This window comes from Papaver somniferum, chromosome 7, assembly GCF_003573695.1.
Source record: "Papaver somniferum cultivar HN1 chromosome 7, ASM357369v1, whole genome shotgun sequence".
Lineage (NCBI taxonomy): Eukaryota > Viridiplantae > Streptophyta > Magnoliopsida > Ranunculales > Papaveraceae > Papaver > Papaver somniferum.
In genome coordinates this window covers 156,445,563-156,517,651 of record NC_039364.1, presented here as the reverse complement: position 1 = coordinate 156,517,651, position 72,089 = coordinate 156,445,563, and the positions used below count along the sequence as shown (strand labels likewise).

The window sequence follows — 72,089 nt, the reverse complement described above, 5'->3', positions numbered from 1 at the left end:
CAGTGGCATGGTGGTAAAAGTAGCGCCTGGCGTATCCATTGCCGCTAGATTTTGGCACATTGGTTTTAGACCCAAATATGTCTTGGCAACATTAGTTCTAGTTGACACATCAATCCCAACGCTCTGGGTAGTATTACTGGCTTGGTTGGCGCAACAACTTTACCTAAATTAGGGTTTGGCATGCCAAAACCCTAATTAGTGCGTGTGGCATGTGGCCGCGACACGGTGATGTTTTTGTGCAAACGGTGCCATAACCATGCCAAAGGAACTATAGCAAGGCCATAATATGGAAACAGCCACAGGAGCAAGGGTTTCTATGAGCGGCTATGCTATGGCGCCATTCTTAGGGTTTCTTGGGTCCCGTATGGCTCGTGGCATGTTGTGGGGGGCCGAAGTGGCGTAATTTTGGGCCACGACTGGAAATTAGGGTTTCGACTAATGTCGCTAAAGCAAGGTCGTGTTTCTGACTAGGATACCCTAATTGAAGTCTGTTATGGCGTTGGCCACGAACAGAAGGTGGGTTATCACGTAGGCGCGCTATTTATGGCACGTCGGCACGTTTGGCATGCACGTTTAGTGCATTGACGCGGCATGGCAGGTTTGGCATGCCATTAGCATGTGGAGCGGAATGACATGTTTGGCATGCCATTGGCATGTTGGAGCGATTTTGGAAAGCCAATTTGGCATTGTGACCATCTGGCGTAATTTTTCCTCTTTTGATACTGTGGCAGGTTTAGAGCAACATGATTGGTCAATAAAAGGAGGGGTCATCCAAGCATGGGCGTGGCCACACTTCCAGTGCGCGTATCGGATTTAAAGCGACCTGATTGGTCGATGGAAAATAGGGCAGGAAAGTATGGGCCCAGCTACAACTCATGTGCGTGTGGCGGGTTTAAGGCGACCTGATTGGTCGACGGGAAACAGGGTCGGTCGGGCAACATGGGGTGTGGCCACTTCCAAGTGGCGCCGGCTGGCCTATGGCATGGTCACACCTCCCTTTGTTGCTGATACTATTCCGCGGCTCCTTTTATTCCTTGTTTTCTGATTTTGGGTAGGATTTTGCACCTATTAATCCATGACGGATTAATTTCCTAGTTTGCCTAAGCTTAGTTTCTACCAACGGGGTCTAATATACTGCGCAGGGTGCAAAACCCTAATTTTTGCAAATCAGGTTAATATTTGAATCTTGTGAATTATCAAAAAATTGATTTGAATTCTGTGTGTTGACACATAATTCTTTAAGTTTATTGTCAGAGAGCAGTATGCTTTCCGATTGAGTACTTTTATGCAAGGACCTTAACCTTGATACTTGGAAATTCGTGCTACTCTGTTGCGAGTGAACAAAAATTTTCATGCCATATCAATATTAAGGGTTCGTCCGGGAACATAGCTGAAAAAGCGGGGGTCTAACAACACCACCCAATATTTCGCTTGGCAATCTGTATGGACAAACTTGAATATACTTTTAAGAGAATCAACAAGACTTAATCAATTAAAAGTACATCAACAAGTTTATATCTCTCTCTCTTGACTTGATTTCCTCAAACAGAAACTGCGAGTACTAATCAAATACAAGGAATAACTTGGATGGTACCAAAGACCAATATCCAAGGATCAATCAATGACAATCAACAACCAAAGGTTAGATTACTCTAATTGATGATCTAACGCACAACATGTATTATTTAAATTATAAAGATAAAACAACATAATGCGGAAACTGAAATAACACAGACACCAGAAATTTTGTTAACGAGGAAACCACAAATGCATAAAAACCCCGGGACCTAGTCTAGATTGAACACACACTGTATTAAGCCGCTACAGACACTAGCCTACTCCAAGCTAACTTCGGAGTGGACTGTAGTTGATCCCCAATCAATCTCCTACTGATCCAAGGTACAGTTGTACTCCCTACGCCTCTGATCCCAACAGGATACTGCGCACTTGATTCCCTTAGCTGATATCACCCATAACTAAGAGTTGCTACGACCCAAAATCGCAGGCTTTGACAATAAACAAATTTGTCTCACACAGACAAGTCTATCAAAGGATCAATCTGTCTCCCACAGAAAAACCCTAAAGTTTTTGTTCTGTCTTTTGATAATAATCAAGGTGAACAGGAACCAATTGATAATCCGGTCTTATATTCCCGGAGAACATCCTAGATCAATCAATCACCTCACAACAATCTTAATCGTATGGTAGCGAAACAAGATGTTGCGGAATCACAAACAATGAGACGAAGATGTTTGTGATTACTTTTTATATCTTGCCTATCGGAGATATTAATCTCAAGCCAATCAATCTGATTGTACTCGTACGATAGAATATTCAAGATCAGATCATACAACTACGATAAAAGTAGTATCGGTCTGGCTTCACAATCCCAATGAAGTCTTTAAGTCGTTAACCTGGTTTTAGAAGAAGAAAACCAAAGGTTAAAGGAGAACGACCCTAGAACGCAAAATAGTATCACACGTGAGGTGTGGGGATTAGTTTTGCAGAGTTGTTAGATGTCCCCTTATATAGTCTTTCAAATCAGGGTATCGCCTTGGTCACAAAGAAAACAATATCCACCGTTAGATGAAAACCTGATTTAGATTCAAGCTAATATTTCTCAACCGCTAGATCGAAAACTTAGCTTGTTATACACAAATTAAATGCACGCTTCTAGGTTTGTTAACCGTACCCAAACGTGTACATTGTTGGTTCAACAATAGTTAACCAAAAAGTTAGCCATATGAGCATTTCATACCAACCATATTCTTCTTCACCATAACTAGATCAAATGACTCAAATGAACTCGTTAGAGAGTTGTTCAATTGCAAGGAAATCTTATGTACTACACAAGACACAATTGAAGCAAAGATGATTTGGTTCACTCGAATCGGTTCATGAACTTTATAGCCACGGTTTGAAAATTGCATTCCTTAGTTTTTATAAGTTTTAGTTCAGAAATCATCTTCAGATGTATAACCTTCTTAAGTTCGCACACTAGGTTCACGGACTTAAGAAACCGGGAAGAGTTTACAAACTCCAGCAGAAAATCTCGACACAGACTTTCCACGGGTTCGCGGACTGGGTTCGCCGCCGCAGCTAGTTTGTCAACTCCAGCAGAATTTCTCGGGATGAGAAGTTCGGAAGTTCGCGGACTGAGTTCGCGGACTTGGAAATAAGCCATTCTTCCGGTTTCTCTTGATCAACAAAGTTCGCAAACTTTAGTTCAAGGTATAGGACTTATGCACATATGTGTTTCCACAACAATACTTATGTCCATCATTGGTTATGTAATCTAAACTCTCATTCCAACCATTGAAACATTCTAAGAGGACGTTACATAGTTGCTACACCATTTCTCGTCAAAGCAATTTTCAAAGTTATTGAAACATATCATGACTTTCGTCACTAGGTAAAGATAAACATGGTCGAAGCGAAACGCTTACCAATACATATTTCGAGATATAGATAGGCGAGGTATACTCGGCTCGAAATACCAAATGTGTATAGTCTAAGTCTATATAGCATATGACTTTTTGTCTCAAGAAGTATGAGATAGAGTAGATAGAATTTTGAGTGACAGACAAGTTCAAGTCTTCACATACCTTTTTATCGAGAAGTTCCACCGGTTCCTTGAGTAGTTCTTCTTCTTATATGATGAATCTCCATGAAGTTCTTCAGCTCAACTACACTTTCTATCCTAGTACGAGACTTAGCTATAGTAGACTAGAAATCAAGACTTGTAGTTTTGATCACTAACATTGACAAACATGCTTGAGATAGCAACGCATGTGAGTTCGACCGAGCAATGCTCTAACAATAGCACAGAAAGCATTGAAAGAAACTTATATTAATTGAATAATATAGGCAGGGTGCCGGATTTTACATAATATTTGGGATTGTTGCTACATGCACCATTCTGGATAAATTTCATGTGAACATATTGAATTGCTCAATATATGCACTAGTGAATAGGTTGGACACTCATCACTTTACATGGCTCCGTTTCTTTGCAGAATGACCATCAACATTAAGTCCCCTGCTTAAGTCCCCTGCTAAAAACCCTGCTTAAATGAAAGGTTTTACAAATTTAGCCCTGAGCTAAAAAACACCATCAACATTAAGTCCCCTGATTAGCACGTAACAGTGGCACTGTTGCGGGGTAAGCATGAGATGGTGACAGTCAAGCGGCAAAATGGTCAATCCAGAGTAAGCAAACATTACGAGGAAAGTGGCTGCTTCATATATTTAGGATGCGTTGACGCCAGAGCTCCAAGCTAGGAAAACGCATCATTCCTTTGACTATCTGGACGTTTTCTCCTGGTCTTCATTAAGGTTTCAATGAGAAACATTACTCGGTTGAAATTTAATCCTTGGCTATCGGATAAGTCCGTTGCGATTGCTCAGCATCCGTTTCTCCTTAGGGTTTCCGCAATATATATGCAGGTGAAACTAGATTGTTCTTCTCAGTTAGAATAAAGACTCTTCTTGCTGAATTTGTATCTCTTCATCATGTCGAACAGAAGTGAATCATCCTCGAGCCATCCATATTCCTCAGCCAAACGTAAGCGGCTTGCTTCAGGATTATGACTCTAATCACTCCTGATTTTGAAGTGATAATTCTTGTTTTCCTCATTACAATGCTGCTTCTTCATCCCCCCCCCCTTTTTTTTAGAGTGGGAAAACTCCTGGGTCTTGTAACAACTCCCCCGTCCAGATCATACCGGTATGTTTATTTTTTTCACCGACGAATAGATATTTTCTTACCACCATCATATGGTAACAAAGGGAGATTTCTTTTATGTAGAAGTACCCAGTTGGAACATGTGCGACCGTGGTTGATGACGACGATCTGGCCACACCTCTTCCTTCAAACTCGAGTACGCCAACTGCTGCAGACTGGAAAATGTTGATTTGGGTATTTCCTGCTACGAATATCCCAATGCAGGTTTGTCGTTTGATATCTACATGAAGTGTTTATCTTCTAGATACCGAAGTGTATGTAGATTCCTAGTGCGGAAGGAGTTCATGGCTTTGTACACAAAAATATGGAGAAGATACGGCCACATTGTAACCAGGAACGTGGTGTAGCATTGCTCATCTGCGTTAGTCACCACAGTGAACTGCCTCCTGCCCATGATTGTCAAAATGGTAGGCACATCCATTCGCGACGTCACTGAATCAACTGTTGAAAAGTGGGAGAACATGGTATCTACGTGCGAATCCCTGGAGTTTAACGTAAGCTAGCTTCGACACCGTCTTGACATTGCCAAAGTTGATCGAGCCGGCATCTTTGCCAATATTGTTCCTGCTACAAAGGCCATTTTGGAAGAGGAGAAGGCTCTGACCGCTGAATCTCAGAAAGTGGAAAAGGAAATCCAATATTTGAAGAGTAGGACTGAAAGGTACCAAAACAGGCTGAAGATGATGCTTTCAAGGAACTACAATTTATTGGATGGCATTTTCTGAGTTGTTATGTAGCCATGAGAACGTCTGATTTTTCTTTTGGGTTTTGAACATTTTTTTTGTATTGATTTTTAAGAGAGGCAAATGGAATTTTCATTAATATGTCTTAACTAAATGGAATTTTGATAACTCAGAAGGGAAATGAGAAAAATGCATGGATGGCCGTGTCACGAAACGGCGAGAGATGGAGTAATAGTCAAGCGTAGTATGCCTTGAGACATTTCCCATTGATGACCGCTTCCAACTTGCCTCCATCTTCTTTGATAATCTTATAGTACCCGTTGTTGTATGCTTCGGTGACCACATAAGGTCCTTTCCATTTTTAGAAAAATTTGGTGCGGTCATGTCTTACTGAATGTGCTTGGCAGTCTTCAACACCGGATCTCCTACTTGAAAAATTCGAGGTTTTATGGCTTTGTCATATGCTCTGGAGACCCTATTCTTGTATGTCTGAGCATGTTCTTCTTCCTTAGTTCTCTTGGAGTCCAGAGTATCTAGCTCCGCTATTCTGGCATTCAATACTTCAGCCTCATTGCATTGGACTCTACTTGCTGTCGCAATCCTAGCCGACGGAATTTTGATCTCTGCTGAGAGAATTGCATCTGCACCATAGACGAGCGAATATGGAGAAACGCCGATAGAGCTTCTAGGTGCCGTATGATATGCCCATAGTGTCATGGGAAATTTCTCGTGCCACGTATGTGGATTATCATATATTGTCCGGATGAGAATCCGAATAAAAGTCTTGTTGGTGCTCTCGGCTTGTCCATTACCTTGAGGATAGTAAGGAATGGAGAAGACTTGCTTAATTCCGTATTCCTCGAGTAACTCTTGTACTTGCTTGTTGGCGAAGGGAGTGCCGTTATCAGTAATGATGTGCTTAGGCACACCAAAACGAAAAATGATGTACTCCTTAATAAATGCTGCAATTTACGCTCCATTAGTCCCCCGTAGAGGAATGGATTCAACCCGTTTAGTAAAGTACTCTGTTGCGGTTATGATATACTCATGCTGCTTTGACGATGACGGGTTAATCTTCCCAATGATGTCAAGTACCCAGATGTAAAATGGCCATGGACTACTCACCGAGTGCAGGGGAGTGGAAGGTGCGTGGATGAGGCTCCCGTGAATTTGGCATTCATGGCACCTCTGAACAAACGTCACTGCATCGTCTTCCATAGTCGGCCAGTAGTATTTCTCATGTATCTGGAGGAATAGTTTCTTCTTCCCTTGGTGTTCACCTTCATGTGTCTCCTTTAGCATAATTGGGATTTCCGCCTTTGTCAGGCATCGTAGCAGATCACCTCCAAAGCTTTTACGGTACATGGTTCCTTCATGAAATACGAATGGTTTGGCTCTTTGCTTCATCTTGGCTGCGTCCTTCTGATTGGCAGGGAGCATACCATCACGGAGGTAATTGACATATGGCTCTCGCCAGTCCCCAGCGTGGCCAATGTTAAAGATCTCCAATTGATGTGGCGGTGCTTGACAGTTGGAGCAAGACCCTTGGATCAATTGAGATTGAGCCTCCATATCCATCCAGTAGTAGCCAAGGCATTGAAGATGACGGTAAAGAGTTACCGCCAACGTTTGTCCATAAATTTCACCATGACGTGGTTAAGCTGTAGTTTTGCTTCTTCATCGTCGAGACATATCGACAGGAAACCATCTGGGTTTCGATGATATAACACTCCGTGAAGCATGAAGAAATTTTGTAGAGTTTTGAGACTAACCTTTCCTTGGGAAAGTGAACTGTTGAGCTCTTGGATAATCGGTGTCCTCTAATCGTTGGATTCAGCATCCTTGGACTGTAAGAGCCATGTAGATTCTACAGTCCATCTCCTCACTGTCAAGGTCTCTTCTAAACCTTCGAATTGAAGCTTCGAGACCAATGTGGCTAGGCAATCAGCGTGCTTGTTGTTGCTTCGACCGACATGATTTATGGTTGCATCAGCGAAGCAATTCAATAAATTTTGCACCTCAGATTTATACGGAGCCGGTGTTATCTCTTTTAGTGCGTATACTCCATTCATCTGGTTAACCAGTAACTTAGAGTCACCTCTTACTTCCAGGCCTGCTTGTTTGGCCAGCGACATCCCTATGAGAAAAGCTTCATATTCCGCTGAATTATTGGTGCACTGAAAGTACAGCTTGAAGGAATGTGAAAAGACTTCACCAGTGGGAGACACCATAACTATACCCGCTCCTCCAGTATTATTGCTAGGGGTGGTAGAGCCATCGAAATACAGTAGCCACGCTTCTCCTTTAACAAAAGAGATTTCCGGAAATTCTCCAGGAAGGTCTTCTTGCAGTGCGGTGGTTCATTCTCCCGAGAAAGCTGCTAGTAAATCTGCGACTGCTTGTCCTTTGATGGCCCTTGGGAAAGCGCATGTTATATCCAGCTCTGACATTTGGAGGAGCCATTTGGCCGGCCTTCCCATCAAGGCCAGTTTTGAAAGCAAAAATTTGAGAGGTTCAGCCTTAGATATCAGCACCACTTTGTTTGACAACAAACAATGCCTAAAATTTCGAATGAAGTGAATTAGGTCTAAGCACGCTTTTTCTGCCTTAAGATATCTGAGTTCAGCATACCTCAAAGTTCGAATGAAATAGTATATAGGATGTTCAATTCCTTCATCATCTTCTTGGGCGAGGAGAGATCCAACGACAGTATCACTGAAAGCAATGTGGAGATACAATGGTCTTCCTTGTACAGGAGACTTCATGACTGCTGGGATGACAACATTTGTTGGATCTTCCGAAACGCCTCTTGCTGTAGCGCGTTCCTAACAAAAATTGCTCCCTTCTTCAGCAAGGGGGTGAACGAAGCGATAAGCTGGGCTAAACCAAGTATAAAACGCCGAGTGTGATTTACCTTGCCCATGAAACTCTGGATTTCTTTCACCGTTTGCGGAGGCGACATCGTTAGGATGGCTTGGGTCTTGGCTGGGTCAACCTTGATTCCCTAGGCAGTCACTTGGAATCCCATAAATTTGCTTGAAGAGACGCCAAAAGCACACTTCAAGGGTTCATTTTCAATTTGTACTCGCGATATCTTTCAAACACTTTCCGCAGAACCTCCGTTTGTGTCTCTCGGGTTTTTGATTTGGCCACTATGTCATCCACGTAATCCTCAACTTGCTTGTGCATCATGTCGTGGAAAATTGCAGTCATGGCGCGTTGGTAAGTAGCACCAGCATTTTTCAAACCAAAAGGCATCACAGTATAATAAATATTTTCGAGAGGGGTTCAAAAAGCCGTCTTACTTGCATCATGCTCATACATCTTTATCTGATTGGAGCCGTTGTACCCGTCCATGAAGGAGAACATGCCATGTCCACTGGTGGCGTCTAACGGCATATCAATGTTGGGAAGAAGAAAATCATCCTTGGGGAAGCATTTGTTCAGATCCCTAAAGTCGACACATGATTTGACCGCTCTTCTTCTTTACAAGAACTACATTGGCTAACCAGGTAGGATGATGAATGGGTTTGATGAAACCGGCGGCTAGCAACTTCTGAATCTCAATCTTGATTTGTTCCTCCACATCGTGTCTGAAATGTCATGGAGATTTCTTGACTGGTTTGGATCCAGGTATTATATGTGGATGATGAATGACCAGTTTTTCATCCAAGCCAGGCATTTCCTCGTACGTCCACGCGAATACATCTTGATATTCCTTAAGAAGGTTCATAAGTTTTGTGTGTTCATCTGTACGTAGAGCCGAGCTGATGGATACGGGTCGCGGGGATTATTCATTTCCGATGTTGACAATCTCGAGTTTATCTGTGGTGGAATTCGTGTCATCTTGTAACTGTAGCGGAGCATCTGGGACTTCTTCTTGTGGCTTGTCGTTATGATTGCATTCCATTGGGCGGAGAGACTGGATGATAGACTCCCATGCTAATTGCTAACAGCGGCGCCGATATACGGTTTTCCCTTTTTCATCACGACTTGCAATAAAAGCTCGCTCCCTTTTTGTATGAGGATGAGCCAAATTTCCGTTCGATGAGTGGAAATTGGCACGCCTTGTCGGTGGAGGTGTGCCATGAGACTGGGTACCTTTTTTTAGTGATACGAGTTTGTCCTCCTCCTCAATTGACGGCCATGTAGGAGTGGAGTGCAGTAAACCTTGCCTGACAAGTCTCGTGGATTCTCCCTTGGCTCGAACATCTCCACGCCACAAATTGGTGCATAAGGAGACAATGACGCGGGAATGCGGACAACTTCTTCATTCAGAATGGTTTTCAGGCATTGGTGATACGTTGAAGATATGATCTCGTTTTCATGGAGCCATGGCCTCCCCACTATCATGTGGTAGTCCGACTCTTTCTCTATTACTTCAAATTTTACCTTCGACTGGACTGGTCCTACTGACAGATTCAGACTGATATATTCATACATGCTGGTTTGGTTTCCTTCGAAGTCCGTCATCGTGGTAGGATGCCGTACGATTTCATTTGGCCGCACCTTGGCTGTCTTGAGCGTTCAAAGAGTAATGACATTCGAGGATGTTCCCGTGTCGATGAGAGCTCTTTTGAATTCTGAATCCTTGATGTGTGCAGTAACATGTAGAGCTCTATTATGACCTTCTTCTGCCATCATGTCGTCTTCAGTAAATGTAATATTGTTGACGGACATCTCTGACATTCTTGACGTATCTGGATGTGAAGAGACCAGGCGCGCATCTAAGGCTATTTGATTGATTCCAGCAAATGTCTTTGCTCGCTGATCCCTTGAAAGGTGTAGAAGCTCACATAAACTTTCTACCAAATAGGTTTCTTCCTGGTCCACCGGCCTCTGGTTGGTGGTAAAACTGTTGATCTGAGGTCGATCATCCGGGGCGTCAGTCCCCAGCGTTGGAATTTCTGGGACAGGTGAGCTGCTCCAATCTGACGTCAATGTGACAAGAAAATCGAGTATGTTTTTTATCGCCTCCTTCATCAGGTCCATGTTCCTTGTGTGGATCTCCGAACTCGTGCCAACTCGATCAGTATTGGGATTTCTTCATTGGCTGCACCATTGGGCATATCATTGGGATGAGAGATGTCGCCATTCGCCAGATTATGAGCGGGATTTGGATTTGTGGAATCATTTATAAGACCGACCATTCTTTTGAAAATTGTAGTTGCAACCGAGAGATTAATCTCCCATTGTGGTCGCCAAATGTTCGTGGGTAAAAACTGTTTCTGCTGGTTTTTATAAATTTGGGTTTGTGGATGAGAAACGAATCTAAACCTTAAACAAAATTCACTGCACGGGAGTAATTTAGATTCGAGATATCAATCTGTACAATCCTGGCCTGAACCAAGAAATGGTCGTTCCAGTCTTGCTTCGTCACAAACTGAAGGAGAAGGGTTGGTCTTAGGGAGGGAAGCGAAGAAGGTATTGGGACCAGAATGGTTAATTCTGAAGGTGTGGCTATTTTATGACTTGTACCAGAATATGGAACTGGCTTGCAGAATGTAAGCTATCAATTCTTTGGTGTTTTCTGGATATTGTGTTGTTGTTAACCAAAAATTGTTGTTGTTTGGTCGAAATAGGTAAAACCTATTTATACAATGAACACACATTGATCTCGTAGAAAGTGGGAATGATTGAGTGATGGAGAAGTGGGGTAATGTGTAAATGCCAGAGACCACGTTCCCACTATAAAGGAAACGGGTTAGTTTACACCCACTACTTCTTGCTGCCACTAACTGCCCTTGCTTTCTGACACTTTCTTATAATGGGCGTGTTGCACGCCGCACACTGTAAACCGCCAGACCAATATCTCGATGAGCATTCCCCAGTTTGTGACATGTTTGATGTATCGAGTGTTTTTATGGAAAACGTGTAGCGGATTGCTATGTGTGTCAAGTCAAAGTCAGGATACTTGCCGCAGGAGAATAGCATGTGATGCTATTAGGCTTGTCTTGGCTGGTCGCCTAAGACTTGCCACGGGTCTATCAATTATGTGGTGAATTTGGACGGCTAAGATTGTGACTCATGAGAAAGGGTGGCCATTGATTATGGACACATTCTGTTGGCGCCTGACAATGGCACAATGTCATGGTTGGCATAGTTAGCGCATTCCAGTGGCACGGTGGTGCAAGTAGCGCCTGACATAGCCATGGACGCTAGATTTTGGCACATTGGTGTTAGACCCAAATATGGCTTGGCAATATTAGTTCTAGTTGCCACATCAATCCCAACGCTCTGGGTAGTATTACCTGGCTTGGTTGGCGCATCAACTTTACCTAAATTAGGGTTTGGCATGCCAAAACCCTAATTAGTGAGTGTGGCATGTGGTCGCGGCACGGTGATGTTTTTGTGCAAATGGTGCCATAGCCATGCCAAAAGAACTATAGCAAGGCCATAATATGGAAATAACCACAGGAGCAAGGGTTGCTATGAGCGGCTTCCTGGGTCTCGCATGGCTCGTGGCAAGTTGTGGGGGCCCAGAGTGGCATAATTTTGGTCCACGACTGAAAATTAAGGTTTCGACTAATGTCACTAAAGCAAGGTCGTGTTTCTGATTAGGATACCCTAATTGAAGTCTGTTATGGAGTTGGCCACGAACATAAGGTGGGTTAGCACGTAGGCGCGCTATTTATTACACGTCGGCATGTTCGGCATGCTGCTGCAGCTAAGTGGCACGTTTGGCATGTTTGGCATGCACGTTTAGTGCATTGACGCTGCATGGCAGGTTTGGCATGACATTAGCATGTGGAGCGGGATGGCACCTTTGACATGCCATTGGCATGTTAACGCGGTTTTGGAAAGCCAATTTGGCATTGTGACCATGTGGCGCAATTTTGCCTCTTTTAATACTGTGGCAGGTTTAGAGCGACTTGATTGGTCAATAAAAGCAGGGGACGTCCAAGCATGGGTGTGGCCACACTTCCAGTGCGCGTAGAAGATTTAACAACCCGATTGGTCGATGGGAAATAGGGTCGGCAAGTATGGGCCCAGCCACAACTCATGTGCGTGTGGAGGGTTTAAGGCGACCTGATTGGTCGACGGGAAACAGGGTCGGTCGGGCAACATATAGTGTGGCCACTTGCAAGTGGCGCCGGCTGGCCTATGGCATTGTCACAGCTCCCTTTGTTTCTGCTCCTATTCGGCGGCTCCTTTTATTCCTTGTTTTATGATTTTGGATAGGATTTTGCACCTACTAATCCATGGCGGATTAATTGCCTAGTTTTCCTAAGCTTAGTTTCGACCAACGGGGTCTAATATACTGCGCGGGGCGCAAAACCATAATTTTTGCAAATCAGGTTAATATTTGAATCTTGTAAATTATCAAAAAATTGATTTGAATTCTGTGTGTTGACACAGAGTTCTTTAAGTTTTATTGTCAGAGAGCAGTATGCTTTCCGATAGAGTACTTTTATGCAAGGACCTTAACCTTGATACTTGGAAATTCGTGCTACTCTGCTGCGAGTGAACACAAATTGTCATGTCATATCAATGTTAAGGGTTCGGCCGGGGAACATAGCACGGAAAGCATTCAAAGAAACTTATATTAATTGAATAATATAGGTAGGGTGCCGAAATTTACAGAATATTTGGGATTGTTACTACATGCACCATTCTGGATAAATTTTATGTCAACATATTGAATTGCTCAATAAATGCGCTAGTGAAGAGGTCGGACACTCATCACTTTACATGGCTCTGTTTCTTTGCAGAATGACGGCGCATTAAATGCAAGGTTTTACAAATATATCAAAGAATTATATCTCTATTTCTCAATTCAATATGCAATCAAACAAATAGGAATTTGCGAGCCCGTTTGAATATAAGAAATAACTTGGATGGTATCAAAAACCAATATCCAAGTGTCAATCAATTTAATCAACAACCAAAGGTTGGATTCTCAATTGATTGAACTTACGCACAACCTGTGATATTTCAATTATATAGAAAATATAATGCAGAAAAGAAATAACACAGACACCATAAATTTTGTTAACGAGGAAACCGCAAATGCAGAAAAACCCCGGGACCTAGTCCAAATTTGAACTTCATATTGTATTAAGCCGCTACAGACGCTAGCCTACTCCAAGTTAACTTCGGACTGGAATGTAGTTGAGCCCTAACCAATCTCACACTGATCAAGGTACAGTCGCGTTCCTTACGCCTCTAAAACCACGTCAAATTATGCGCACTTGATTCTCTTAGTTGATCTCACCCACAACTAAGAGTTTCTACGAACCAAAGTCGAAGACTTGATAAACCGATCTGTCTCACACAGAAAAGTCTATTGAATAAATAAATCTGTCTCCCACAGATATACCTATGAGTTTTGTTTCGTATTTTGATAAATCAACGTGAATACAATTGATACACCGGACTTATATTCCCGAAGAACAGACTAAAAATATCAATCACCTCACAATAATCTTATTTGTATGGTAACGAAACATGATATTGTGGAATCACAAGCGATGATACGAAGATGTTTGTGAATACTTTTTATCTTGCCTATCGGAGATTAAATCTCGAAAAAATCTTGGAGAAGATAGTACTCAATCACGATAGAAAACAGCAAGATCAGAACACGTAACTACAGAGAAAATAGTTGTGTCTGGGTTCACAATCCCAATGAAGTCTTCAGTTGTTAACCTACAAGGTTTTGGAAAAAAACCTAAGGTTAAATGAGAATCGCAACTAGTATCACACAGAAGATGTGGGGATTAGGTTTCCTAGTTGTTAGAGTTCTCCCTTATATAGTCTTCAAGTCAGGGTTTGCAATCAATGTTACCTTGCTAACAAAGCATTCAATATTCACCGTTAGATGAAAACATGATTAGACTCAAGCTAATATCTTTCAACTGTTAGATCGAACTTAGCTTGTTATACACAAATGCAAAGTGACTTCATTTAGATATGAGTAACCGTACCTAAACGTGTACACATTTGTTGGCTCAACAATAGTTAACCGAAGTTAGCGATATGAAGACTTTCATATCAACCTTATTCATCTTAATCATCACTAGTTCAAATGAAACTAGTTCTAGAGTTGCTCAATTGTTTATATTCTCATAGAAGTATACAAGACACAATTGAAGCAAAATCGATTTTGATTCACTCGAATCAATTCATGAACATTATATCCACGGTTTGCAAAAGATTTCATTCCTTATTATATAAATGCATTAGTTCATGAACAAACCGATTTTAGAACATAAATACTCAAGTATGCAAACGGGTATGCATACCTAAGTAGCCGGACTTGGACTGTGTTCGCCAGTGTGCAAACGGGTACGCATATTGTCGTACACTTCCAAGCTTCAGTTGAATCCAGTACGCGTACAGGTACGCATACTATAGTACCCGGACTTCAACTGACTTTGCCAGTACGCGTACAAGTACGCATACTCTAGATCCTGGACTTTACCTGACCTCGCCTGTACGCGTACGGATATGCATACCACATTCCGGTCTTGGATCAACACATATGCAAGTACGCATACTGTGCTTATATTCCAATTATGGTTAAGTGTTCTAAACTCCCATTTCAATCATTGAAACATTCTTAGAAGACGATAATAAATGTCTCACACAAACTATAATCTTCGAAGCAATTTTCAAGTGATCGAATGATCAATACGAAAAATTCCGAGTCTACATCAAATGGCTGTCTCACACAAATCATATAAGATGTTACAAGGCGATTTTTACATGATCATCTTTTGACTTTCTTCAAGAATATAAGATGAACTTGGTTAAAGCGAAAGCTTACCAACACATATTTCGAGAAATATGTAAGCGAGTTAAACTCAGCTCGAAATATCAAATGTGTATAATTGAAGTCTATATAGCTATACGACTTTGGTCTTAAAATATGAGATAGATTAAATAGACTTTTGAGTGATAGATGAGTTCAAGTGTCCAAACATTTTGTTGATGAAGTTACACAAGCTCCCCTTAGTAGTTCTTCGTCTTTGATCGACGAATGTCGTGAAGTCTAATGATCAACTACACTTTCTATCATAATCCGAGACTTAGCTATAAGTATACTAGAAATCAAGACTTATATTTTTGGCAACTAAACTTGACAACAAGCTTGAGATAGCAACGCTTACGAGTTCGACCGAACAGTGCTCTAACGATCTCCCCCTTTGTCAATTTTAGTGACAAAACTATCAATAGATACAGATTACAAAATAAATAAACTTTGTAGCTTCTCATCCAAATTCTTGATCTCCTTGGTTCTTCAACATTACTCGAAATCTTTGTCACTTCCAAGTACTCCACTGATTCTGAATGTGTTCCACTTAACATCATAGTTGTTGAAGATACTTAGCTATAATAATGAGAAAACAGTACCTCTCAATCATTGTTATACAGTGTCATAGTATTATTACATATCATCAAAATCCAATAGTATCACAACTTTGACAACAATACTATGGTGATATGTATCACTCCCTCTTAGTCAATACTTAATCTCACATGAAAATCGCTCCCCCTTACATAATGATCTGTAAACCATATGTATTCGTAGTGTGAAATACACATTAATTCTACCCCTTTTCAATCTAAATTGGCAAATCTACGAAAAATAGTGGGATCATAATGAAATTCTCATAGAGATACTTCATGACTAAAAGAGAACATATCAACTTTGTTTAGATGATTTCACATAGTATAAACTTAGTGTATTCATCAAGGAGTTTATAAAGATACAAGAAAAATCCTACAATATTCCACAACCACACTCTTTGCAAAGATTTGGCAATTAAGAAAAAGTTCAATTAAGAACTCTCCCCCATAAAATGTCATTCCTGAAAGAACAACAAGAACGACCTTACTTTCACAAGAAAAGAGGATTTCTTTAACAAATCACATGAAACATGAATTTGTATCCAAAATACTCAATTAAATTAACAACAAGAGAACTCAATTAATAACTCGATTAGTTTAACACAGACGTTAATTAGTAGGAATTAATCTAACAATGATTTAGATACGAGATTAGTACCATTGAATAGATCTCAAAAATTTATGTGAGATGGACTACTCGAACGTGTCATTCGGATACCGGATGAAGAAGACTTCATCAGATTAGTCGAAGGGCAAAATAGTCATTTTGCTATCAAACCGACATGGGCTTCCCATATGATTTGAGGGATTTCCTTTATCATTTGTCTTTGGTCTTATCTAACTTAGTCGAGCAGATAAGCTCAGTTCTATTTCTTCTTTTATTCTCTTCTTCTTCTTTCTCTTTCTTCTTTCCTTCTTCCCCTTCTTCTGTTCTTCATCTTTGGTGAATTCTTGTAAGAATTCTGAGGTTGTGAGGTCGGGATTATTAGAAAAGAGTCATGGGTTGTTGCTGGAGGTGGTGTTGTTCTTGGTAGCTGATTCTGTTTTAGGGAATCGAGATATTTCAGAGAGAACTGAAGATTAGGGTTTTAAGATTTGGTCTTGAGATATTTATTGAATTGAATCGGTGTTTTGAGATACTGATGGATGAATAATAAGAGGTTGATGATTGATTGAAGTTGTAAGGTTGTTGATGATATAATCAAGAGTAAGGGTTTTATAAAGGAAACTCAGCGAAGATTCGATAGATGTGATTGATGTTCTAAGGAAGTGTTTAGAGATGGGTTTTTGTATTGAGAACAAGAAGAAGAGTTGGGTATTCAATTTAGGGATTGATTACAGAGAAGAAGTTTAATTAAGAATTGAAAGGTTAGGATTTCAAAGGATGTTTAGAGACGATTTGAAGAAGAAATTGGTTATGGTTTTGAAATTAATTGTATCCAAGGAGTCGGAGTTTGAAGAATCGATTCACACAAGAAGGTGAGCTGATGTCAACTTGCTGGAATTGAACTATTTAAGGTAAATGTTTATGTAAGTACATTAGTACAGCCTTCAGTTCATTATTGAGATTATGTGAATGCTTATGAAGTTAAGAATTTTGTTGATATAAAATGGAGCTGTGTTGATTGGGGTTTAGGTTTATTTTGATATACAGGGGTTGGTACTTATTAAGGATGAAACAGAAACTGAGTTTTAGAAGTGGTGTTGACATCAGTTATACAGAACTGTGTTGGTTTTAGTGAACTGGACAAGGAAATGGTAATGGTGATAGTTTCAGTGTGGCTGTTGGGTTGTTGTATAGTGGCTGAGAAGATGTTGATGAAGAATTTACTTGTTCTTTGTGTATTTTGAGTGATCTAGTGGTGCAGGAATGGATAAGTTAAACTACATTTGGTGATGATGTTGCTGTGGTGAGGTCATAGTGGTGATGGAGCTGAACTAATAGTGCAGGGGTTAGAGGTACTAGTAAAGCTGGTGGAGGAAATTATAGGTAATATGAAGAGAGTATGATCTCTACTGAAATGCAAATGGAGTATTAAGGTTTAGTGTAATATTGCATTGAGTTCCAAGTTGTAGTGGTATTGTTGAAGCTGTAGGGGATATAAGTGGCTGGTGGAAGTTTAGGAACTGTTTTGAGATATGGAATAGAGTTACAGTTACAACTTGTTGAGCTGAATTGATTGATGAGTGCTGAACTTTGGAAGTGATAACGGTGGATAAGACATTGTGGATGTGAAGAATGACTGTGGTTAGAATGAGTGTATGTGTTGATGAGCAGCTTTGTAATGGTGGTATGTTAGAGTGGTGATTGACTGAATGTGCAATGGTGGCGTCGAGTGTGGTTTTGAGTGAAGAGGATTTGGATAATTGCGGCTACTGCATTTGCAGGTAGGCTAAGCTTACAGTTGTAGTTAAATTATGAAGTTTAACTTAAATTCTATGTATTATTGTTGTATTGAACTTTAGAATCTCGTTAGAATGAATAGAATCAGGTTGCAAGTGAATTTGTAGTTACAATAGAGTATATGCCTGATAGTCATTCTAGTCATTTTAGCTGACTGAGTTGGATCGGTGTTGACTCACTGAGTTACAGATCCTGACCTGAGTCGACTCAGTTAACTTGACCTTAACCATTTACCCTGGACTTTGACCTTTGACTGGAGGTTGACTGTTAGTTGAACCATTTGACCATCAGTGATCGTTAGTTGACCCAGTTGGGTCAGCACTTGTGTAATGGGCCGAGTCTAGTGGACTTGGGCTTAGTGCCATGTATCCTTAGTTAGATATTTTGAAGAACCATAATATTTATAGGCATACAAAGTCATTTTCCTAACCAGGGTGTATTGATAAGGGGTGTCTAATGGGCATGCAATGACCTACACACCCTTAAACACTTCGAAAATATTGATTTATAGGCTTTAGGTTCGGCTGACTCGTGTTGATGAGTTATTAGCCGAACTTCCCGTTGTAGACTGAATTCTTTCGATCTTGTTTTGATCATAACTTCTTCGTCCAATGTCGGAATGACCTCATTCTTTTTACGTTATCTTCGTATTTTCATTCTCTTGAAGATGAAGATAAAATCTACTTGATTTTAATGGGTTAAAATCTACGATTTTTATTATATAAGCTGAACCATTAACATTTTTTATTCCTGAACTCTCAGGAATAGGTTCGGCTTACATCTATGAGCCGAACCAACCCATTGATGAACAGTTCAGCTTACATCTATGAGCCGAACCTCACATAATTTTTCTTCCAGATCACACAGGACTAGGTTCGGCTCATTATGATATTTTTAAACAAGCCGAACTAGTTGGTTCGGCTCATAACAATAACACTTTCAGCTTGCCGAACTGTTCATTAGTTGTCAATATCCAGGTTTCAGATCAAGGTTCGGCGCATAATTTAGGTGAGTTGTGAGCCGAACCTAGGTTCGGCGCATAATTTAGTTGCGTTGTGAGCCGAACCAAAGTTCGGCGCATAATGTTGTTGTTTTTTAAGCCGAACGGTTCTTCAAATTTTCAGCCTGAAAGTGTATATGAACAGTTCGGCTGATACGATTTTCATTATATAAGCCGAACCATTAACATTTTTTATTCCAGAACTCTCAGGAATAGGTTCGGCTTTCTAGGAAAATTTTATACAAGCCGAACTAGTGTCTAGCAAATGTTCGGCGCATACCTAAACAGTTTCAGCTAGCCGAACTGTTCATAAAGGGATCGGTTCGGCTCATAAATGTAAGTTGAACCTTTTCATCCTCCAATGGTTTGGGAATCATTGGTGTAGTTGATGTGCATTTTCCTAGGTTTTTTAGATGAAATATGACCCTCCTCATCCTCCATTGAATCAAGAATTAGAATTTTCTCACTTTCTCCTTCTCTTTCTCTCCTTCTTAACCAAACCAAAACTTTGATTTTTTTTTCCTCAAATTTTTCATCTAAACAACTCTTATAATTCAGAAAATTATTTTAATCACTAAACAAAATATTTAATCACTAAACAAAATATTTAATCACTAATCAAGATTATTAACACTAATACGTAAAGGGCAGATTTGCCATTAAAAAAAATTTGGGTTAAGGGGTTATCTGATTTTGCTATTTCACAACCTTTTTTGTCTTCATTCAGTATGCCTTGGAAGATTTTGGTATGCCCAATATTATGGTTCATTTTGAAACATTTATGGTCTGAATTAGCCTTTGGCTTATTTTACAAGCGAAGATATTCTTTGGACTTAGTTAGGGACTATAAAATCAATCTAAATGGACTAGTAAACTCTTAGTTAAGCTAAGGATAGATAATAAAAGGTGTATAATCATAATGGGCTTAAAACATTAGATAGTTCACTTAGTCTATAGCTAGAGACTTGAATGAAATTATGTTATGAGCCTTGTGTGAGCCATTTTGGCTAGAATCTTAGAATTATTGTATGATTAACAGTTAGCTATTAACAACGATCGATTCAAAGGATGAACCAGTGGATCGTGGATCTCGAGGTAGGCGTGGCTTGTATCAGTAGGGGTGGGAATCATTTAACTCTCTTGAAACCATTTTTGTTTCTTTTTCAAAAGTTTATGTTTAATGAACTCATGCATCGTCTGTTTTTGCATCCCATGAATTGTTTAGTTTGTGTTATGATTGTTCTGTTGATTCTTTTAATCTTTCCATGATTTGAAAAGGACTTGTAATGTTTTGAATGTCATTATGAATTGTTATGGGAAATAATAATTTTCTCCCTGTGGTATTTAGGATACGCTCCTTCACATTTATACCTAGAGCTTTTATAATATATTGGTCGGCAGTTTGCGAGTTCGGAATTGTCGACGTCAACACTTACGATTAGGTGTGGATTTGTGACTTCGGAATTGCACAACCATAGTATACATTGTTTAAAGAAGGAGTTTATCCATATACATGTTTGTTTGTTACAGTGACTTGGCCACTTTTAATGTTTGGGAAAGCATGTATTTTTTTCCATGTCTTTCCATGATTTATTGAAAGTTAAATGTTATTTATACTGGCACCCCTTTTAGGGATGATGTGCTCACCCATTCCCACTTTCAGTTTCAGAGACAGAATAGATTTGCGCAGCGAAAGCTTCAACGATTGATTTCGTTAGTTGGTTAACTTCTGCTATATTTATTATATTGTATATTCTATTTGTAAACCAAATGACTATTGTATATGTATCAATTGAGAGGAGTTTTGTATATATATATATATTCTAGAGCCGGGCTAGTTTATGGATTAAGTTTTGTAGCTGATTTCTTAATTGAATGCTTAAGTACATGTTTTAGATTCTTAGTGCCTCTTTATTTAGTTAATCTCTTGGATTAGTCAGCTGCTAGATTAGGGGGCGCTACAGTGTTGGTATCATAGCTCATTATTAGATCTTATATGGGAAACAATAGGAATAGCCAGTGCCAGTTAGTGAACTCGATTAGTTTAGAACTGTGCTGGGTAGTGAGATAAAACTTAATCACTATAGGCTATAAATAATTAAAAGATTATTTGATTGATTGACTGATTGTTTGGTTTTTTGTATGTGTAATGGTAAAAATTGTAGGGTACACCAATAACTTTAGTTAATAAGGATTAGAGATTAGCCTAACAAAAATAATGAGAACACATAGACAATTCAATACTAAAAATAGTGAGATTAGTATTATTGATAAATCTTGAAAGTCACATAGAGACTTACTGAGTACTTTGACTCATATATAAAATCAACTGTTTATAAATACATAAATGTTATTGATATTTTTGGGACTCAATAATATTTGTAAGAATAGTTAGAATAATAGTTTGATCGTTAATGTTAATTATAAAAATATCATAATAGTAATTATTAATGAAAATAATAGTAATCATAATTTTAATAAAGTGATGTTAGCATTTATCAATTAGTAACATATTAAACTTAATTTAATTAAAATTTCAATAATGATATATAACGATAAAAATAATAAATTGTGATTAAATAGGTACGGAAAATTATTAGTGCTTATATATGGTTAAGTTATGTAAAGTAAACTAATTACAAATTAGATGTATATGTTTTGCAGTTAATCTAGATAGTTAATATAATACTTATTAGGCGTTAGACATAAGAAGGTGGAGATACAATGCATAGAAAGACTTAACTTAGTAATCTTGTACCGAATTATCTTTAGTCGATCCTGTAAATATTTAAAATGAAAAAAATATACATGAAGTAATAATAATAGTATTCAGATGTTTTATGTAAGATTACAACTCAAAGAAAATAAACTCATATATTAATAAGATACTTTACACTAATAGCAAAATCTAAAGACTATTAGGATATATTACAATTTTATGCAGACTCAAATTTAGAGCATATTAAATTGCCAACGCCAATATTTAACAAGATATAGTATACCGATTTAATATGAATAAATAAAATTTATTATATCAATTTTTATGTGAATGTAGAATTATATTTAAAAGAGATTAAGACCTAGTGTACCAACTGGACTAATTGATCTTAATAAATTTAACAGAAATACACCACTTATATATTAATAAATTAAATTTAACATAATTACACCAGTTACAATAGAAGTTTATAAATTAATTGATCTTAATAAATTAATAGTTAATTAATCCAGCACTGGGAATAGTGAAGGTTGTGTTCTCTTTGTTTGTAGGAAGGCATTGTTGGGACTGGCCAACCTTAACAGGGGAACTGCATTCAGAGGTGACCGATCATAGACGTTTAGTATGATTTAGATCTTTTAGAAAACCGATAATTATAAGGTCAATTAGAAAGATTCGTAGGAATCTCCCTTGTAATTATAGACAAGTATTCTATAAGATAGAAATTAGTGTAAGAAACTTAGGCTTCTGTATTTGATAGAACTTTAATCAACGTAACTGAACCTAGAGCTGCAAATTTAGATTTTAATTGTAGAAAGCCATATAGGTTTGTGTTTTGCTTTATGTTATTTGCGCTTAGACAAGAGATGGGATTAATTTTTAAGGTGGGGAGTTTTTGAAGACCATAAGAATGGTTTGATTTTCGAGGACGAAAATGAATATGGTGAGGAGAATGTAAGGATCCTCAATCTCGTCAACGCTATTAGACTAGTCAGGAGAGGTCTTAGCTGTTGATAACTCGATTAGTTTAACACAGACGTTAATTAGTAGGAATTAATCTAACAACGATTTAGATACGATATTAGTACCGTTGAACAGATCTTGAAAAGTTATGTGAGATTGACTACTCAAACGTGTCATTCGGATACCGGATGAAGAAGATTTCATCAGATTAGTCGAAGGGAAAAATAGTCATTTTGCTATCAAACCGACCTGGGCTTCCCATATGATTTAAGGGAGTTCCTTTATCATTTGTCTTTGGTATTATCTAACTTAGTCGAGCAGATAAGCTCATTTCTATCTCTTCTTTTATTTTCTTCTTCTTCTTTCTCTTTCTTCTTTCCTTCTTCCCCTTCTTCTGTTCTTCATCTTTGGTGAATTCTTATAAGAATTCTGAGGTTGTGATGTCGGGATAATTAGACAAGAGTCATGGGTTGTTGCTGGAGGAGGTGTTGTTCTTGGTAGCTGATTCTTTTTTAGGAAATCAAGATATTTCAGAGAGAACTGAAGATTAGGGTTTTAAGATTTGGTCTTGAGATATTTATTGAATTGAATCGGTGTTTTGAGATACTGATGGATGAATAATAAGAGTTTGATGATTTATTGAAGTTGTAAGGTTGTTGATGATTGAATCAAGAGTTACGGTTATATAAAGGAAACTCAGAGAAGATCCAATAGATGTAATTGATGTTCTAAGGAAGTGTTTAGAGATGGGTTTTGTGTATTGAGAACAAAGAAGAAGAGTTGGGTATTCAATTTAGGGATTGATTACAGAGAAGAAGTTTAATTAAGAATTGAAAGGTTAGGATTTCAAAGAATGTTTAGAGACGATTTGAAGAAGAAATTGGTTATTGTTTTGAAATTAATTCTATCCCAAGGAGTCGGAGTTTGAAGAATCGATTCACAGAAGAAGGTGAGCTGATGTCAACTTGCTGGAATGGAACTATTTAAGGTAAATGTTTATGTAAGTAAATTAGTACAACCTTCAGTTCATTATTGAGATTATGTGAATGCTTATGAAGTTAAGAATTTTGTTGATATAAAATGGAGCTGTGTTGATTAGGGTTTAGGTTTATTTTGATTTACAGGGGTTGGTACTTATTAAGGATGAAACAGAAACTGAGTTTTAGAAGTGGTGTTGACATCAGTTACACAGAACTGTGTTGGTTGTAGTGAACTGGACAAGGAAATGGTAATGGTGATAGTTTTAGTGTGGCTGTTGGGTTGTTGTATAGTGGCTGAGAAGATGTTGGTGAAGAATTTACCTGTTCTTTGTGTATTTTGAGTGATCTGGTGGTGCAGGAATGGATAAGTTAAACTACATTTGGTGATGATGTTGCTGTGGTGAGGTCATAGTGGTGATGGAGCTGAACTAATAGTGCAGGGGTTAGTGGTACTAGTAAAGCTGGTGGAGGAAATTATAGGTAATATGAAGAGAGTATGATCTCTACTGAAATGCAAATGGAGTATTAAGGTTTAGTGTAATATTGCATTGAGTTATAAGTTGTAGTGGTATTGTTAAAGCTGCAGGGGATATAAGTGGCTGGTGGAAGTTTAGGAACTGTTTTGAGATATGGAATAGAGTTACAGTTACAACTTGTTGAGCTGAATTGATTGATGAGTGCTGAAATTTGGAAGTGATAATGGTGGATAAGACATTTTGGATGTGAAGAATGACTGTGGTTAGAATGAGTGTATGTGTTGATGAGCAGCTTTGTAATGGTGGTATGTTAGAGTGGTGATTGACTGAATGTGCAATGGTGGCGTCGAGCGTGGTTTTGAGTGAAGAGGATTTGGATAATTGCAGCTACTGCATTCGCAGGTAGGCTAAGCTTACAGTTGTAGTTAAATTATGCAGTTTAACTGAAATTCTATGTATTATTGTTGTATTGAACTTTAGAATCTCATTAGAATGAATGGAATCAGGTTGCAAGTGAATTTGTAGTTACAATAGAGTATGTGCCTGATAGTCATTCTAGTCATTTTAGCTGACTGAGTTGAATCGGTGTTGACTCACTGAGTTACAGATCCTGACCTGAGTCGACTCAGTTAACTTGACCTTAACCATTTACCCTGGACTTTGACCTTTGACTGGAGGTTGACTGTTAGTTGAACCATTTGACCATCAGTGACCGTTAGTTGACCCAGTTGGGTCAGCACTTGTGTAATGGGCCGAGTCTAGTGGACTTGGGCTTAGTGCCATGTATCCTTAGTTAGATATTTTGGAACATTTATGGTCTGAATTAGCCTTTGGCTTTTTCTACATGCGAAAATATTCTTTAGACTTAGTTAGAGACTATAAAATCAATCTAATTGGATTAGTAAACTCTTAGTTAAGCTAAGGATAGATAATAAAAGGTGTAGAATCATAATGGACTTAGAACCATTAGATAGTTCACTTAGCCTATAACTAGAGACTTGAATGAAATTATGTTATGAGCCTTGTGTGAGCCATTTTGGCTAGAATCTTAGAATTCTTGTGTGATTAACAGTTATCTATTAACAACGATCGATTCAAAGGATGAACCGCTGGATCGTGGATCTCGAGGTAGGCGTGGCTTGTCATCAAAAGAGGTGGGAATACATTTAATTCTCTTGAAACCATTGTTGTTTCTTTTTCAAAAGTTTATGTTTAATGAACTCATACATCGTCTGTTTTTGCATCCCATTAATTGTTTAGTTTGTGTTATGATTGTTCTGTTGATTCTTTTAGTCTTTCCATGATTTGAAAAGGACTTGTAATGTTTTGAATGTCATTATGAATTGTTATGGGAAATAATAATTTCCACCCTGTCGTATATAGGATACGCTCCTTCACATTTATACCTAGATCTTTTATAATATATTGGTCGGCAGTTTGCGAGTTCGGAATTGCACAACCATAGTATATACTGTTTGAAGAAGGAGTTTATCCATATACATGTTTGTTTGTTACAGTGACTTGGTCACTTTTACTGTTTGGGAAAGCATGTATTGTTTTCCATGTCTTTCCATGATTTATTGAAAGTTAAACGTTATTTCTACTGGGCACCCCTTTTAGGGATGATGTGCTCACACATTCCCACTTTCAGTTTCAGGGACAGATTAGAATTGCGCAGCGAAAGCTTCAAGGGTTGATTTCGTTAGTTGGTTAACTTCTGCTATATTTATTATATATTGTATATTCTATTTGTAAACCAAATGGCTATTGTATAAGTATCAATTGAGAGGAGTTTTGTATATATATATATTCCAGAGCGGGGCTAGTTTCTGGATTAAGTTTTGCAACTGATTTCTTAATTGAATGCTTAAGTACATGTTTTAGATTCTTAGTGCCTCTTTATTTAGTTAATCTCTTGGATTAGTCAGCTGCTAGCTTAGGGGGCGCTACACATCCTATCTTCATTAACATTTGCATAATGACATAATAGGCTTGACTTTTGACAAATATGGGACAATCATAGTTCACGGACGCAAACACACATATCCCATAACAAGTTGCAATATATAAAATCATAAAGATTAATAATACAAAATCATCTTCCAAATAAACTTTAGAATTTAAATAAATAAATCTAAAAACATCGCAAGATGAAAATCGTTGGAGATAGCTATATGTACTCACAATAATTGCTATCCCAAACCCTAGTTATCCTTCTAAAAACGCAAGAATAAATTCTCATAAGAAGTTTCCTAGACATTAAGGCCTCTAAAAAATTATTTATCGTCCCCGAACTCCTTGCCGTCAACAGTCATAGGAACATAAGGTTCATGAAGAAATGAGTCAATTCCAACAAACCTTCTAGACTCATGCCGAATCAGGGCCTTCTGAATTTCGAGAGTACTCAAGGCAATAACCTTTATTCGTTGAATCTCCTTTCTTCTTTCCTTCAACTCTTCAAGAGTCCCAAAAAACTTCTGTAGATTAGAAGGAACAACTCTTGGTTTCCTCACATTCCTCCTCTTTCTTTTCAAAATTGAAGGTACATGAGATTTATTTTTTTATTTCATGATTGATGGCTTAACAATCATATTAACATATTTTCCATCAGAAGACATAACGCTTGGATTCTCCATACCAGTATGAGATTGTGAGAGGAATTCACAAATCAACAAGCAATCTTGTGATAAAAAGAGTTTTTAGGGAAAGAAAATGGAATATAGGGTTATAGAACCTTTATACACTAACATGATTCACATACGCACAACTCAATATCAATTAGAAGGCAGAATTGTCGATTTTAATCCTCTTTTATTGATCAACCACAGAAAATCCCTTTCAATATCAATTAGATATGAAAAGATGGAAGAATTCCAAATCGGCGAAAACAAAACCAAAAAGAAAAACAAACCAAAGAAAAAAAAATCTCTTTTCCTAAAGCCTGAAGTGTGCAAACTCTAGTCTCTTTTGAATCAGGCACATGAGACGAGATACACAACCAACACATTTAAGTTGTACTGGGGTGAACAATAATTTGTCCACCGTAACCTTCTTGAGTGGAATTAACTAGACCGAATTGTTTAAGTTTAGACCGATTTTTTTTTATCTATTGGTCTAATTTTTCTTTGGAAATTAACTTCGTCAGAGAAGAGATGAGATTACATACCTCATACGACTTCTGAACATGTTTGAGCTTGTTTGCTAATCGATTTGATCTTCGTCGAAGTTTGTTGACATATCTTATTTTATGTTTGTACTTGAAACATTTGGAGAGTTCATGACCCTTGAGAGTACAATAAGAACATGTCAATATGGAGGATGGTTCAGACATCATAGTTGTGCAGGCTGCTAGACAAACGATAGACCTGAAAAATTAGAAATAGAATTTCCAGTAGACAAAGAGAAATCTATGTTATCCTCCAAAGTGGTTGAAGTTTCTCCCGGAAGAATATCGATATTGATGTACGTATTGCTACAATTATCAAAAATCAACATTTTCATAGAAGAGTGCAACACTTGATTTTTTGTCTTCATTAGAATCATAGTGATCAGACATTTCATCAAGAGTTGCAGCAAGACCTTTGTTTCCAGTGTATTTTCTACGGTTCGGGCACTCATTAGAAAAATGACGAAAATATTTACACTTGAAGCACTGTGGCATATCCTCATCATCAGTATTGTCAGTATCCCTGTTTTTAGGAGGACCACGATTATGAGGTTTGACTGATACCTTGGGTTTATCTCTAGTGAACCTTTTACTTCTCTTCAAAAGAAGATCTCTAAACTGTCTTGTAATCAAAGAGACTGACTTGTAAAGATCTTCATTTGATGAATCAGTCTCAGAAGGATCATTTTCAGAGATGCCAACACTTTTACTTTTATCAAGTATTTTAGTGTTCTTTTGTGCTTTGAAAGAAATATCCTTTCCATATTTGGATACATGCTCATGATTACAGATCTTTAACTTACCAACCAGTGTATTTATGGAAAGAGTTTCAAGGTTCTTTCCTTCTACGATGGCATGTTTCTTAGAATTATATCTAGACGGAAATGATCTGAGAATTTTCATGATGAATTTTTACACTCAAGAGGAATATGAAGTTGTCCACAAGTTCAGACCATGGTACATTGAAGGAGATTTTTTTGTTCTAGAACCTTGGAATCCTTCTACACCAAAAAGCAAAGTGGATCTTACTAAGCAGCTTCTTTGGTTAAGACTATATAACATGCAACCTGAGTTTGATAACCCAACCATTGTAAAAGGAATCGCCTCTGCTATCAGAGAAGTAAAAGAGCTGGATTCATCTCACTGTATAGTGCCTAAAGGTAAAATTCAAATATCTCTAGTGTTGATTGACGTGAGGGATCCATTGAGAAGATAATTCTGGATGAAGAATGCAGTGAATGAAGAAGTTTGGTCACGCTTATTTTATGAGAAACAACTGTTTAATCTTTGTGGTTTTTGATATACAATAGACCAAAAAGATCATGAATATGAGGTGATTGCCAACTTTCTTCAACAAGAAAAAGGTTATCTTTCCTCTAACTCAATCATTGAGCCACCTTCTTGGAGTAACCCGGATACAAGAGGCATAAAAATATCGATAAATCAAGCTCAGGTTCAATTCAGGTTAGATAACCAACATGCAATTGGTGAAAATGAACATGCAGAGGAAGAAAGTCAACATGCAGTGGGGGGAGCTGCTTTAAATGAGGATAACATGTTGAATGCAAACAAAGGTGAAGTCGCTACTCAGTCTTCTGAACTGATGACATGTACTCAAAGAAAAGTTCAACCGAATCAGGTACTGAGCCAGGTGGACAACTCAGTGGTTCCCAACATCCCAGTCACCACTGTTGAATAAAATTCATAAGGTATGTTGCAAGTATTTGTTTATAGAGGAAGAGAGAGATACGATAATATTGACAGACAAGGAAAAACAATTAGAATGGGAGAGGGAGAGCCTAGTTATGTCTTGGATCTAGATCAAAATACTCGAATTCTTAATGAATCGGGTCAACATAACAATCAGGGTATTATGATTAGCGATTCTAGAGATCAACATGACTCTTCTGTTTATGATACTTTGGATCAGGGAGCTGGCAATCAAATGAATCTTCTTAAATCATATTTAGCAATGGGAGAATTTGATGTTTCCATGGATGATTTCAATGCTCAAAATATAGATCTAGAAAATCTTCATAATTCAAGAACTTTCAAAGAACCAATTCAGTCTCTAATTCGTCATTTTGAGATGAATCAATCAAGTCATTATTCAACTAGCCTAAATGAAGATTCATCAGAAAATACTCATTTCGCATTGGAAGATCATCCCCAGACACCTAATTCTTACCAATCTTATCATGGAACAGTAGCAGAACACAACCACTCAAAGACTTTCCGAGGCAAAAATCTAAGTGCTGCTGACCAGGTATTCTTCTGCTTTCTCTATTTTAATTCTAAAACCAAGCTATATCATTTTCACCCATTGTCTGTCTTTAGTTTCTGTAAGATTAGTATCATTAATTTTCATAAACTCTTAGATATCGTTACTGTATCATAATGAAATTACTTTCATTGAATGTACAAGGCTTTGTGGCAAAAGAAAATAGGGATTATTTGGGAGACATTATTAAGGATCACAATCTAGATTTAATTTTCCCGTCGGAGACAAAGATTAGTTCTGATAGAGCTAAATTCATTTCTCAAAGATATTCATATCCTAATTTCTGGTTTGTGAATTCTGTTGGTTTATCTGGGGGTCTAATTTTGCTTTGGAAACAAGGTTTTCCCTGTGAGGTGGCCAGTAGCAAGGATAATATGATTCGTGTCTTAGTTCAATCCAATCCTTCAAAACATGAATGGTTATTATCTTGTATTTATGGATCTACTCATGTAGATGTGAAAAAAATACAATAGGATTTTCTGAAAGATCTCAGTGATAATATTTTTCAACCTTGGGTGGTTTTTGGTGATCTCAATGTTCATCTTAATAACAAGGGCCAAAACTCAAATAATTATTCTATAGAAAACTGGGTTAGGAATTTAATAGATTCAGCTGGATTGATGGATTTGGGATACATAGGTTCAAACTATACTTGGTCCAATAAAACAAATGGAAGAGGATATAAAAGAGGGAGAATTGACTTAGCACTCTCCATAATGCCTTATGGAAAATGGAATATCCATATTCTAAATTATATCATCTTCCATTTAGAGCATTGGATCATTGTCCAATTCTATTAATTACTGAAGTTGAATGCTACAAACCTAATAAATCTTCAAAATTCTATAAATGTTGGCTGAGGGATTCTTCACGTGCTGAGTTAATTAATAAGTCTTGGAACTCTTCTACAACCAATCACAATTTTTCCGATACACTAATCACAATTTAGTCACATCACTAAACATATTAAGTATTTTAAAAATCAACTCTCTCATCTTCAATTGCTTCCATACAGTGATGACACCAGCAGCCAAATCTAATATACTGTTGACAAACTAAATCACAGGGAAAGAATAGAAGCAGAGTTCAAGCAACAGAAATCAGGAGACAATTGGATTAGAGATGCAGATAATAATACAAATTATTTTCATTCTATGGCTAATAGGATAAGATCAATAAATAATATCACTGCTCTTAGGGATTCTTCAGGAAAATGGTACCATAAAAAGGAAGATTTAGCTAATTTCCTTACAAATCGTTTTTATTCTATGGCCACAACATATGCTCCTCAACTCCATAATTCTTCTTTTTATATCATTCAACCAATCATTACTTAGAATGATAATGAGATGTTAATGATGATGCCGACAAAATAAGAAATTTATAATAAGCTTAAAAGCATGTCTAGCTGGAGTGCGCCGGGACCAAATGGCTTCCCTGTGGGGTTTATCAATCGCAATGAGATAACTTTTATGGTCCAAAGCTTCTTCAAAAAAATAAAATGCCAGGTCATATCAATCAAACTATTACATGTTTGATCCTTAAATATCAGCATCATGTGTCTCCAAATGATTACAGGCCAATTGGCTTATGTAATTATTCCCACAAAATCATTTCAAAGCTGTTAGAGCATGCTCGGTTGAACTTACCAAGCGTTGGTATGTCAAGTTTGATTGTCATATTTTAGTATCAAAACTCATCTAGAGTCGCTTGATTAAATACTAGAGTGAACTTCGTTTAGGTTAGACTAGAAATCCTAGGAATGTTGAGACATACAAGTATTACTCCGAAGACCTAAAGAATGCGAAGAAGTAACGACTACAATGACGACATCATCCTTCCACTTGAGGTTAGTAATATTGACTTGAACTTCTTTCATTCCTAACGTATCTTTCAAGTCGTGCTATATTGAAAACATAACGTGTGAAGTTGTATATACTACACATATTGTATATAATACTCTAGTGATGAGACATGATCATAATAGCATGGTCATAGTATTAAGGAATGATACTACGAAGTATAACGCTTATCTTTTGAACTTCATAGATATGACATCAACATAATCTTGTATATAGTTTTATGATTATGTGTATGGGTGTATGGTGAATATTTCATCTTAGGAAACAATGTTTTACATTTGTTTAAAGGAAGTACATTCATGAATTTGTTTCATGAATCGAAAGGGAAATCAATAGGTTTATTGGTCCGGCTATTCATTGCATATCTTTGGATGACCAATATCTGTGAGTTGGTAAAACCGATCTTAACTCAGGTTATGCATCTTAGATAACCGATCACAATACCTAGACTTATAATTTGGCATGACCGGTCTTGGTATTGGTGTAACCGATCATAAGTAATCAACATGGGATGGTATGATCGATTCTTGTAATTGGTGTGACCGATCATAAGTGGTTATGTGACCGATCCTTATAATTGGTATGACCGATCCTAGTGAATGGTGTGACCGATCACAAGTAGGTGCCATGCTTAGGTAGAACCGATCCTAGTGATTCGTATAACCGATCCGAACCCGTGTATGTGACTTGGTAGGACCGATCACAACTAACCATTGTGACTTGGTATGAACGATCACATAGTAGTCTTGGAATACTGGTAGAGACAATTCTAAACTTGTTTGGAAGTGTGGTAGAACCGATTCCAAGAAGCAAATCCATGTAAATACAAAATAAGGATTTGTTGTGTAAAGATATCAACATACTTTGAACATGAGCAGTAACTCTTATCATTTTTGTTCAAAGATATTCCTTGGTACTCAAGGTGATCATGTGCCGAAATAAATTAAGAATATTTTAATTAAGGTTTTTGGTTTTATATGCTTTAATTACCAGCAATTAATGCATAGCTCTAGAGAATAAAAATTAGTAATGTGCATTTACTAATTGGAGATTTTTTATGAGAGATTTCGGAAAATATTGGACCAACATTTATTCGAATTAGGAAAACCGAATTTGGGCATTCATTGCATATCTTGAGAATATATTCGATTTTGGAAATTCCTTGGTCCTTGGTCTATAAATACCTAAGTTTGCATTTCTAGCAATCTATCCTAAGATCCATACAAACTTCATTATTTTGTTGTTTCTCGTGGAACTGTTTATTCAGAGAGGAAAGTATCTTAATTAGGTGAAATCTCTTACGACCGCTCGTTTACAGACTTTTGTGGGATCAAGAAGCTCTACGAGTACCGTTGGTGGGAAACTAAATAATCGCAGTGTTATTAGTTTTTGATTTGATTTGATTGACTAACGGTTGTTGAAACTTTGATTGCACCTAGTTTGTTTATACTTGAGAATATTCTCTTCTGATATATAATTCACTCAGACTAGATCAAAGTATCGACAGGATCTTTAGAACTGTTGTTATATTTAAATACATCTTGTGATAATCCATTGTTAACAGACTCCATTCTGTGTGATTGATCACAAGAGATTCAAGTGGTGTTGTGCATGTATTTGAAGGGAATAGAATATTTGAAGACGAGGGATAATTCTTATTAGTTTTCGTATCTTGTGGATTTAGTGCACAAAACCCTGATCGGCTGGGATCCAACTAGAATCGATTTTTCTCAGATAGATCTGATTGATTAGTTGCGTGATATCGTCATTCTCTATATTTCTCTTTGAGATCTATATTGGTTGACTGTGAATCTATACTTGACTATTTCATTAGTTATTGAATAGATTGATTATTATATTAAAGGAGTTTATTAGATTAAACATAAGAGACTTTGTCAACAACTCATCTTATCTTGTAGCAAGATTGATTAGAGTGGTTACCAAATAGATTCTTCCTTTGTTGTTTAGAATACGATCCAAATGACTTGATATTCACGTGCATGACTCTAGAAGTCAAAGGCGTAGGGATACTGAGGAACTAAGTAGATAGGGATAGTCTGCTTGGTGTCAACTATACGAAGTTGGTATTATATTTTGTATAGCGGCTTAATTCTGAGAGTATTCAAAACTAGACTAGGTCCCGAGACTTTTCCGCATTTGCAGTTTCCTCGTTAACAAAATCTTGTTTTGCCATTTACTTTTCCGCATTATAATTGTTTTATTATAATTAAAGTAAATTACACTTGTACGTTAATTCCAAATCACTTGATATTTATCCTATAGTAAATCATTTTCGGACCGTAACTATTATCTGAAATTCAAGTTGTCGCATTCTGTCGACTTTTTCCATAGACGATCACACTTGGTACCAGACTTATAGGTTGATATAAAAAAGACTCTGGTGTATTTGGGTACCCTTCTCTTTTCAAAAGCTTCTTGTTTTAAGGATGAAACCTTTAATGGAAAAGATTATATCCCCTTCTCAAGCCGCTTACGTTCCAAAAAGACTCATTAATGATAACATCATAATGGCCCATGAGATAATTCATTCTATGAAAATATCAAAAAATAAAACAAGATTAGACATGTCAAAATCCTTTGACATGCTATAATGGGATTTTACTGATAAAATGTTACTTCAACAGTCTTAAACTCCATACTTGCTCACTATATGAGTAACTTCAGACTACCAAAAAACACCTTGCAATAGTTAGATACTCTGCAAAGGAAACTTTGGTGGGGCAACAAATGAAAGAATGGTATTACCTTTATTTCTTGGGAATCTCTTTGTTTTTTCAAAAGAAGATGGAGGGCTTTATTTTCAAAATTTAGAACAGTACAACATGGCCTTAATAACCAAACCGACATGGAGGCTGTGTACTGAATCTGATAAGCCCTGGGTAAAAACATGAAGGCTAAATATTCTCTATATTGTGATTTCATACATCTGCAGCAGAAACACCAAAACTCATCCTGGATTTGGAAAGGGATTGAATTAGGTCTTGAGAATGTTAGGAAATTCCACAGATGGGATGTAAGGTGTGCAACTAAAACCCTAGTTTGGTGTGACAAGTGGATTAGAGGATTGGACACTCCTCCAACTCCTAATGAAAACTATAGAGAACCAGCCAGAATTCTGCATGCATCAGACCTTATGCTTCAAAATCCCAGGAGATGGAATACAAGATTAGTTATAGATCTCTTCCCTAAACACATAGAAGATTTAGTTCTTTAGATGCATCTAGTTCAACATGGACAAGATAAGATGATATTTGAACCGAATAGGACATGGGAATTCATTGTCAAGTCAGCTTGCAAGGCTCTGGATTATAATGCACATTTAAGGAGCCATCAATATCAAAGGATCACAAAAACATTATGGAAAAATCTCCGGAAAACTAAAGTTCCTCATAAAGTGAAACTCTTTATATGGAAATGCTTGAGAGGCATTGTTCCCACGGGGAAAAAACCTAGCTACTATAAAACAGACATAAAGAGCAAATGCCCTCACTATGATAGACATGAAGAAACCTTACAACATTTAATTGTGAATGTGATTATGCTAGATCTATTTGGTTAGCTATGAATGTTAACGTAGCAAACATTCAGATGCAACACATAGATGTAACATCTTGGATTTCCACCTGGTTCACTTATAGTCAACAAGAAGAGCCAAATACTATTTATTGGATGTCAACTTTAATGTGCACAACTTGGCATATCTGAAAAATAGATGCATGAAGGTGTTTCAAAACAAAAAAAAAAAAAACAATTGTTGGTTTTCTTGTAATCCTGTCAGGAGCCTAGTCAATCATTGAATTTCAGAAAATCTGCATCAGCATGATAGGATTACTTAGCAGAGAACTCACAAGTTTGGACTCCTCCTCCAAAGAATCATCTAAAAATGAATATTGATGCCTCATTCGATCACTTTACTAAGAAAAATGGGATGGTCTAATAATCAGAGATTTTGCAGGTACAGTCAGAGGTATCAGGGGCAGACACTTCAATGGAGGATTATACACGGAGCAGGCGGAGTGCTTGGCCTTGAAACATGCTATATTATGGGCCAAGGAAATGAAGTTACAAACCATTATTTATGAATCAAACTATCATAATGCAGTTAGTTCTATCAAAAATGCCAATTCTATGGTTCACCGGATGAATTAAGGGTATGCAGATGAAAAAAAACATTTAGCTACTTCCCTTTCGTTTTTTGTTGTCAGTCATGTAAAAAGATCGGCTAATAAAATAGCCCATGTAATAAGCTAACTAAGCTAGAGCCAACGATTACTCCTTTAATTTTTGGGGTGACATCCCTAAGAGCAAATCATATGGGTAGTGTCACTTTTTCATTTGAAAGAGTGCACTACCAATTTGAGCAAATTAGGGTCTCCAATGGATAGGCTTCGACCCACTTTTCCCCCAAATTCTTTCGGACACTCGTTCATATGAACGAGTGGTTGGGAGTTTCAAAATAGACGGGGGACTATCCCGTCAGGAAAAAGAAAGCTTTTAGTACAAAATGGGGGACAGTTCCCCGTTAAAAACATTTTTTTTTCGTTTTTTTTACGGGAGACTATCCCCCGTCCATGTAGCTTTTTTTTAGGTTTTTTTGTTTGACGGGGGATTATTGTCCCCCGTCTAAGAAGATTTTTTTTTTTGGACGGGGGACAGTCCCCTGTCTGGTCCAAAATTCAATTTCTTTTTAACTAAACGGGAAACTGTCTCCCGTGTAATGTCTTTTTTTTTGTATTTTCCCATAGTAGTTTCACTCGTTTATATGGGCGAGTAGTCTTTCATATAAACTAGTTAGTCTCCAGATGGAGACTACCCATAGGATCTGCTCCAAAGAATTTAAAATATGGTAAGGGATGAAAGGAAGATCAGCAAGAATTATGGCTTAAATGAAGTAGTTTTTTGCATTAAAAAAAAGAGTATCCGGTGTAATAACATGACTGTAATAGTGGCGACAACCAATGTATTTAATTTCGGCCGAAATGACCGAAATATCGCCGATAATATCGGTTTCGGTGTTTCACCGAGATGCCGATATCGCCAGTTGGCCGATATTTCGCTGATATTGATCGATATTTCACCGGTAAGTACTGAAATATCGTGTCTCGGTACTCGACCGATATTCACCGAATTCCGATATTGACTACATTGACGGCAACTACAATTTTACATCACAGTGTTCATTGTATATCAAAACGTCGTGGCATATAACAATGTGCTTATGTCATACACTATTCTCATGCGACTACTTTGTCCAACATTTTTCCCTATTTTTTCTTTTTCCATAACTTTTTCTTTTTCTTTTTGAGTAAATTTGATGCCCTCGTTAAGGGTTAGGCGATAGTTTTAACAATTGCTATTTGGAATTTGACGTTTCCCTCGCTCAATGGAATGAAAGTTTGGTATGGAAATGAGTGATCTCAAGTTCGCAACACATGATCGATTCGATTAATTATAAAAACAACAAATTTTGGTTGATTGCCACAGAAACTCCAGTCTTTAGTTTGAGTGGACGTTCATAGATTCTCAAAACTTGTTTGTCTCTACTGCGCTACACATGGAATGGAGAACGAGACCCACACGATCCTCTACGTGTACACTTTCCTGTAATCAGTCGATCTTAGAACCCTGACAACTTTTGGATGGTCTACTACAATGCCATTTTTGGAGTTTACTAATTGTACTGAACTCCCTATAATAAGTAAAAGTCATTTTTTTTAGTGGTTGTTATAAGAGTTTTCAGATTTATAAGGGGACACGGAAGTAATTGCACCTTGAGCATATTTTAGCAAAGTTAAAACAGAGACACTCCCATTGAGGAAATCCATTAAGGTTCAGACTTATGAAAAAACCTGAAAAAACCTACTGTACTTCACTTCTTCTCAAATACAGTGCCTTCGTTTGATACCATGAATAACCTTTCGACATTAGATGCTGATTAACAGAGGTAAGTGAAAATTTAAAAAACCTGAACCACCATTAGAGGCTAGAGAGTTTCTCAAGGTGAAGATAAAAGAAAAACAGTATTTTTTTGTATTGAAAGAAATCACCCATCTCTTCAGTTTACAAGTTTTTTGTATAGAAATGTTACCTACAGAGAAAAACAGAGTATTTATATCTGTCTTTCTGAAATGGTTCATTTTAATGTTTACACTTCTAGTTCAGTTGCAGTGTTGGAAAACGATTAATAAAAAAATAATTTTTTAAAATTTTAATAAAAAGTTATAATTTATTGTTTTATTTTGTGAATGAAACTTTTTAGTCCCACATCGTGAAGTTTCCAATTTTTACTAGTTTTAAGAAACTATATAACCCTTTTAGTCCCACATCGGAGAGTTTTTCTTCTTAAATTGTTTTATTCCATTATATAAAGAAATTCACTATTTTTGTAAAATCTATGAGAAAGGGGTTGCTCTATATTTTAGAGGGACCCCTAAGGGAAAATATTTTATAGCGTTTCTTAAGAGTTCGTGATTTTCCTTAACGGTTTTTTCGGAGTTGCCAAGCTCAAGTTGAGCATCTACTACATATGCTAGTAGTAGGTGTAGTAGGGTGTTTTATCCTGGAGATATCCGTCCTGTGAGGGTTATAGCATCACTATTGAGTGTAGCCGGGCGCTAATGTCTTAAGGGCAACGTGTTGAACACGTGACTCACTCTGTTTTTCCAAGGTTTTGCCTTGTTGTTGTTGCGGAGATATAGGGAGTTCATTCGTTTCATCAAATCGATCACTTCCATTATAAAGGAGCTAGGTATCAATAACTTTTGCTTATTTGATTTTTCCTTGTTTTTTATTATTGCACCCAACAATCTTAAGACATTATAATTTGTAATAATCGAAAATGGTTGGTTGGTTTGTGAATCATGGATGTTAATTATGGACTGAAAAACAAAAATAATTTTTTGGTCAGCTGTAGAGTTTCGAGATTATCTCTTAACCTAGAAGGAATTTCGATGAACCCTTTTGACACAACGTAGTAGACATCCTGATAGTTACACACGTAAAATTTCAGAATTTTTGGAGTTGTAAAAGTTTTTGTTTGATATTTTACAAAACAGACAAATGTTCCTGAAAAATTCTGACGGGCAAACTTTTGTTGTTAACTAAAGTATTTTTTATGGGGTAATCATGAGTTTTTGATATGGTGGTTCAAACGAAGTTTGTAAATCTAGATATTATCTTCAAAACTCATATTTTATCTTCCGTTTCGGAACTAAGGTTTGTGAGATGTGGTGTATTAGGTGATTGAGAAATTACTGTGTCCGTGGTCAGAGTATAAACGAAGATTGTGACATGAAATTGAAAAGGAACATGGCTACCAGGCGCATGTGGATGGACACAAATCTTCCAAAGCTGAAAAAGGCGGGAATATCAAACACAACTCTAACTGTAGTCTTCATAAGAAAGGTATGTTTCGTAAAACTGAATCCGGCGTTACTTTAATTAAGGGTGATTGTTATGTTTGTAAAATTCCGGGCCATACGGTAGTAAAGTGTAGACAACATAAAACCTTAATAAGTAGAAAGTTAATGCTAATTTAGTTGAAAAAATTAGAACGAGTTTATTCATGATGTCGGAAGTTATTTTAACAACCAATGTGAGAGACCAGAAGGTGGACTCTGGAGCCACCAAGAATGTTTGTTGAAACAGAGACCTGTTCACCTCCTATCAGAGGATAGGGGATGTCGAGAAACTCTTTTAGTAACTCATCTGCAATAGAGGTTGCATAAAAGGAAAAGGTCGAGCAGAAGCTCATATCTGTAATACTCTCACATTGAATGAAGTTTTCATGTTCCAAGCATATGCAAGAATCTTGTATCTTGTTCTATTGTAGATGGAAAAATTTAAGATCTTAATTGAATCTGGAAAACTTGTTGTAACAAGGCAGTTATTTTTAAGCAAGAGTTATAGGACTTTGGTCTATATAAGCTTAACGGAAAAATCTGATGATGTGAACATAGTTGATTCTTGTGCTTTCTTTATGTGATTGATTGTTTTATGTGGTAAGCTTGTAACCGTAAACTTATAAGTCAATGCTTAACTGGATAGCATAGGCTGCGTACCCAAATTTAGTTTGGACTTTGAACACAAAAGTGAAATCTGTGAAGAATCAAATGCTTTAAAACCTTTTAGCACAAATGTTCAGAGTAATTCTAAGCCTTTAGAATTAATTCAGTTAGGCCTAGATGACATGAGTTCAACCCAAAATCACTGTGGTAAAAGATGGTTTATAACTTCCGTAGATGATTGTACGAGGTAATGTCTTGTATGCTTGCTTAGGGATAAGGATGATGCCTTAGAAGCCTTAAGATGTATAAACTTTAAGTTCAAAACCAATTAGAAGCCTTGAACATAACAACTGTATCCTTAAGAAGATGATAATTGTCATGTTGATTAGTTCAGGATTACCTGCGGCCTTGTGGGAGGAGGCAGTCATGTTAACTAGTATATCCTGAATAGAGTACCCTTAAGGATCAGATAAAACTCCATATGATTTATGGATAGGTAGATGACCTTCTTATGAATGCGTCGAAGTGTGGGGGTGTTTGACTAAGTTTTCCATTCGTCTTCCTAAAAGAAGTAGATAGAAACCAAAAATGTTGATTGTGTCTTCATATAAGGTATGCTGAGTATACTTCTACATATAGATTTTTGGTTGTGTGTTCTGATTTTTCAGACTTTGGTGTGATTTTTTCTGACTTTGTTGTGAATATTGTTACATAATCTAGGGATGCTGAGTTCTTTGAACATGTTTATTCTTAAACTTGTACCTCATTAGAGAAGTGTTGTTGATCCCCTAGATTTATTTTCAAATAGTCAGAACTTATCTTAAAGGAAGATAAAGTTAAGGTTGAGCCTAAGAGAAGTAAAACAATTAGACTTGAGACTTCTTATGAAGACGACTTCATAACATGCCTAGCTTAGTCTAAGCCCTGGACTTGTAAAGAAGCCTTGATATCTACTGAAACCCCATTCTGGTAAGAAGCTTCATTTAGTGAAATGGACTCAGTCCGTCGGAACCTGACTTGGGAGGTTTATAGTTTACCTCCAGAGAATAAGACCATGAGATGTAAATCAGTCTTTAAGAGGAAACATTAGGTATATGGAACTGTAGAAAAATATTAGGCTAAGTTGGTAGCTAAAGGCTATAAACTAAAAGAAGGTGTATATTTCCTTGATTCTTATTCACATGTGACGATATTTACTTCCGTTGAGATGCTAATTGTTATTGTTGTCATAAACAAATTAGAGATACATCAGATGGATGTTAAGACAGCTTTTCTAAAATCGTGAATTAGATAAAGAAATTTACATAGACCAACCTGAGGACTTTGTAGTGAAAGGTTATGATGACAAAGTTTGTAAGTTGAACAAAATTTTGTATGGTTTATAAAATAAGCACGTAAACAGTGACATGGAAAATTTGATCATATGATAATGTGTAGTGGATTTAAGTTAATGAATCTGACAAGTATATTTACAAGTAACTTGTTAAGGATACTTGTGTGATTGTATGCTTGTATGTTGATGATATGCTTATACTTGATACAAACATAGATGTGATTAATTCCACTAAAAACATGCGCTGAATGAGAACGTTTACTTGAAAGACTTAGGCCCTGTTGATGTAATCTTAGGGATGAGGATTAGAAAATAATCTAACATATGTAGTCTTTGTCATTCTCATTATTTTGAATTTGTGCTTAAGAGATACAATCAGTGTGATTGTAATCCTGCTTGTACTCCGTACGATTATTCATGTAGACTCAAGAAAAAAGGGTCATGGAGTATCTTAACTTGAATACTCAAGAGTTATAGGATGTCTGATGAATTTAATGAACTGTAAGAGTCCAGACATTGCCTATATTGTGAGTAAGATAAGTAGATATAATTGTAGTCCAGAGCAATAGCATTCAGATGCACTGAGTAGAGTATTATGGTACCTAAAATACTCTATTACCTTTTATTTGATTTATCAAAGGTATCTTGTTGTCCTTGAGGGACTTTGTGATGTAAACTGGATAGTTGACTCAGAGGAGTCTAAGTCTACGAGTGGATATGTTTCACTCTAGCATCAGGGTTTTTTTTGGAAGATTTACAAACAAACATATATTGCTCAATTCATTATGGAATCTGAGAGTATTGAGTTAGATAAAGCACGAGAGGGGGCCGAGTGCCTAAGATGTTTTTTAGAAGACATTCCTCTCTGGCATAGGCCTGTGCCAGCTATATCTATACATTGTGTTAGCCAAGATATAATAGCTAAAGCTGAAAATAACTAATCTCAATCGGCGTTATTTCCATTGATTGGATAAAGTCCAAGGAGAATATCGCGCAATCTTTGACGAAAGGTTTATCCCAAGAGATAGTTAGAAATGCATCGAGGGGGAAGGGGCTTAAGCTCATAAATTAAACTTGCCATGAAGGATACTCAACCTTGCTGACTGGAGATCCCAAGATCAAGGTTTCGAATGAGACAACTAATTTGTGGTGGGTAAAGGTAAACACTATCAGAGAATTTTATTCTTTGTCCCTTCCCTATGGTGTAGACGTGATAGTGTGACTGCATGTGAAGGATGACTTTTAAGAAGTCTTAATGAGTTCTATAGTTTCAATTTAAGATTGGAGTGGGGTGTAGCAGTAACACTCTTTATGGAAACTCACCTATCTGAATGAGGAAGTGCGCCGCTTCCTATGAGAATATGAGCTTTGATTCTCTAGAGCATTCTGAGAAACAGGATATGTCCAGGGCCAAATTGGACAAAACGACACGAGCTTGGCAGCAATCTTGGAGATATCACCCGTGGTTGTTATCACGAATTACATCAAATGCTAGCAGTTCAAGACATAGTTCACTGTCTCTAGCAAGTAATTCCGGTAATATATTACTAAGCAAAGGTTCAAGACCTCATGGACACCTCTGCCTAAAATGGTATTTCCTGCGCTTTTATGTGATTTTCGTTTTGATGGTTTTGGTATTCCTGGAACTTAGGACCTAAAGGTCACTAAGGGTTCACTAGTTCATGCTTTTTCACTTTGCTGAAAGATACCTATAGTCTCACCATGTGAGAACTAAAGATGAAAGCTCTCAATACTATTATGATTTATGCAATCCATAGTATGACCCTGGGTCAACACACTTTTGTGTGAGGGAGAGGACGTAGAAATGACTAGTATGATTTCAACACTTGCACGATCAGTCTGTTTGGATCGTGAGGTTGGGATGTTGATTTACCAAGATCTATCTGTGTTTTCATGTTTTATTGAGTTTTCATTCATGTGGGGGATTGTTGGAAAACGATTAATAAAAAAATAATTTTTTAAAGTTTTAATAAAAAATTATAATTTATTGTTTTATTTTGTGAATGAAACTTTTTAGTCCCACATCGTGGAGTTTCCAATTTTTAGTAGTTTTAAGAAACTATATAAACCTTTTAGTCCCACATCGGGGAGTTTTTCTTCTTAAATTGTTTTATTTCATTATATAAAGAAATTCACTACTTTTGTAAAATGTATGGGAAAGGGGTTGCTCTATATTTTAGTGGGACCCCTAAGGGAAAATATTTTATAGCGTTTCTTAAGAGTTCGCGATTTTCCTTAACGGTTTTTTCGGAGTTGCCAAGCTCAAGTTGAGCATCTACTACATATGCTAGTAGTAGGTGTAGTAGGGTGTTTTATCCTGGAGATATCCGTCCTGTGAGGGCTATAGCATCACTATTGAGTGTAGCCGGGCGCTAATGTCTTAAGGACAACGTGTTGAACACGTGACTCACTCTGTTTTTACAAAGTTTTGCCTTGTTGTTGTTGCGGAGATATAGGGAGCTCATTCGTTTCATCAAATCGATCACTTCCATTATAAAGGAACTAAGTATCAATAACTTTTGATTATTTGATTTTTTTCTTGTTTTTTATTATTGCACCCAACATGCAGTACTTCTTTCCTTCACTCATGTTTCCAACCAATTTCATTGGCTCAGAATCGAATACTCGGATTGTAACCAGGGAATTAAGAATTCCCAAGTCACCCACAATCCTAACACTACATTACAAGGAGGAGGAGGAGGAGGAGGAGATTTCAATGAGAAAACAAACATCTCGCACATTTTATTTGGAATCGATGGATCAGTAAAAACATGGGAAAATCGTCGTCATTATACAGAGTTATGGTGGAAACAAAACATTACTCGTGGATACATATGGTTAGATGAAAAACCCGATTCATGGTTAATAGAATCTCCACCATACAAAGTCTCAGAAAACAGTTCAAATTTTGGATCAAACTCAGCTGTTCGAATCGCTAGAATCGTTTTAGAAAGCTTTAAACTCGGGTTAAAGAATGTGAGGTGGTTTGTATTAGGAGATGATGATACGATATTTTTCACTGAAAATCTAATCAGCGTTTTATCAAAATATGATCATAATCAAATGTATTACATTGGTGGTAATTCAGAAAGCGTCGAACAGGATGTTTTGCATTCGTATAATATGGCATTTGGTGGTGGTGGTTTTGCTATTAGTTATAGATTAGCGTTTGAATTAGCTCGGAATTTAGATGATTGCATTAACAGTTATCCGAATTTGTATGGTTCAGATGAAAGGATATCTTCTTGTATAGCTGATATTGGTGTTCCTCTTACTAGAGAAGTTGGCTTCCATCAGGTACATTTCTCTTTATTTTCTTTACTTCTTTTTCAGATTTTCTGTTTATTTGTCTTTCTTACTTTGTTCCTTGTTTCGGCAAGTGTCCATTATTCGACAAGGGCTCAGTTTTCGACAACTGTTCGGTGTTGGTCCTGAATATATAAATACAACAATCTGTGTACACGTCAGAGTTACATTTTGCCATTAGGGATGAAACTCATTCTCACATGCATTTTTCAAACAAAAATGCACGTTCGTCGTGCATGGCAGCATGGGGTTGGGGTGTGACACTAAGGCACCCTTTCACTATTCCCACTAAGGCACTAAGCACACCTGGGCCTAGCACGTTCGTTAGTCTGTTTTTCCCAAAGTGAAAATCTTTTTCGACAATGCTTGCCGACTAAACCTTTATTATGTTTGCTTATTTACAGATTGATGTACGAGGTGACACGTACGGACTGTTAGCCGCACATCCAGTAGCGCCCCTGGTGTCGCTACACCATCTCGATTTTGTGGAACCGTTATTTCCGAACAAGACGCGATTGGATTCGATTAAGAGGCTGATGGATGCACATAACATGGATCCGTCTAGAACATTGCAACAAAGTGTATGCTACGACTTCAAACGGAATTGGTCGGTGTCAGTTTCATGGGGATATACGGTGCAGATATATCCTTCTCTGCTATCTGTAAAGGAGTTGTGCACTCCTTTACAAACTTTCCGAACGTGGAGAACTTGGAGCGAAGACATGTTTATGTTTAATGTCAGGCCCATTAAGGATGACCCTTGTGAATCTCCGCTTGTATACTTGCTGGGTAGGGTAAATGAAATTGGAGGTCAGGTTGAAACACTTAGCACGTATAAGAGTTATTTTGATGAGACTAGAATGAAATGCGATCATCCTAAATATGTTGCTGCTATGAATAGGACAAAAAAATTGGTTACTGCTTCCAGAATGGAGAATAACGAGTGGCTTAAAGGTATGCATGCTCTTCCTTTCGCATTATCCTTCTTCTTACTTTTCACGATTGATAAAGGGGATACCAGATTTCCTCTGGGCTGATACCATGGCATATAAGGACAAAGATTCAGACCGTTGGATCGTCCAAATGGTATCAGCCTCCAAAAACTGATAACCCCTTTTATAAATCATGTTATTTTTGACCTGTTTGAAACTTTTGACCTTGGGGTTATATTGAAGTGCTACACATCCCGTGGATTGTCCCGAAAAACATAACAGGATTGGATCCCTCCCAACCCGGTAGTTTAGCAGGAATGGATTTAGTATGCATCATATCCCACTGTGTCTGGTCGGGACAATTCGCGGGATATAGATCATTTCTAGTCTCAATATCAAGATTGCAAATTGAGATAATAATTTACTTGGGTCCACCAAATTCCATAATGATACACGCCCAGGAAAATTAGTATCCCAGTATCTCCTATTAACAGACAGCCACGTTTCATGTGATCGAGGAATACTGAAAATAGGGGTACTCTGACATTCCTCACTCCTAGCGTCAGTAAAAAAATCTTTCATGAAAGTATTATTTTGGCATGTTTCTCTTCACATGCTTTATTTTGACAGGGCTGAATTGGGGATCCTGGAAAAATAATTGGGGACCCCTAGCTACATGATAAAAAAATGTCATGAAATAGTAATTGAGGGTTATCCCTTATCTCATTCTTTTTAAAATGGCTAAACCACCCCAAATCATTAGTGTTAATTGAGTTGATTAGTTGTTAATCTTACTTAATTTGATTTTAACCTTTATTTTTTCAAATTTTTTGTTTGCAATTTCTTTTTAAATTTTTTTTTTGCCGAGATTTGTATGAAAAATCGTCATGGAGGTGAAGTGTTTCATTGACGACTTTCAAGAGTCGTTACTATTTCAAAAACGACCCTCAAGAGTCGTCATTGTTTCAATGATGACTCTAAACAGTCGTTAACCCATATAAAAGAGTCGTTATTATCTTCGGAGAGTTATTAGTGGTGGAAAAACATTAAAGGGTTGTAATAGTATTGAATAAGACCATGACGACCCTTTGATGTATTTTTCCGGAGAAGATAACGACCCTTTTATATGCAATAACGATTGTTTAGAGTCGTCATTCAAACAATGACGACTCTTGAGGGTCGTTTTTCAATCATTAACGACTGTTGAGGGTCGTCAAAGAAACAATGACGACCTAGAGGGTCGTTTTTAAAATAGTAACGACTCTTGAGAGTCGTCAATGAAACACTTCACTACCACGATAATTTTTCATACAAATCTCGGCAAAAAAATAAAATAATTTTTTTTAAAAAGAATAACAAATAAAAGAAATTAAAACTAAAACAAAATAAAAATTAAAAAAATTAAAACTAAAAAAAATAAAAATTAATAGGTTGACATGTATCACAATCCCAAGGGTTGGAGTAATATAGTCTTTTCATGGTATTTAGACACCCCTTGTCCTCTTCCCATGAGTGGGGATAGGAATCTAGGGCTGCTAATTATTTTTTCAGGGCCCCCAATTGAGCCCTGTATTTTTACTCTATGAATTAATGTTATTGGGACTGGTAGAATTTATTAGTTAAACTATTATTAGTTAGATAAAAATTGGCTGTTGTAAGTCTAGTTGGAATCAGGATATTATATTTTTTTAGAGAGATATTTTAAACAATCGAGTATTAATTGTTGGAAAATAGAGTACCAGAGGAAGAAAACAAACAACGAAAAGAATGTTGTATCACTAAGCTTGAAGGCCGCCGTACGATTCTTTTCAGCAATTATTTCAACCCTTTCCAAATAATTGGCGAGTACAATCAGTCAGCAAAACATTGCTTTCAGGATACAATGAAGCCCTAACAGCGTTGTTGGATTCAATGATTGCACTCCCTTATACCCCCTTCCCGGACCCCTGGATAGCGGTAAATATTTATAAAAATATCCAACATTCTTCCCTTATTTTCAAAAATGAAAAAACGCAAAAGCAAAACAAGAAAATTTAAAATCAGAGTGGTTGCCTCACTAAAGTGACTGCCTACGTACTCGAGTGGGATCAAACAAACATAGTTCACGCTCAGTTGGGAAATAAGCATCATCCCGAGTGGGATCAGACCAACATAGTTCACGCTCAGTTGGTAAATAAGCATCATCGTAGAAATCAATACATAAATGACAGGTATATTTTGGATTTAAACCTTCATTTAGTGTAACAAATTCAAAGCCTTATCGAGGTTCGGTGGTGAAACTAGTCTTGAACCAAGTATCCCATAGGATAAAACCGGAATCTCCACACATATTTATTTCAGAGATTGTGTGTTCAGTAACCCAGTATATTAATGGACCTATGCTTATCTTGGATTCATGAGTCTTCTTAGATAGAGGTCTTTTTCTCTTAGGAAACGACCTGATTTCCATACTCATATAGATAAGTATCTAAGGTGCTTCGGCGATACACCTGTAAACAAACATAGACTCATTAAGGATTTTCATCCAACCTCTTTCTTGCAGAACTACTGCACTAATTTGAAATGGGAAGTTTATAATTAGTGTACCATAACCACATCCATAACTTGTTGGTACCACATTGAACTTGTTTATCTTTTTCAAAACATAGGTTAGGTTTCTGTTATGGGTGATCAACTTTCTTTCACGGACCTTAATTCCCTTTCCCCATATTTTATTGAAAACACTGCGTTTGGTAGACTCTTTGTGAGACGGTCTGCCAAGTTCTTCTTTGAATCGATAAAGTTAACAGAAACTACTCATTTCTTGAGTAGTTGTCTCACAATTTGATATCTAAGACTTTCATTTTTTTTCTTCCCATGATATGTCTTGTTTGTTACATTAAAAATCGTAGTCTGATTATCACAATTAATCAAGACTGTTAGAGTTGGCTTCTTCCAATATGGGATCTCTTCAAGTAAATTTCTAAGTCATTCTGCCTTCTTACATGCATCTGTAAGTGAAAAGACGAGGGCACCCAAATATACCTCAATCTAAAAATTTTCCTACCTATAAGTCATTTCTCCGAAAGTGATTGTCTATGGACTGAGTCGATACAATGCAACTAATCGGTTCACACTTCGTTTGATCGTCTATGGATACGAGATCGAGATAATACAACAACAAAGTATGTTTACTTGATAAAAAGGTTCGGACTTAACCAAACACATTAGAATTCACTTATCAAGTAATAGGAATTAACGTTTGTGTGATTTACTTTAATTATAATAAAACAATTATAATGCGGAAAATAAAAGTAAATGACACAGCAAGATTTTGTTAACGAGGAAACTGCAAATGCAGAGAACCTCGGGACCTTTTCCAGAATTGAATACTCTCAGGATTAATCCGCTACAAAAAATTACACCTAACTTCGCATAGTTGAGACCAAGCAACTGAACCTATAGTTCACCTAGTTATGTCTGTATTCCCACGCCTCCAACTTATAAATAAGTCACGTGCTTGGAACAATTCCTTTGGTTCATATTCCAAACAGTAAAGGAACAACAAATCTGTTTGGTATCAACTCTCTTCAACCAAGTGATATGAGTCGGACAAAGGCTCTTCTGTTTATCTTAACATAAACTCCTTCATCAGGTCCTTAGATCTATCTTATGTTCAATTACCAATGTACTCGTTAAGATTTTGTGATCAACACTCTTAATCCAAAGAATTGTGTTGATGTCGATCTACTCAATTAATCAATCCAATTCTATCACAAGGATAAAACAGATTATTAATTGGATCCTCTTTTTACCGAAACAAGTATTGTGCACGCCAAAGATTATGAACCCCAAATCAGAAATCTTCAAACTCTTCTTTGTCTTCAAATCTTCTTAGATCTTCAATAAACACCTGCATACAATCACTTGAATCTCTTGTGATCAATCACGCACAGAACGGAGTCTATTAACAATGGATTATCACAAGATCGTCTTTAGAACTAACAACATTCTAAAGATCTCTGTCGAAACTCTGAACTAGTTTGAGTGAATCTTATATCATAAGAGAAGATCCTCAAGCATAAACAAACTATGTGCAATCAAAATCCAACCACCGTTAGTCAATCAAATCAATCGAAAACAAAAGATAAACCGCAATTATCTAGTTTCCCACAAACGGTACTAATAGAGATTTTTAATCCCAAAGAAGACTTTAAAACGAGCGGCCGTAAGAGATTTCGCCTAATTAGGTTACTCTCCTCTCTGAATAGGAGGCTTCACCAGTAGCAACACAACAAGAGGTAGTTTGTTGTTACGAAGGATTAGTTTGCTAGAAATGCAAACTTCAAGTATTTATAGACTAGTAAGTTTGGACACCAAGGAATTTCGAAAACCGAAAATATTCTCAAGATATTCATTAAAGCACAAATTCGGTTTCCGTAATTCCCGGAACTGCTCTGTCCAAAAATAATGATCTCTCAGAAAATCTCTAATTAGTAAATGCACATTACTAATTCTTATTTTCCTAAAAATGAAATTAATAACCTTAATTAAAAGATTCTTAACTTATTTATGTTTCGATCCTGAGATTTTCTTCCCTTAGCTATTAAGGAATAACTTTGAACAATTAAATAATAAACATTCACAGCACGTGTTCAAAGTATGTCCACATCCTTACTTTGTATGTCCTATTTCATACTTACAACCTTGAAACCGATTTGCCACACTTTCAAACAAGTTTAGAATTGGTTCATCTTACTTTGAAGAACTATGTGATTGATCAAATAACATTAAAACACAACACATGGGTGTAACGGTTCTACCAAAACAAGTGTCGGTTCTACCTTCCATGTGAGTAATGTGCATAGTCACACTAGCTTTCCAAAATTCGGTTGACTAGGTACTAGGATTGGTTCCCCACATATATATGGTATCTAACTTATATGTGTTGCACATGTCTATAGGATAGGTTCCTCTTTGCCTAAAAACGTGTTGCACATGTCCATAGGATCGGTTCCCATTTCTGTTACAAACTTGTTGCACCTCATACAGGAATCGATTCCCCTTTGTGATGTATTGCACCTCTTACTAGGATCGGTTCCCCTTTTCCCAGATTTGGTCAGACATAAAATCACAAGCTCGGTCATACCATCTCAGGTGATTACTTAAGATCGGTTTCACTAATAAAAGTCATACCAATACATAAGTCAGGCATTTGTGAATAGTTTTACCAAGAACACAAACAAGTCATGTACGGTTATACTAATCACACATATTGGATGTTCAAAAGATATGCAATGAATAACAATACCAATAACACCTGGCGATTTCCTTTTCGATTCACAAACCAAGTTCATGAATTTACTTCCTTAGAACACATGTGAACATTGTTCCCTAGGATGAAATCCTCACCTCATACCCATACATAATCACAATAGCATTCAAATGATTATAGCGATGTCTTATCTACAAAGTTTAATGGTTAAGCAATAAACCTCGTATTGTATTCCTTAATACTATGTCTATATAGAGTTCAATCAGGCTTCGCAGTTTTGTTTTCAATATGCACGACTTGAAAGATACATTAGGGAATGATGTTGTCGTTGTAGCTCCTTGATTCTTCACATCTTCAAGTCTTCGCAATACTTGTAAAGTCTCATTATCCTAATACTTTCAAGCTAACCTGTATGAAGTTGACTCTAGTACATAATCAAGCGACTCTAAACATGATTTTTTGATTCACTAAAATATGACAACCAAACTTGACATACCAACGCTTGGTGGGTTCAACCGAGCTACGCTCTAACAGTAAGTGTTATCAATTTTGACAACATTTTTCAGAAATACAGGTTTGCTTCTTGGAACTCCAAGACACAGCAACACCTCCTAATGTAAAAATGCATCCACTAGTCGACTTGGATTTATATTCTACATTATTCCAATTAGCATCATTGTATCCTTGTAATAAAAATGGATAGCCTTGATAATGCAAACCATAATCAATAGTCCCCTTCAAGTAAGCCAATGCTCTTAAAACTGCTCTCCAGTGTTCAACTCCTAGATTACTTGAGAAATGAAATAACACTCCCACGGATTGAGGTATGTCCGGTCTTGTGCAATGCATAACATACATAAGACTTATAATAACACTGGAATACTCAAGTTGATTATGAGTGCGACCAATATTCTTCATTAAATTTACATTAGAATCCAAAGGAGTGATGGCTGGGATGTCATCAAAATGACCATACTTCTTGAGAAATTCTCAATGTAATGATATTGGGTTAAAGCCAACTCATTCCCATTTCTTAGAATTTTAATTGCTAATATCGCATTAGGCTCTTCTATGTAGCGTCCCCAAAGCTACCAGCTGACTAATCCAGGAGATTAACTAATTAAAGAGGCACTAAGGAATCTAAATCATTTACTTTATCATTCAATTAAAAAATCTTCTACAGAACATAACCCAAGAACTAGCCCCGCTCTGAAATATATATATATATATACAAGAATTCCTCTCAAATGATACATATACAATAGTTATTTGGTTTACAAATATAATATACATCATAATAAACATAGCCGAAGTTAACAAACTAACGGACTCAACTCCTCGAAGCTTCCGTTTCGCAACTCTGATTTGTCTCTGAAACTGAAAGTGGGAATGGGTGAGCACATCATCCCTAGAAGGGATGCCCTGTATAAATAACATTTAACTTTCAAGAAATCATGGGCAAGACTTGGAAAACAAAACATGCTTTACCAAACATTAAAAAGTGACCAAGTCACTGAAATAAACAAACATGTATATGGACAAACTCATTCTTCAAACAATTTATAATATTGGTGTCGTGAATTCCACACCGAATAGGTAATATTGTGGTGTATCGCCCTAGCCATAACATAAAAGCTGAAAGTAAGTAGGTACAAACGTGAAGGAGCATATTGGTGGCTCTATAAAAGAGTCACATTGATGATACCTGCAAGTGCACAGGGTCTGTTGTAGTGAGTGTGCAAGGCAGGGTCGAACCACAAAGACTAGGGTGTATAGTTGAAGTTTTTAAACTGTTTTCTAAGCTTAACAGAGAACAAAGGCAGTAACTAAATCAATGAGGTAACAGTGACAGAGAACAAAGAAAGTGAAATTCAGTGGCAGTGAATAAGAAACATTGAAACAAAGATAAACAAACCAAGTCTGTGAGCCAAGGGCAGTGATAAAGAAACAAAGGCAGGTCCTCCAGCTATGTTCTTGTCCCTTGTTAGTTATAAGTCAGCTTCTAGGCTTTCTGAATAACTAGATGACAGTTGCGGTTCAAAGCCGGCTGTTCATCTAAGGGTTGGTCTAGAAAGCAGGCTAAAGGAACTAAGATAATTCTAAACCTTGTAGTAATTGGGGCTCTCACACTGCAACTACTCGCAGAGAAGCTTGCTTAGTGTTTTAACAACCTAAAAGGATGTTCAATCCTAGACAATTCAAGCACAACAAGATCAAAGCATGGATAGGATAAAAACAATTGAAGTTTACAACATCATTTAAAATAAAAACTAACCCTTGAGGCACTGGCTATTCCAGTCCTCTTGGGTGAAGCACTGGCTAGTCCAGGCATGACTTCTAACACACACCCATCATCCCTATTTATACAACAATCAAAAACCCCAAAAATTCCCAATTCAATGATATTAGGGTTTGCATAGAAAAATGAAATTAGGTTTTACCTAATCACTGATAGCACTCAATAGCTTCGACCCAATCTTCCTTGTCATCTTCTCTTGCTTCCCATACCTCCAATTTGTGTCTAGCTCGACCCCCAAAAATCCCCAATTCATAAAACTAGGGTTTCGAATAAAGTGAAATTAGGTTTACCTAATCTCTGAAAACGAATGATAACTCTCACCCATGCTTCCAGTTCTTCTCCTGATGCTTCCCACACCTCCAATTGCTCTCCTAACTCACCTAATTTACCAATTTTTCACACGTTAGGGTTTTGAGAAAAACGTGTATAAAAATGGGAAATTAGGTGGCTAGATAGGTTGTAATGATGGTAGTGGAGATGGGTTATGGTGTTTGGTTGATTTGAGATGAGATGGTGGTGGTTGAGGTGGTGGTTGAGCGGGGCCGTGGAGTTGGTGGCACTGGACATGGAGTTGCAGAAGAGAAGAAGGGGGAAGAAGAAAAAAACACGATGGAGAGAAGGGTTTGTTTGGTTTTAGGTTATAAACCTAGATGCTAGGGTGTTGAGTGTTTCATCAAGTTTTGATGATTCGCAAAGATAGACCGTTGGATGATATGAGATGAGTTGGATCTAACGGCGAGATGGATGCAGATCTTGAGCGACCGTTGGATGCATAATACATCAAAACTGACGGCTCAAGATGGAGTTAGGTGCTATGATGTTTGACAGGAGCTTCAGAATTTGATGCACTGTGATGAAGCGACCGTTGGATGCATCTGTGGATCCAATCTGACGGCTACGAGCTTAGGCAGGCTTTGGGCTTGGTCTTGGACTTAGGTTAGAGTTTGGGCTTAGACAAATCTGAGCCCGCTTATTCTTTAAGAACAAATTCTTTCTTCCAAGCCCACTTCTAGTTGGTCCGACTCTAGCAAAAATCATTCTTCGCTGCCTTTCTGCGGGAGTCTTTGTCGTTTCTTTGCTCTTTTCACTCCGTGAGTTAACCAGGCTTTATTTAGTACCTAAAAATGCAAAATTAATTAAGAAAAGTATTTATTCTTGAAAACAATGAAAATACAGAATATGGGTTAAAATGGAGAATTAGAGCACAAAAGATGAGTTAATTGCCAAGAAAAATATATATAAATATGCACTTTTTAGCACTCATCAAATACCCCCAAAACTGAATTTTACTTGTCCTCAAGTAAAACAAAACTAAGAAAATCCTACCTATACCACTGTCGCTGGTCTCTCGAATGCATTTAGCATATGCACTAAGCCTTTTAAACCACTAAGTGTCCCTAGTGGACGAGTTGAAGTCTCGTGAAGGTTTGCTTAGAACGTACCTACAAAGTTCTAGGACAAAATATAAGCTCAGATTCCATGAAATGTGACATGTGCAAGACAGTAGAAGCTCACATTAAAATGAAGATGTCAATCTAGCTATCAAAGGCACAATCCTAGCACTGATAACAACTAAAGACACGTGATAAGAGTGTAAAGTGTATCTACACATGTTTCTAGAATGACCTGAAGTTATGACTACTAATCACCAAGAGATAGTTTTTAGGCTAAGAACCGAATTCTAAGCCAAGCTAGATGTCCGTCTTTACGAGAATTGTGAATGTTCACCCAATGAGTTGGTGATATTTCAGTTTACCCGCGTTATACATCGATGGCTGCACCCTCCTTGCTTATTACAAGACTATTTACAACAAAAAGATGACTCTTTACATGACTCTTATTTACATTGATTACTCTCTTTTATTTTTGGAACAAGAAAGAACTATTGTCTTTAACATGACAAAACATGGAATAAATAAATACTTGATTTTTTTTTTAATATTTTTTTGATTTTTCTGAATTTTTTTGATTTTTTTTTTTTTGATTTTTCTGAATTTTTTGATTTTTTTTTTTTTGAAGAAATAACTTTGATCTTTACAACATAGTGACACTTTTGATACATGAACAAAAAAGAAAAACATAATTACATGACTCTTAGCAAGAGGTGGCCCTTATCGAATGCATCCGGTCAAATTCTATGGTTGCTTTTCTTAACGTATCCTCCAACTTCTATCCCAGCCAACCAAAGAACAAGCTAGTCAAGTCTCATTCAGTATTCTAAAGTGATTGGCAATCTAACTTCCTATCAAACACCTTGAAGATCGAGGCTATACATGTATTGGTAGATCGTGCGCGTGCAATTTTCTTATCACATGTGAATTGTGCTAGAATCAGGGTGCCTAAATATCTAGACTAAGAATCCTTATGTTTACATACATGCACAAGAGTCAACATTTCAAGGTAAATAAGCTCCATTTTTATGTTTTTTTAATTTTTTTTTTTTTTTCAAAAAGAAGGAGTTCTTGTTTTCAATTATGGCATGTGATCGTGGTATCTACTCTATACCCCCAAACCTAAACTAAACATTGTCCTCAATGTTTCAAAAGATGTAAAGAATTATAATACAACATATGGAGAGGATTATGCTGAGCAGGGAAAAAGGAAAGAGAATACCCGGATGTCGGCGAAAGCAAGATTAGAACTCCGTTATTCAAGGCAAAAATCCAACATATTTTAGTTAAGAGTCACATTGGATTAGCAAAATATGTACAAAAGAAACAAAAGATTTAACTAAGAAACTATCTACTAGACTCTATACAAGAAAATTTGGTTTTTAATGGGATTGGACTTTTTGGGAAAAATTTGGTTTTTAAGGGAATGAACAACATTTGGTTTTTATGGGAAAAAGCCTTTTGGTTTTAATGGGAAAAAACTTTTTGGTTTTTAGGGAAAAAGCCCAGCTAATGGGCTTAGAGATCTTTGGCTTTTAGTTTGTTTGAGGCCCAGAATTCAGTTAAACTTGGCCCAGAATCAAGCCCAAAGAAAATTTAAACAAGCCCACAAACTGGGTTCAGGGGCCCAGTTGGGTTTTCAAACAGAGTGAGAGTGGTGCAATTGGGTTGTTGGGTTTTGAAGCCAAAGTTTAGTTAAGTACCAAGCCCAGCTTCTGGTTTAAACAAGCCCACTATTCAGTTAAATTGCAAGTCCTCAGAACTAAAACAGAAACACACACTAATTCATACAAGCCCACAAAACTGTTTTGAGTTTAGGCTTACTGTTTTGCTCCTTCCCTCAGCTTGTGCAGCCCAGCTTGGGCCTTGGTCTAGCAGCAGCAGTAGCAGCAACAGGTGTGCAGCAGCTAGCAGTAATTCCACAGCAGCAACAGCAGCACAACAACAATTCCACAGCAGCAAAAGCAGCACAGCAGCAGCTCAACAACAGCAGCCTTTGGTTCTCAGTGCTGCTAGCAACAGCTTTTCAGGTACTGTTCAGTTGAAGCCTAGCCACACCATGCTTTTCTCTTCTTCTCTTCCAGTTCTTAGGCTTGCTGTCCAGTTAAGCAACAACACCATCTACCTGCACACTTAAATGTGTGTGATCAGTACACAGAAAAAGGCAGGGAATTGTGTAAGTGGAATGAAGAACTGCATAAAGCAGTGCAGTTCAGGTGAAGAGTGCAGTTGAATATCAAAGTGAGCAAAATTGAAGAATTACAATGCTGCAGTGGCAAAGTAGCAAAATGCACTCAACAATATTGTTACAGTTGCAGAACAGAATGATATCAACTACACTAGCATGCTAGCACGGGGCAAAGATGCAAGAACAATGATGCAAATATGCAATGATGTATGTGGTGCAGCAGATGCAGATGCTGATGCTAAGATGCTAAAAACTACAGATGCAGATGCATTGAAATGGAATGAAATGCAGATGCAGATGCTAAGATGCAAAAGTATAGGACAGACATGCAATGATGAAATGGAATGAATGCAGGTGCAGTTGCAACAAAACTAACAAGCTAATGAGCACAGGCTACAGGGCAAGGCTAAAGACAGTTACACTAATATAGCTAAGTTAAGTTACAGCAAAATTTGAAAACAGAAAACAAGAGCAAATTTTTTTTGTTTTGATTTTTGATTTTTTTTTTCTTTTCAACTACACAGCACCAATCCCAGGCAACGGCGCCAAAAACTTGATGGCTCTATAAAAGAGTCACATTGATGATACCTGCAAGTGCACAGGGTCTGTTGTAGTGAGTGTGCAAGGCAGGGTCGAACCACAGAGACTAGGGTGTATAGTTGAAGTTTTTAAACTGTTTTCTAAGCTTAACAGAGAACAAAGGCAGTAACTAAAGCAATGAGGTAACAGTGACAGAGAACAAAGAAAGTGAAATTCAGTGGCAATGAATAAGAAACATTGAAACAAAGATAAACAAACCAAGGCTGTGAGCCAAGGGCAGTGATAAAGAAACAAAGGCAGGTCCTCCAGCTATGTTCTTGTCCCTTGTTAGTTATCAGTCAGCTTCTAGGCTTTCTGAATAACTAGATGACAGTTGCGGTTCAAAGATGGATGTTCATCTAAGGGTTGGTCTAGAAAGGAGGCTAAAGGCACTAAGATAATTCTAAACCTTGTAGTAATTGGGGCTCTCACACTGCAACTACTCGCAGAGAAGCTTGCTTAGTGTTTTAACAACCTAAAAGGATGTTCAATCCTAGACAATTCAAGCACAACAAGATCAAAGCATGGATAGGATAAAAACAATTGAAGTTTACAACATCATTTAAAATAAAAACTAACCCTTGAGGCACTGGCTATTCCAGTCCTCTTGGGTGAAGCACTGGCTAGTCCAGGCATGACTTCTAACACACGCCCATCATCCCTATTTATACAACAATCAAAAACCCCAAAAACTCCCAATTCAATGATATTAGGGTTTGCATAGAAAAATGAAATTAGGTTTTACCTAATCACTGATAGCACTCAATAGCTTCGACCCAATCTTCCTTGTCATCTTCTCTTGCTTCCCATACCTCCAATTTGTGTCTAGCTCGACCCCCAAAAATCCCCAATTCATAAAACTAGGGTTTCGAATAAAGTGAAATTAGGTTTACCTAATCTCTGAAAACGAATGATAACTCTCACCCATGCTTCCAATTCTTCTCATGATGCTTCCCACGCCTCCAATTGCTCTCCTATCTCACCTAATTTACCAATTTTTCACACGTTAGGGTTTTGAGAAAAACGTGTATAAAAATGGGAAATTAGGTGGCTAGATAGGTTGTAATGATGGTAGTGGAGATGGGTTATGGTGTTTGGTTGATTTGAGAGGAGATGGTGGTGGTTGAGGTGGTGGTTGAGCGGGGAAGTGGAGTTGGTGGCGCTGGACATGGAGTTGCAGAAGAGAAGAAGGGGGAAGAAGAAAAAAACACGATGGAGAGAAGGGTTTGTTTGGTTTTGGGTTATAAACCTAGATGCTAGGGTGTTGAGTGTTTCATCAAGTTTTGATGATTCGCAAAAATAGACCGTTGGATGATATGAGATGAGTTGGATATAACGGCGAGATGGATGCAGATCTTGAGCGACCGTTGGATGCATAATACATCAAAACTGACGGCTCAAGATGGAGTTAGGTGCTATGATGTTTGACAGGAGCTTCAGAATTTGATGCACTGTGATGAAGCGACCGTTGGATGCATCTGTGGATCCAATCTGACGGCTACGAGCTTAGGCAGGCTTTGGGCTTGGTCTTGGACTTAGGTTAGAGTTTGGGCTTAGACAATTCTGAGCCCGCTTCTTCTTTAAGAACAAATTCTTTCTTCCAAGCCCACTTCTAGTTGGTCCGACTCTTGCAAACATCATTCTTCGCTGCCTTTCTGCGGGAGTCTTTGTCGTTTCTTTGCTCTTTTCACTCCGTGAGTTAACCAGGCTTTATTTAGTACCTAAAAATGCAAAATTAATTAAGAAAAGTATTTATTCTTGAAAACAATGAAAATACAGAATATGGGTTAAAATGGAGAATTAGAGCACAAAAGATGAGTTAATTGCCAAGAAAAATATATATAAATATGCACTTTTTAGCACTCATCACATATCCTATATACCACATGTGGATTCTTATTTCCCATACAATTCATAAAGATAGAAAAACATTACAAGTCCTTTCCAAATCATGGAAAGATAAAAAGAATCAACAGAACTATCATAATGCAAACTAAACAATGCATGGAATGCACAAATAGACGATGTATGAGTTTGTTAAACATAAACTTTCGTAAAATAAACAACAATGGTTTCAAAAGAGTTAAATGTAAATTCCCACATCTTCATTAAAACAGAATCAAAACCCAACTACCAAATTCAAGTTATTCTTTAATCTCAAGCTCTAATTCAGATTAACCCCATCATTAATTCAATCCCCTTTACATCAATTTCATCTTATAATTCTTCCTTGAACTTGTTATGAAAACCCTACCTCTTGGTTAAAACATCAAAACAACTTCAAACCTTCAATCAAACATCTACCCATGATTCTACAACTAACAACAACTCCATAATTCATCTTCTAAATCTCTAGACTTCAATCTACTACGAACCCTAATTTCTAATTTACAGAAGCATCCACATATCCTCTTATTCTCAAAGATAACCAACATAAGCACCACCAACATCAACCACTACTCAATCATATCCACCTATCTCTCGAGCTAAAAACTCGATTCTAGTAACAGGAGCAGAAACAAAGAACTAGAAGAGAAGAAAGAAGAAGAATAAGAAGAATAATAGCAATGAATTCTCTTCGATCCATTTGAGGATAAGGCCTACGAGGTTTACTGAGGCACCCAGAAACTTAAATATGGGTTTCCAAGTCGGTTTGTCTACAAAATGACTAATCTGCCCTTCATACTCATCCGATGATATCTTCTTCGTCCGGTATCCGAGTGACACATTCGAGTAGTCCATTCCGCATAACTTTTCGAGACCTATTCAATGATACTAGTTTCGTATCTAGATCGTTGTTAGATTAATTTCTATTAATTAACGTTCGTGTTAAACTAATCGAGTTATAATCGGCTAAAACGTCTCTTGACTGGTCTAATAGCGTTGACGAGCTTGAGGGTCTTTACATTCTCCCCACCTTATACACTTTCGTCATCGAAAATCAAACCATCCTTCTGGTCTTCAAAAATTCCCCACCTTATAAAGATAATACTATCTCTCGTTTAAGCGCAAAACAACACGATAACAAAAGCACAAACCTATATGGTTCTCTATAACTAAAATTTGTGGCTCTAGGTTCAATAGACTAATTTCTATTTCAATAAGATAATGGTTCTAATTACGAGAGATGATACTCTATAATAAAGTTTCTAACTAAAATTTGGGATCTATCAGTCCACTAATAGAAGCAAGTCTCCCTTCTATGCCTAGTGATACAAGAATGCAGTTTCCCTGTCTAGGTTCGCGACGCCTGACAATGCTTACCTACGTAACAAGTATCACCCGAACACATCAGAATTACCAACCTCACTATTCCCTAGTGCTGGATTAACTAAGTATTAATTTATTAAGATCAATTAGTCGTTAACTTCTATCTTAAGTGGTGTAATTCAGATAAATTTACTTCGTAGAATATACAAATAGTTCACGTCATTTTAAGCATTAATCATCAAAGTTATTTTATTTTATTTATCATTATATCTATTTTATCAATATAAGTAATCCCAATTCGATTTCTACGTCAATTTATAATATTTTATAATTTTAACTTTACTGTAACACCATATATACATTTTCCAAATATAATCTACTATAAACTTCCTACTAGCTTAGTTACTCAAATATTATTATCAATTGTGTTATTGTTCCCATTATTCTTAAGTTGATATTCCAATTGGTACACTAAGCCTTAATCTTCTAAATATAATTCTATATTCACATATAGATTTATATAATAGATTTTATTTAGTCATATTGAATCTGTATACGATATCTTGTTAAATAACGACGTTGGTAATTTAATATGATTTAAATTTGAGTCTGCATAAAATTATAATATTTTCTAATAGTCTTTAGATTCTTCTATTAATGTAAAGTATCATATTCATATATAAGTTTATTTTTCTTCAATTCTAATATTACACTAAACATCTGAATACTATATTACTACTTCATGTATTTGTTTTATTTTAGAGATTTACTGAATCATTTGTTAGATTAAAGATAATTTCGATACAAGATTACTAACAAGTTGAGTCTTTTTATTCTGTACGTAAGATCCTCATCTTTTTACGTCTAACGCCTAATAAGTATTATATTAACTATCTAGTTTAAACGCAAAACAAATACTTTAATTTGTCATTAGTTTCATTATAAAATTTAACTGTAGATAAGCGTTATTAATTTTCCATAGCTATTTAATCATTATTATTATGTTTATCGTCATAGATCCTTATTGAAATTTTAGTTAACTTAAATTTAGTATGATATTAATTGATAAATGCTAACATTACTTTCTTAAAATTATTATTATTATTATTATTTCATTTATAATTACCATCATAATATTTTTATTATTAACATTAATGGTTGAGCTATTATTCTAACTACTCTTGCAAATATTGTTGAGCCCCAAAAATATTATTAGCATTTATTGTTGAGCCCCAAAAAATATTATTAGCATTTATGTAATTGTAAATTGTTGACTCTACGTATAAGTCAAGGTATTCAATAAGTTTCTATGTGACTTCCAAGATTTATCAATAATACTAATCTCATTATTATTATTATTATTATTATTATTATTATAAAATAGTATTGAATTGACTACGTATTCACACTTTTTAGACTAATCATTCTCTATTCTTTATTAGCTAAAGTTATTGGTGTACCCTACAATTTTTACTTCATTACATAGACAAACAACCAAACAAACTAATCAATCAAACAAATAAATCTTTTAATTATTGATATCTTTTAATGATTAAGATTTATCTCACAACTCAACCCAGTTCTAAACTAATCTAGTTCACAAACTAGCACTGGCTATTTCTATCTTTTCCCATGTAAGATCTAATAGTGAGCTCTGATACCAACATTGTACCGCCCCCAAAGCTATCAGCTGACTAATCCAAGATATTAACTAAATAAAGAGGCACTAAGGAATCTAAATCATTTACTTAATCATTCGATTAAGAAATCTGCTACAAAACTTAACCCAAGAACTAGCCCCGATCTGAAATATATATATATATATATATATATATATATATATATATATATACAAGAACTCCTATCAAATGATACATATACAATAGTTATTTGGTTTACAAATATAATATACATCATAATAAACATAGCTGAAGTTAACAAACTAACGGATTCAACTCCTCGAAGCTTCTGCTGCGCAACTCTGATCTGTCTCCGAAACTGAAAGTGGAAATGGGTGAGCACATCATCCCTAGAAGGGGTGTCCAGTGTAAATAACATTTAACTTTCAAGAAATCATGGGAAAGACTTGGAAAACAAAGCATGTTTTTCCAAACATTAAAAAGTGACCAAATCACTGAAAGAAACAAACATGTATATGGAAAAACTCCTTCTTCAAACTATTTATAATATTGATGTCGTGAATTCCACACCGAATAGGTAATATTGTGGTGTATCTCCTTAGTCATAGCATAAAAGCTGAAATTAAGTAGGTATAAATATGAAGGAGCGTATCCTATATACCACACATGAAAATTATTATTTCCCATACAATTCAAAAAAAGACAGACAAACGTTACAAGTCCTTTCCAAATCATGGAAAGATTAAAAGAATCAACATAACTATCATAATTAGTCTCCAGAATCAGTTTATGCTAATGCACTTAAAAACCGATACCAGTGATGTCTTTTGATATTCTGATTTCTACACAAAATCGTTCGATGCTAATCATCCTATAAACCGATTCCTCTGCATGTTCTTCATGGAAAGAAGAACAAAACCCAAAATCGGTTGATACGATATTTTTACATGAACAGATTCTTGGTAAATCAGAGAGATTTTGATTTTCAAAATTGAGGTTTTAAACATGTAATCAATGAATAAATACTAATAATAGAACGAGTTGATGGAGATTTACCTTTTCTATGTTGGATCAGAGATCGTTGGACGTGGAGATAAAAAAAATGATTAGGGTTTATGGAATTTGGAAAGATTAGATAAGAATAGAATATTTTTTTTGTTTTGTTTTATGTTTCTTGGTTTTTAAGGTTTTGGTTTTTACAGAAAATTATAATTGATTTGTATTTATATAGGTTAGTTTTAGGAATTAATTTGAGGCTAGCTTGGTATTTTTTGTCAAATTTTACATCTCATAGCCATTTGCAAAAGTTGAGAGAGGAAATCCATATGCCTCAAATAAAAATCCTAGACCTCAAACTAGGAATGTTAGACATGTTGCATTCACGTAATAAAGTTTTATATTTACGAATTTACATGTACAATTTGTATACAAGTATACTATATCCACTTCCAACACCTGAAACTATACCATATCCACTGCCAACACATGAACCTAAATGGTTATATACCATATTAGCATGTTCATTACGGATGCTCTTAACTAATGCCAAAAAAATCAAAGTGCCATTGTCGTCTTTTATATTTTTGAGGAACAAGATTATCCTGTTCATCTATATTTTAGGATGTTGTTTTGAGATGGTTTGTTTTTTGTGGATATAAAACAGGGTCTAAGGAGACATTGCTGTGAGATCAAGATCCAGAATTCAGCTGATGATGAGGAGAAATCAATTCAGATAAAAATCAACAATTGTCACCAAAAGGAATCCTCTGCTCACAGTTAGAACGCCATTTCATTTCTCATATTATTGGTGCTAGCAGGATACTTTGATGATCTTGGCCAAAAACTAGCGAAAATGATATTCTAGTTAGGTTATATATATTTTGATATGTTTGGACATCCTTGTACTCTTGATAGTATGGTGGTCATTTCATGCTTGTATAATATATATTCTCTTTTTTTTTTTAAATAACACGGCAAAAAAAATAAATTATCTATTCGAACAAAGATAAGTGAGATTATGATGAAAGGAGATTTATGGAAAGCCTGAATTTTTCCGGGATATTTTTTCCGGTGGATTTCCATCAGGATTTTATCTTTCTTTCCTCTTCGTCTTTACCTTGTTATACTCTTCTGAATGATTCCATTTTCCATTCAGGTAATATCCTTTTTAGCTATCTTCGTTACGATTTACAGAGTCAGTTAGGGTAGTTACTATTATGTCATGCTAAGAACGAAAATAATTCTGCATCACAAGAATCCTCATCTTCTAGTAAATTTAACCACACAATATTGATAGTTATCAAGACACTTGTATAGAAAGATACTAATATACTAAAGATAAATGCAAGAACACTATGTGATATTGATACCAAAATTTCCTATCATTATGAATAGATAACCTTATCGATTAAATGGAAAATCCCAAGTATATAGCCTCACCAACAAACCTATCTCACAAAACTTTTCTCACACATATCTCATGGACTCTCTAAAAACTCAACCCCTCCTCTATTGGTTCTCGTCCTTTATATAGGCATTTACATAGTGGATGACACCTCACTACTTTTTTCGCATGTACTCACACTTTTCATGTGACTTAGCCCTTCTTCACAGGATAATGGATGACTGCTAATAAAGTTATTTATTTCGCCGGTAACCCTGGAGATATTTTAGTACTATTGTCCCCCTTTTCTTGCACAGTAATTATCTTCGCTCAGATGCCCTTCTCTCTTCGCCAGGTTTCTTCGCTATGAATCATCTTCCCGACTAATATCCCCTCTTCGCAATGGATTAGTTACTAGCCACTTTTTAACCTCTTCAATCGGCGTTTCGCTATTTATATTATTGGTTTTCTGATTAGTGACTTGGCCTCTCTATCTGTCTATTAAATTCCCAGTCTCGAATTAAAGTAATTCGCTAATAATATGTGTCACGAACATCCCTCTCATGTATTTATTCTTTCATATTATTCCACGTGGTGAAGATATTTTTTGCACCCACATTTTTTCCCTTCTCTTATCATCCGAGCAAGGGTATGATGGGAAGAGAATTTTTACAACTTTTAAAATCGTCTTCACATCCCCGGATTTATCGCGTAACCGTTGCCACGCTTGAATCAGACTCTTTATGAATGACACGTCTTCACTAACCTTCCCCTTTTAACCTGATACCGCTTTAACCGATCACTTCTTAGTATAAATATCTATGATGAGAGAGATTATTATCTTCACTTTATCTACAACTTTCTTCTTCGCTTTTCTCTCTGCAACTTTTCAAAAAAAATTCTCTGTTTTCTTTGGTTCTTCCACCCCTTTTACAGCCGTTTCTTCTTCATCGATTCTCATTAAAGGTAGGGTTTTAATTTGTATTGACATCTTGCAGTTAACATCTTTTTAGTTTTTCCAGTTAGATATTGTTAAGGATTTCTGATTTTACTCTTCCTTTTCAGATCAATGTCACCTAAGAAAGACCAGAAGCCTTTTAAATCCTTTGAAGATATCAGGAAAGACATGTAACATAAGGGTTTCACCCTTTCCATACCCAAAGGTTCTCAAAAGATAGTTTATTCTTTCATAATAATTGATAGTTTATTCGAATAGACTTTACACAAAAATATTGAAATAAATCAACAATTTGATTAGTCTATTCCTATTAGATCTTTGAATACTTTCTCAAAGATCATCCTCAATATCCTCAAATTTTCGGGATCCAAATCTACAGCATCATGACTGATTTCCCGAATACGACATACAGTACCTTGATTGTGTTCACAAGATAAAGCATTAACCTTTCAATTAATATTCCAAGCATACTCCCTATTACCGATTCCAAGTTTAATCAGCTTTCTTTTGTGAAAAAGCAGAGGTCTAACAACCACACCCAATATTTCGTTTCGGCAATATGTATGGACTAACTCCAATATATTTCCGAGAGAACCAACTAGACAGTCATACTCAATCAATGAAAATACATCCAAGAATTATATCTTTGTTTCTCAATGTAATCAGCAAATCAAACAAATAGAAATTCGCGAGCCTGATTATTATGAGAAACAACTTGAAAGGTACCAAAGACCAATCTTCAAGTGTCAATCAATTTATATCAACAACCAAAGGTTGGATCATCTAATTGATTGAACTACGCACAACCTGTGATATTTCAATTATATAGAAAATATAATGTGGAAAACAAATAACACAGACACTAGAAATATTGTTAATGAGGAAACCGCAAATGCGGAAAAACCCCGAGACCTAGTTCATCTTTGAACACCACATTGTATTAAGCTGCCACAGACTCTAGCCCACTACAAGTTAACTTCGGACTGGAATGTAGTTGATCCCTAACCAATCTCACACTGATTAAGGTACAGTCGCGTTCCGTACACCTTTGAATCCCAGAAGGACTTTACGCACTTGATTCCCTTAACTGATCTCACCCACAAATAAGAATTGCAACGACCCAAAGCCGAACAATTGATAAACAAATCTGTCCCACACAGATAAGTATTTTGAATAGATAAATCTGTCTCCCGCAGAAATACCTACTATTTTTTGTTCCGTTTTTTGATAAATCAAGGTGAACAGGAACCAATTGATACACCGGACTTATATTCCCGAAGAACAACCTAGTAATATCAATCACCTCACAATGATCTTAACCATATGGTAGTGGAACAAGATATTGTAGAATCACAAACGATGAGATGAAGATGTTTGTGACTATTTTTTATCTTACATATCGGAGATTGAATCTCGAGAAAATCTTAGAGAAGATAGTACTTAATACGATAGAACGAAGTAAGAATAGAACACGCAAGTACAAAGAAAATAGTGGCTTCAGAATCCCAATGAGGTCTTTAAGTCGTTAACCTATAATGGTTTTATAAAAACCTAGGTTAAAGGAGAATCGACTCTAGTCGCAACTAGTATCACACAGGAGGTGTGGGTATTAGGTTTCCCAGTTGCTAGAGTTCTCCCTTATATAGTCTTCAAATCAGGGTTTGTAATCAATGTTACCTTAGTAACAAAGCATTCAATATTCACCTTAGATGAAAACCTGATTAGATTCAAGCTAATATCTTTCAACCGTTAGATCGAACTTAGCTTGTTACACACAAATGAAAGGTACCTTTATTTAGATATGGGTAACCGTACCTAAATGTGTACACGTAGTTGGCTCAATAATAGTTAACTGAAGTTATCCATATGAACTTTCATATCAACCTTGTTCATCTTAATCACAACTAATTCAAATGACTCAAATGAAACTAGTTATAGACCGGTTCAATTGTTTATACTCTCATAGGAGTATACAAGACACAATTGAACCAAAATCGATTTACATTCACTCGAATCAATTCATGAACATTATAGCTATGGTTTCCAAAGATTGCATTCCTTATTATATAAATGTATTTGTTCACGAATAAACCGATTTTAAGACTTAACCCACTCAGGTATGCAAACGGGTAGGCATACCTAGAGTTCCAGACTTGGTTTGTCTGTCAGTATATGAACGCGTACGCATATTTTCGTTCACGACCGAACTCAGTTGAATTAGTATGAAAACGGGTATGCATACTAGATTCCCGGACTTGAACTGTTAAGCCAGTACGCATATGGGTATGCATACTAAGTTCTCGGACTTCAATTGTTAAACCAGTACGCATACGGGTATGCATACTAAGTTCCCGGACTTGGAATATATTTACAACAGTGAGCATACAAGTATGCATAGTGTGTTTGTATCCAATCAATGGTTAATTGTTCTAAACTCCCTTTTAATCATTGAAACATTCTTTGTAGACGGGAATAGCTGTCTCACACAAACTATTAGCTTCTAAGCAATTTTCAAGTGATCAATATATCAATACGAAATATTCCGAGTCTACATCAAATGACTGTCTCACACAAATCATGTAAGATGTTACCAGGCGATTTTCACATGATCAACTTTTGACTTTCGTCAAGAATAAAAGATGAACTTGGTTAAAGCGAAAGCTTACCGAGACATATTTCGAGAAATATGTAAGCGAGTTAAACTCATCTCAAAATATCAAATGTGTATAAAGTGAAGTCTATATATTTATATGAATTTTGTCTCAATAGGATATATAATAGAAATAGACTTCTGAGTGATAGATGAGTTCAATTCTCCATGTACCTTTTGTTGATGAAGTTCCACAAGCTCTCCTTAGTAGTTCTTCGTCTTCAATCGATGAACAACGTGAAGTCTAAAGCTCAACTACACATTCTATCCTAATCCAATATATAGTTATAAGTAGACTAGAAATCAAGACTTATAGTTTTGACAACTAAACTTGACAAACAAGCTTGAGATAGCAACGCTTGCGAGTTAGACCGAGCAGTTCTCTAACAATCTCCCCATTTGTCAATTTTAATGAAATAACTATTAATACATATGGATTACAAAATAAATTAACTTTGTAGCTTATCATCCAAATGTTTGATTTCCTGGGTTCTTCAACATTACTCGTAATCTTCGTCACTTCCAAGTATTTCAGTGATTCTGAACGTGTTCAACTCAGCATCATAGTTGTTGAAGATCCGTAGCCATAACAATAAGAATACAGTTGTTCTCAATCATTGTTATGCAGTGTCATAGTATTATTACACAACATAAAAGTTCAATTGTATCACAACTTTGACAATAATATTATGGTGATATGTATCACTCCCCTTTAGTCAATACTTCATCTCACAATGAAAACTACTCCCCCTTACATAATGATCCGTAAAGCATATGTATTTGTAGTGTGAACGACACAATAATTCTCCCCATTTTTTCAATATAAATTGGCAAAGGTACGAAAACTAGCGGGATCATAATGAAATTCTCATAGAGATACTTTATGACTAAAAGAGAACATATCATTTTTGTTTCGATGATTTCACATAGTCGAAACTTAGTGTATTCATCAAGGAGTTTATAAATATACAAGATAACTCCTACAATATTCCATGGCCACACTACCCACAAAGATTTGGCAATTAATCACAAGTTCAATTAAGAACTCTCCCCCATAAAATGTCATTCCTGAAAGAACAACAAGAGCGACTTTACTTTTACACGAAAAGAAGGATTTCTTTGGACATTAACAAATTACATAAAACATGAATTTGTATCCAGAAAACTCAATTAAATTAACCACAAGAGAACCCATGATTAATTTAATCGGAATGCTCAACATAAGAAAACTTACGGAGCCATACAATACTTTCACGTAGATGTGGATCAGGAAAATATCAATACTGCGGAATATTCAAAGATTCATTGTATTTTTCATCAATATTTCCATAATGATACCATAGACTTAATCTTTGACATCAAAAGTTCATTCTATTTTCCATCAATATTTGCATAATGACATAATAGACTTAACTTTTGACATATATGGGACAATCATAGTTCACGGACGTAAGCACACATATCCCATAACATTATTTGCAATATATAAAACCCATAAACATTAATACTGCAAAATCATCTTCCAGATAAACTTTAGAATTTAAATAAATAAATCTAAAAACATTGCAAGATAAAAATCGTTGGCAATAGCAATGTGTAATCACAAAATAGGCTATTCCAAACCCTAGTTATCCTTCTAAAAAACACAAGAATAGATTCTCATAATAAGAATAAGAGATAAGGAATTTAAGCATCGTCTTCATCATCGAAAACCATCCAAGAGGCTTGAACAATATCCATATCTTCCTTGATTTCGGTAAACTTGGTAGCAATCACACGTAATTGTTCTTGCACATATTTTACCTTGGAATTGATCTTACACACACCCTTGTGAATTTTATGAAGAAGACTCAAGGTGGTAGGATAACAAGAACTGTCAAGGGAATCACATCTTTGTCTTTTGCAAGCATTCTCCTTCATACATTTGAAAGTACAAGGACGAACAAGTTTGGGAGTTCCAATATAGTTGCCAATAGGAGCAATAGAATATTCTCGACAAATTTGCTCAATTAAGCAAGGAAAGCCTAACTTCTTGTTGGACGGATTCATTGAGAGCATTTGAAGAATGATGAATCCACAAATATCAAGACTTTGAGAACCCAGTTCAATGAAATAGACTAACTCCGCAAACTCACGACTTCATCGAGATTGTGGAGGGACAAAGATTAGATATACCAAGTTTTCCGAAAGACATCAAAGCAAGACTAAGATAATTAGTAGGAAATTTTTCTTCAATCCAATCAACACTCTTGCCACAAAGACCATTAGAAATGGTTTCATGTGATGGTCTTTCTTCCCTTGGTCTAGGAAAGAGAAAATTACCCAAAGGAATTTTGGTAATCCTTGATATCAACCCTCTATTAACAAGAATCCTTTCTCTATTTATCATGCTCTTAAATTCCATGTCATCAAGATCAACATCATGGATGTTAGCATAGAAGATTCTTGTGAGAGTGTCAAAACCTTCACCAAAACCATTAAAGATGTTTCTAAGATTAAATTTTTCAAAACAAACCAAATCTTCTTTATGACCACTAACCAAATTCAATTTCTTTTCTAGAATGAAACCACTAGAAGAAATCCTTTCAAAGATCTTACTACTAGAATCATTGATAAATCTAATTCTAATAGAATCTTAATTTTTAGGTATAATCATACAAGAAGAAGGTGAATCCAAGTTTTTTGAAACCTTCTTTGAAACCTTGAAATTCCCCATGAGATCTAAAAATTGAGAAAACAAGGAGAAGGAAAAACTTACTTGAAATGCTTCTTGAGGATGAAGACAACCCTTTGCCTCCCTTGGACCTCCAAGGATGAATTTAATGGAGTTGAAACGTGAACCCTAGAAAAGACTTAGTTCACGTACGCGGACTAGGGCTTGGACCCGTTCATGAACCGCGACCCACAGAAGGAAAGTGGGATTTTTTACATCGTTCAACCATCAAGGTTCGCACACTGTGAAAAAAAATCAACATAATGCAGTAAAAGGATAGTAGTAGAACTACATCACTTTATTTAACCTCAGGTGGACAGACTGTCGAACGAGTTTTTCTTCAAGGAAAAATAAATTTCAAAAATAAAATTAACCTATAATACAAAGACACAAAACAAATCAGACAGTTACTTGCCCTACTCCAAGTTATATACAAATGGGGTGACTCCAATCTTGTTACCAAGAGGCAAGATGAGCAGAGGAATCCTCATGCACCTTCTCCGGTCGATATTTGTGAAATGTACTAGAAGTATAATCATAGTAATGATGATACTCAGGATTATTTGAAAATTTTGACTCATTTTTCTTATGATTAAAGGAAGGATTTTTTCAATGGATGGAACTTGCAACACCACATGTAAAAATATTTTTACTGATTTTGACTGAGATGTTGCCAAAAATCGAATATGTGTCACAAATGACAGAATCAGAATTTTTATCAGCACATGCCTTTTCCTTAATCAATACAAGTCATTTCAGAGATTTAAAAACGTTTTCAAAAGCCATAAATAGATCTTTGTCAATTGATCCATCTCGATAGTATTCCTCAAAAATATTAGTAAGAAGTCTAGTCAGGTCCCATATCCTTGAGATTTTATTCACACGTTTCCTGCAACGAACCATTTTAAAGGAATCTCTAATTTTTTCTTTAGATTGTTTTCCATTATCTAGGATTTCTAACATCTTAGATGATGTGAGATTATCTTGAGAGACCAGCAGTCTAGAGAAAAATAAACTCTAAACAACCTTTGAAGATTTCTGGTATGCGTCACAGATGCCCGGAACAAGTTTTCCAAAGAAATTTCCCATAGGGACAGTCTTTAGGAACAATCATACACAAACTTATTAGGTTTATCGTGTTTGCCTGCTCTGATACCAAATGAAAAAACAGGGGTCTAACAACCACACCTAATATTTCGTTTCGGAATGCTGTATGGACTAACTGGAATATTTTTCCAAGAGAATGAACTAGATAATCAGACTCAATCAATGAAAATACATCTAAGAGTTATATCTCTGTTTCTCAATGTAATCAGCAAATCAAACAGATAGAAATCCGCGAGCCTGATTATTATGAGAAACAACTTGAACGGTACCAAAGACCAATGTTCAAGTGTCAATCAATATGTATAAACAACCAAAGGTTGGATTATCTAATTGATTGAACAACGCACAACCTGTGATATTTCAATTATATAGAAAATATAATGCGGAAAAGAAATAACACAGACACTAGAAATTTTGTTAATGAGGAAACCGCAAATGCAGAAAAATCCCGGGACCTAGTAAAGATT

At 36.4% G+C, this 72,089-nt stretch overlaps 1 protein-coding gene and 2 long non-coding RNA genes across 3 annotated transcripts; all 3 read left to right on the top strand.

The window, feature by feature from the left end:
* The first annotated feature begins 16,645 nt into the window (after window positions 1-16,645).
* LOC113298849 lies at window positions 16,646-18,280 on the top strand. Its single transcript, XR_003334418.1, has 2 exons — window positions 16,646-17,298; window positions 17,435-18,280. It is a non-coding gene; the product is annotated as an uncharacterized LOC113298849 (long non-coding RNA).
* A 4,919-nt stretch (window positions 18,281-23,199) lies between these two features.
* On the top strand, window positions 23,200-26,206 carry LOC113298848. The gene is made up of 3 exons (XR_003334417.1): window positions 23,200-24,724; window positions 25,395-25,476; window positions 25,974-26,206. It is a non-coding gene; the product is annotated as an uncharacterized LOC113298848 (long non-coding RNA).
* Window positions 26,207-29,271: 3,065 nt separating this feature from the next.
* Window positions 29,272-56,730, top strand: LOC113295422. Its single transcript, XM_026543762.1, has 5 exons — window positions 29,272-29,754; window positions 43,653-44,309; window positions 44,723-45,272; window positions 56,039-56,107; window positions 56,507-56,730. The coding sequence occupies exons 1-5, from the start codon at window positions 29,272-29,274 to the stop codon at window positions 56,728-56,730; spliced, it is 1,983 nt and encodes a 660-aa protein (XP_026399547.1).
* Window positions 56,731-72,089: the final 15,359 nt, after the last annotated feature.

Bases quoted from the DNA above. Each gene is read 5' to 3' on its own strand.
- LOC113295422 (XM_026543762.1), top strand. From the start codon at position 29,272: ATGGGAGAGGGAGAGCCTAGTTATGTCTTGGATCTAGATCAAAATACT. The intron at 29,755-43,652 runs GTATTCTTCTGC...GATTGTAACCAG, and splicing joins ATCTAAGTGCTGCTGACCAG to GGAATTAAGAATTCCCAAGT. The intron at 45,273-56,038 runs GTATGCATGCTC...TCCTTCCCTCAG, and splicing joins GAATAACGAGTGGCTTAAAG to CTTGTGCAGCCCAGCTTGGG.